Source organism: Cetorhinus maximus, unplaced genomic scaffold (assembly GCF_964194155.1).
Source record: "Cetorhinus maximus unplaced genomic scaffold, sCetMax3.hap1.1 HAP1_SCAFFOLD_591, whole genome shotgun sequence".
Lineage (NCBI taxonomy): Eukaryota > Metazoa > Chordata > Chondrichthyes > Lamniformes > Cetorhinidae > Cetorhinus > Cetorhinus maximus.
The window spans coordinates 11,489-83,172 of NW_027596533.1; the positions used below are offsets into that span (position 1 = coordinate 11,489).

At 50.1% G+C, this 71,684-nt stretch overlaps 1 non-coding gene and 4 pseudogenes across 1 annotated transcript; 1 reads left to right on the forward strand and 4 right to left on the reverse strand.

Moving 5' to 3' along the window:
• Positions 1 to 8,646: 8,646 nt before the first annotated feature.
• On the reverse strand, positions 8,647 to 8,824 carry LOC144674213 (U2 spliceosomal RNA; annotated as a pseudogene).
• A 9,516-nt stretch (positions 8,825 to 18,340) lies between these two features.
• On the reverse strand, positions 18,341 to 18,514 carry LOC144674207 (U2 spliceosomal RNA; annotated as a pseudogene).
• A 5,627-nt stretch (positions 18,515 to 24,141) lies between these two features.
• LOC144674209 (U2 spliceosomal RNA) lies at positions 24,142 to 24,315 on the reverse strand (annotated as a pseudogene).
• Positions 24,316 to 29,948: 5,633 nt separating this feature from the next.
• On the reverse strand, positions 29,949 to 30,114 carry LOC144674216 (U2 spliceosomal RNA; annotated as a pseudogene).
• Positions 30,115 to 55,386: 25,272 nt separating this feature from the next.
• LOC144674218 (U1 spliceosomal RNA) lies at positions 55,387 to 55,549 on the forward strand. Its single transcript, XR_013574488.1, has one exon. It is a non-coding gene; the product is annotated as a U1 spliceosomal RNA (small nuclear RNA).
• The last annotated feature ends 16,135 nt before the right edge of the window (positions 55,550 to 71,684 follow it).

Here is a 71,684-nt window from a genome sequence, read left to right on the forward strand (position 1 = left end):
ATGATCCTCCAGCTGCAGTCGATGTTTGTCTCGGTGTGTGTCCCTGGGAACAGCCCGTAGAGCACAGAGTCCTGTGTCACAGAACAGCTCGGGATGAACCTCGACAGCAACCACTGCATCTCTCTCCAGACTTTCTTTGCAAAGGCACAATCCACAAGGAGGTGAACAACGGTCTCTTCCCCACCACAGCCACCTCGAGGGCAACGTGCAGAGGGGGTGAGCCTCCTGGCGTGTAGGAAGGATCTGACGGGGAGGGCCTTTCTCACCACCAGCCAAGCTACGTCTTGGTGCTTGTTGGAAAGTTCTGGCGATGAGGCATTCTGCCAAATGACTTTGACAGTCTGCTCGGGGAACCATCCCACAGGGTCCACCCTCTCCTTTTCCCTCAGGGCCTCTAGGACGTTACGTGCTGACCACTGCCTGATGGACTTGTGGTCAAAGGTGTTTTTCTGCATAAATTTTTCCACCAGGGACAGGTGTTGCTGTACGTGGCGCAGGTCTGGCCCATTCCTCACTCCTGCGCTGTGGCGATCACGCCAGCCATCTTCCGCTTTATCTGGAGGTCAAAAGTTGATCCTGTTTGCAGGGACATGATGTAAAAAAACTCTGGATGAAGGGGGAAAAAACATGCCCAACATCACCCTCATCCTGATGGCCACCTTTGTGTATGGCAGTATCAAGCTGTGTGTAGACCCAAACACCAAGCGTCACTACGTGCTGAGGTTCTACCTGTCCCTGGTGTTGCGAAGGATGGGTCTGGCCACCCTGCCGCGGAACGCTCCAAGTGCCGTATCACCTGCCCCGTGTGGAAAAACTTATGCAGAGAAACACCTTTGTCCGCAAGTCCATCAGGCAGTGGTTAGCACGTATCACCCTAGAGGCCCTGCGGGAAAAGGAGATGGTGGATTCCGGCGGACGGTTCGCCGAACAGACCGTCAGGGTCATTTGGCAGAATGCCTCATCACCAGAACTCTGAAGAGAGTGGCCGTGGTTCTTGTCGAGGTGCATCCCGAGCAGTTCCGTGACACAGGTATGGACTCTGTGCTCCAGGGGCTGTTCCCAGGGACACACGCCGAGACAAACATCAACTACCGCCGGAGGATCCACTTGGTGAAAGACACTCTTTGGCTGTCCGAAACTTGTTGGTCTTCCATTGCAAAGAGTTGGCACATTCCAAGGTCCAGGACTACGTGCTGAGGGACGCACTAAAGTTTGGGGCAAAGGCGTAATGGAGAAAGGTCGCTGTCTACGGTTGCGCTAGATGTGTCGTGTAACTGGCAGGTAATGGAAAATTTCGAGAAACACTCAGTCACAAGGGAGAACACGTGACAGGCATGAGAGACAATCCATGAGTCTTTGTAGCTGAGTTTCCGTGTGAGCAACTAGCTCACAGCGCAGAGGAGTTCTTCGATCGAGGCCTGCTGTATTTTTGTCTTTGCTTTCAGCTTGAGCAGTCAAAGAACAAAGAAGAAAAAAAAGTACAGCACAGGAACAGGCCCTTCGGCCCTCCAAGCCTGCGCCGATCGGTCTGTGGAGCTTGCTAGCTGACCAGGTATGCAGCTAAAGTCCTTCCACATCTACAGGGAAGGCAAAGTCAGCAGCGTTTCTCCCAGAGTGTAGAGAGTCCTTGGAACTCTCTTCCTCGAAAGGTGGTGGAAACAGAGTCTTTGAATATTTTCAAGACAGAGCTGGATAGATTAACAAGGCGGGGTTGGAAGGTTATCGCTGGTAGGCAGGAATGTGGGGTTGAGGTTACAATCGGATCAGCCATGATCTTCTGAGTAGTGGAGCAGGCTCTTGGGGCCCAGTGGCCTACTCCTGCTCCTAAGTTGTATGTTCAGACATGTAGGGGCATTACTTTTTACTGATTCCAGTGCTTCTCCTGCACTGAACCTGGAGAGTACTACGTCAGCTGCTGTTGAGTTGTTTCCTGATGCCCTGCTTTCTTTTGTACGAGCTGTCTAGCATCCTCGTTTATGGGCTTCCTTTGCTTGGCATTGGGCCTTCTTTTGGGCTGACTGTTGGTCTATTTCCTTTACGGGATGTCAGCATGACATCACCAGAAGGGAAATGTGTCATGTTATGAAGTCACAGTAAATAAGTCCAATGCATTATATCATTATAATAACACAAGATGATGATCAGCAGTGAGAAGGCAGGTGGCAGCAAGGATAAGTACAGGTACGACACAGCGAACAGCCTTAGATCCTGTTAAAATGTTGAAAATGTTTCTCCCCTTCTCGAAGATTATTTCCTTCAAAATTTTAGAAATCTTTCAGCTTCAACCAGAAGTCACACACAAGCCAAACAACAAAACCACCTGCGTGCACAGCACAGCACACCATCTGCCAGCCTGCAATGATGTCGGCTCTCTTTTAATCACCTTTTCCCCTCCCATCAGTCCTATTCAGCAGGCAAGCAAAGGAGCGCAGAAAATACATCTGCACGGCTGTTTCTAACTTCTAGAAAGGGAACAGCCTTATCCTAGGAAAGTGAAAAATACCTATACTGTCACAAAGTGATGAACTTGAACTGCAAAACACCACGCTTACCTGAGCTTGTGTCACAGTTTTTGCTGTCTATCTCAGCCAGTATTCTCAGTCGTCCATCCTGGCTTCTTGCTCTCTCTGCAGCTTTCAGATGCCTCCCCTTGGCCGGCCTCAGTGCTCGGTGATAGATCAGCGCTCGGTATTATTTCTGTCCTCAGTGGTAACTGCTAGGGGAGAAAGGCTTGACTTTTTCAATCACCTTTTACCTCAGTAAAATCCAAGTAGAACCTAAAGTGGCAATGCTTCTCCCTCTCAGCACCCAACATGTCTTGCCTTTTCTTCAGGTTGGATTTGAGGAAGCACTACAGTTGCTGCCTGGCTGCCATTTCAAGTACAGAGACAAGGGGCAGCCCCATGACCCCTCCCCCGACTCCTGCACAATATGCAAATGTAGCACATTGTCTGAGTGCAATTTGGGAGCTGAAGACGGTTTCACAGTGGGATACAAGATATGAGGAGAGGTTTCCTCACAGACACACCGCCACATAAGCCCCTTTAAATTTGCGCGGCTGTGCAAAAAGTTTAATGGGCCCGCACACTTAAACAAATCGGTCACGCACTGTAATGACTCGCCTCATTCAGTTCAACAGAAATTAGGATCATGTTTTTAACCTGTGCCCTAGTTTTAAAATATTTTGTGTTCCATATTTACTTTCTCAATTTGTTATTAATTTACTTTACATTGCTTTATATTCTATTTTGTCTTGGACATGCATCACGGTTCGTTCAATCTCACTGGTTAAGAAAATTAAAATATTTAGTTTGATCAGGGTCTTACACTTGTCAAGAGGAGCCCTTTCAAATACTGGCCTGCTTTTGGAGGCCTGAAGTCACTGGAGCTGCACAAGTCAAGACGACTGAAGGCCTGATTCGCTGTGTAATATACTTTGCAGCATCTTGTTGCACTAGCAGGCAGGAAGGAGTTTTCAGCAATGCAGTTTAAAGGCTTGATACACTAAGTACACTTTCATTTCAGGTTTGTCATTTCAGGACGCTGCGTGTTTTTTTGCTCTGTTTTCTGACTCTGAAATTCTAATTCAGACTGTGGAGAAGAGCTGTTGTTGCTGCTGTTGGTTTTCTTTGTAACTGTTGTCGTTTTTTTGTGGAAAAATATACCTTATCCATAAAATATCTGAAAGAACATTACAAAACATTTCAAAATGGCCATCGCAAAAAGTGCAATCATATTCCAGTTTTTCAAATAGATCATGTCGCACCCTGCGACGCTTCAATACGATCAATGAACATTACAGACATTTCAACATGCTCATTACAGGCAGTCAGACAGTGCAATAGTATTCAAGTTATCTACATAGATCATGTTGCACTCTGAGGTGCTTCAATACAATTGTGATAAATGTAATATTCACTGCATACATTCAATGTGAGTCTTTCAGGCCGAGGGGTCCATACCTTTCCCAGTCCCTCGGTGCACTATGGCTGAAAGGTCTTAGACAGCGACCGTTCCCCACTGCGCATTTGTGGCGGCTGCCCCAAGCTTTAGTGCGTCCCTCAGCACGTAGTCCTCGGCCTTGGAATGTGCCAGCCAGTCTGCAACACTCTGCTGGGGACAACTCATTGCACTGGAAGACCAACAAGTTTCGGGCAGACCAAAGAGCGTCTTTCACCGAGTAGATGATCCTCCACCTGCTTGTCTCGATGTGCGTCCCTGTCCCTGGGATCAACACGTAGAGCACAGAGACCTGTGTCACAGAACTGCTTGGGATGAACCGCGACAAAAACCACGGCAACTCTCTGCAGACCTTCTTTGCAAACGCACATTCCACAAAGAGGTGAACAACGGTCTCGTCCCCACGACAGCCACCTCGAGGTCAACATGCAGAGAGGGTGAGACTTCAGGAAGGATCTGACGGGGAGGGCATTTCTCACCACCAGCCAAGCTACGTCTTGGTGCTTGTTGGAAAGTTCTGGAGACGAGGCATTCTGCCAAACGACTTTGACAGTCTGCTCGGGGAAACATCGCACAGGATCCACCATCTCCTTTCCCCGCAGGGCCTATAGGACGTTACGTGCCGACCACTGCCTGATGGACTTGGGGTCAAAGGTGTTTTTCTGCATAAAGTTTTCCACCAGGGACAGGTGGTACGGCACGGTCCAACTACTTGGAGCGTTCCGCGGCAGCGTGGCCACACCCATCCTTCGCTAAACCGGGGACAGGTAGAACCTCAGCACGTAGTGACACCTGGTGTTTGCGTACCGAGGGTCTACGCACAGCTTGATACAGCCGCACACAAAGGTGGCCATCAGTGTGAGGGCGATGTTGGGCACGTTTATTCCCCCTTTATCTAGAGGCTTATACAGCGCGTCCCTGCGGACACGATCCATTTTCGACCTCCAGATAAAGCGGAAGATGGCTCGGGTGATCGCCGTCGCGCAGCAGTCTGGAATGGGCCAGACCTGCGCCATGTACAGCAACAGCGAGAGTGCCTCACACCTGATGACCAGGTTCTTACCCGCAACGGAGAGGAAGCGTCGCTCCCAGATTCCCAGTTTCCTTTTCACCATAGACACTGGATCCTTCCAGTTTCTAACGCATACCCCGGTCCCTCTGAACCATATCCCCAGCACCTTCAGGCCGTCAGCACTGACGGTGAAGGGGACAAAGGATCGGTCAGCCCAGTTCCCAAAGAACACGGCCTCGCTCTTCCCACGATTTACCTTGGCTCCCGAGTCCAGTTCGAACTGGTCGCAGATGTGGATCAGTCTGCACACCGACAGCGGATCAGAACAGAAGACGGCGACATCGTCCATGTACAGGGAGGCTTTGATCTGAGTGCCTCCACTGCCTGGGATCGTAACTCCTCTAATGCCCGGATCCTTCCTGATGGACTCAGCAAAGAACAGGCGAGAGAGGACAGCCCTGCCTGACTCCAGATTTAATTGGAAAGCTATCTGATTCCCACCCATTGATTGAGACTGCGCTACTGATGTTAGTGTAGAGTAGGATCCAACTGGATCCAATTGCGAATTCCCTCCCCAAACCCCATTTTGAGAGCACATCCACCATGTAGGTGTGCGATATTCTGTCAAAGGCTTTCTCCTAATCCAGGCTGATGAGGCAGGTGTCCACACCCCTGTCCTGCACATAGGCAATCGTATCCCTGAGCAGCGCCAGGCTGTCAGAGATCTTCCTGCCCGGCACAGTGCAGGTCTGGTCAGGGTGTATCACCAATTCCAGAGCGGATTTGACCCGATTGGCGATGACCTTGGACAGAATCTTATAGTCCACATTCAACAGTGAAATGGGTCGCCAATTTCTAATTTCCTCCCTTTCTTCCTTGTGCTTGTACATGAGGGTGATGATGCCTTTCCTCATGGATTCTGACATACTGCCGGCCAGGAGCATACTCTCGTACACCCCTAGCAGGTCTGGGCCCATCCAGTCCCACAGAGCCCAATACAACTCCGCCGGCAAGCCGTCGCTTCTGGGGAGATTTACTCTTCTCGAAGGACTCAAGGGCCTAAGTCAGTTCGTCAGGAGTTCGCGGTTTGTCCAGCCTCTCCCGTGTACTGTCGCCTAAGACCTCCGTGATAGAGGACAAGGAGGACTGGGAGGCCGTGCTGTCCGTCGGCTTCACGTCATAAAATCCGGCATAAAAGGATTTGCTGATCCTCAAAATGTCGGACTGCGCTGACTTTACTGATCTGTCTTCTTCATTCAGGCTGCTGAACACAGAGCTCTCTCTCTGTTCCTTTTGGAAGAAGAAACGTGAGCACGTCTCATCCTGCTCCACGGAGCGGACTCTGGAACGGAAGATGTTCTTGGAGGCAAAGTGCGAGGCTTGCTGGCTCTTCACCTCTTGGAGTTCTTCCTTGACATCGACCCCCACCGACTGCAGCCGGAGCAGATTCTGCATCTTTTTCTGGAGTCGGGACATTTCCCTCTCTTCCTTTCTAGCTTTCTGGATGCTTTTGAGGATGAAAAACCTCTTGGTGTTTCCCTTGATCGCTTCCCACCAGTGTGTCAGGGACTCAAAGAGGGGTTTCATGGTTCTCCAACCTTCATAAGCCCTCTTGAGCTCCTCAATGTTCTCTGGGGTCAGCAGTTGCACGAATAGCTTCCATGCCCCCCTGCCCACCCTCAGGTCCTTCTCCAAGTGGCAGTCCGCCAGTAGGATGCAGTGGTCAGAGAAGAACACCGGCTTGACCTCGGTGGATCTGACTGTGAATGCACGGGACACAAAGAGGAAGTCTATCCTGGAACGAATGGACCCGTCTGGCCGCGACCAGGTGTATCTACGCTGCGCTCCGTCTGCAGGGTTGCTGAAGACGTCGTGCAGCTTGGCATCCTTAACTGTTTCCATCAGGGATCTGGACGTAGCGTCCAATCTGCTTCCGGCCCTGCCGGATCGTCCAGCCGCATCGATGATGCAGTTGAAGTCCCCGCCCAGAATGACCGGCCTGGAGGTCGCCAGCAGCAGTGGGAGCTGCTGAAAAACCTCCAGCCGCTCAGCTCCTTGTGACGGGCCATACACGTTAATTAACCGGAGTGGAGCGTTCTTGTACATTACGTCTGCTACGAGGAGTCGCCCGCCCACCACCTCCTTGACCTCGGAGACGGTGAAGTTGCCTCCCCGCAGCAGAATACCCAGGCCGGAGGAACGAGAGTCGTTTCCGCCCGACCAGATCGATGGCCCGTGGGACCACCATCGTGACCATTGCCTGTAGGAGCTGAACTGGATAACCTCACTTATCCACGTTAAACTCCATCTGCCAAATTTTGGCCCATTCACCTAACCTGTCCATATCCATTTGTAAATTTCTCATTTCTTCACTGCAACTTACTTTCCCACCTATTTTGGTGTCATCTGCAAATTTAGCTATGGTACCTTCTACTCCTGAATCCAAGTAAATAGTTGGGGCCCAAGGACCGAACCCTGTGGCACCCCACTAGTTACAGCTTGCCATCCACAAAAGACCCATTTATCCTGACTCTCTGCTTTCTGTTGGTTAGCCAAAGCTCTATCCAAGCAAATATATTACCCTTAGCTGCGTGTGATCTTATCTTGTGTATTAATCTTTTGTGCGGCACCTTATCAAATGCCTTCTAGAAGTCCAGACATACTACATCTACAGGATCGCCATTATCCACTTTGCTTGTCACATCTTCAAAGAACTCTAGCAATTTAGTCAAACACGATTTAGTCTTCATAAAGCCATGCTGACTCTGATGGATTGCATTTTGACTTGCATTTTAGGAGGGTAGTGAAGGCATTGGAGAGAGTGCAGAAGAGGTTTACGAGTTTGGTTCCAGGGGCGAGGAAGTTGAGTTATGAAGTAAGATTGGAGAAGTTGGGACTGTATTCCTTGGGGAAAAGAAGTCTGAGAGGAGACTTGATAGAGGTATTGAAAATCATGAGGTATCTGGAGAGAGTAGATAGGGAGAAACTGCTTGCACCGATGAAAGGATCGAGAAGGAGCGGGCACAGGTTTAAAGTAACTAGCAGAAGAAGCAAAAGTGATAGGAGCAGCGAGTGGTCAGGGTCTGGAATGCACCGCCTGATAGCGTGGCGGAGGCAGGTTCAATTGAAGAGGGAATGAGATGATTATTTGAAAAGAAAGCATGTGCTGGGTTACGTGGAGAAGGCAGGAGAATGGCACGAAGTGAAATGTTCATTGGGAGAGCTGGTGCAGTCACGACGGGCGGAATGGGCTCCTTGTGCAGTGTAAGGATTGTGTGAACGTGGATGTAGACGTTTCCGAGTAGCTGTGTAAAGTGTGTGAGCTTTGAGGTGTGAGTTTTGACTGTTGCTGTATCAGCAGCAGCAGCAGCAGCGGGCGGGAGCGGCAGCAGAGAGCTGGTTGAAAATGTTGTGAGGCGAAAGGTGCAGCTGAGAGAGTGTTTGAGAGGTGTATTTGCAAGTGAAAGATGTTTTTATATGAGTGAGGTAGAGTGTTTGTGAGATGAGAGTGGTGTCTGTGAGCGTTGGGTGAGCGTGCGTGTTTTTTGTGTGTAGATGGTGCGGGTGAGTGAGAAAGAAAGAAAGTTGTGTTTTGAAAGATGTGCATGTTGAAAAGTAAAGAAAGCAGATGTTTGTAAGAAAACTATTTTTAGCATTGAAAATCCCCTGGAAAGGGGTGGTGCACCATTCCCAGAGATACTGCAATACCGGGTCGATGCGTGGAGTGGACGGAGTAAGCCCCTATTCCATCTCCCTGCTCCAAAAATCAATTTAATATATGGTCCCCAGATAAGGGACGTATCAGATATTAAACTGATAAGAACAGATTTTTTTTTTTTTTTGCAAAAATATACTTTATTCATAAAATATCTTCAATCACATTCCAAACCATTCCAAAAACACCATTACAAGGGTACAATCCAGGTTAAACTTTTACAAAATGTATCACCGGGTGCATCAGTACAAACAATATTACAATCATTTACAGCCTTTCATTTTGATCTGTACAGCCCGAGGGGCTCTAAACAGTTCCCAGTCTCTCGGTGCGCTGTGGCAGAAAGGTCTTAGACAGCGACCCTTCCCCATTGCGCCTTTGCGGCAGCTGCCCCAAGCTTTAGTGCGTCCCTCAGCACGTAGTCCTGGACTTTGGATTGTGCCAGTCCGCAACAATCGGTCGGGGACAACTCTTTGTGCTGGAAGACCAACAAGTTTCGGGCAGACCAAAGCGCGTCTTTCACCGAGTTGATGATCCTCCAGCTGCAGTCAATGTTTGTCTCGGTGTGTGTCCCTGGGAACAGCCCGTAGAGCACAGAGTCCTGTGTCACAGAACTGCTCGGGATGAACCTCGACAGCAACCACTGCGTCTCTCTCCAGACTTTCTTTGCAAAGGCACAATCCACAAGGAGGTGAACAACGGTCTCTTCCCCACCACAGCCACCTCGAGGGCAACGTGCAGAGGGGGTGAGACTCCTGGCGTGTAGGAAGGATCTGACGGGGAGGGCCTTTCTCACCACCAGCCAAGCCACGTCTTGGTGTTTGTTGGAAAGTTCTGGCGATGTGGCATTCTGCCAAATGACTTTGACAGTCTGCTCGGGGAACCATCCCACAGGGTCCACCCTCTCCTTTTCCCTCAGGGCCTCTAGGACGTTACGTGCTGACCACTGCCTGATGGACTTGTGGTCAAAGGTGTTTTTCTGCATAAATTTTTCCACCAGGGACAGGTGTTGCTGTACGTGGCGCAGGTCTGGCCCATTCCTCACTCCTGCGCTGTGGCGATCACGCCAGCCATCTTCCGCTTTATCTGGAGGTCAAAAGTGGATCCTGTTTGCAGGGACATGATGTAAAAAAACTCTGGATGAAGGGGGAAAAAACATGCCCAACATCACCCTCATCCTGATGGCCACCTTTGTGTATGGCAGTATCAAGCTGTGTGTAGACCCAAACACCAAGCGTCACTACGTGCTGAGGTTCTACCTGTCCCTGGTGTTGCGAAGGATGGGTCTGGCCACCCTGCCGCGGAACGCTCCAAGTGCCGTATCACCTGCCCCGTGTGGAAAAACTTATGCAGAGAAACACCTTTGTCCGCAAGTCCATCAGGCAGTGGTTAGCACGTATCACCCTAGAGGCCCTGCGGGAAAAGGAGATGGTGGATTCCGGCGGACGGTTCGCCGAACAGACCGTCAGGGTCATTTGGCAGAATGCCTCATCACCAGAACTCTGAAGAGAGTGGCCATGGTTCTTGTCGAGGTGCATCCCGAGCAGTTCCGTGACACAGGTATGGACTCTGTGCTCCAGGGGCTGTTCCCAGGGACACACGCCGAGACAAACATCAACTACCGCCGGAGGATCCACTCGGTGAAAGACACTCTTTGGCTGTCCGAAACTTGTTGGTCTTCCATTGCAAAGAGTTGGCACATTCCAAGGTCCAGGACTACGTGCTGAGGGACGCACTAAAGTTTGGGGCAAAGGCGTAATGGAGAAAGGTCGCTGTCTACGGTTGCGCTAGATGTGTCGTGTAACTGGCAGGTAATGGAAAATTTCGAGAAACACTCAGTCACAAGGGAGAACACGTGACAGGCATGAGAGACAATCCATGAGTCTTTGTAGCTGAGTTTCCGTGTGAGCAACTAGCTCACAGCGCAGAGGAGTTCTTCGATCGAGGCCTGCTGTATTTTTGTCTTTGCTTTCAGCTTGAGCAGTCAAAGAACAAAGAAGAAAAAAAAGTACAGCACAGGAACAGGCCCTTCGGCCCTCCAAGCCTGCGCCGATCGGTCTGTGGAGCTTGCCAGCTGACCAGGTATGCAGCTAAAGTCCTTCCACATCTACAGGGAAGGCAAAGTCAGCAGCGTTTCTCCCAGAGTGTAGAGAGTCCTTGGAACTCTCTTCCTCGAAAGGTGGTGGAAACAGAGTCTTTGAATATTTTCAAGACAGAGCTGGATAGATTAACAAGGCGGGGTTGGAAGGTTATCGCTGGTAGGCAGGAATGTGGGGTTGAGGTTACAATCGGATCAGCCATGATCTTCTGAGTAGTGGAGCAGGCTCTTGGGGCCCAGCGGCCTACTCCTGCTCCTAAGTTGTATGTTCAGACATGTAGGGGCATTACTTTTTACTGATTCCAGTGCTTCTCCTGCACTGAACCTGGAGAGTACTACGTCAGCTGCTGTTGAGTTGTTTCCTGATGCCCTGCTTTCTTTTGTACGAGCTGTCTAGCATCCTCGTTTATGGGCTTCCTTTGCTTGGCATTGGGCCTTCTTTTGGGCTGACTGTTGGTCTATTTCCTTTACGGGATGTCAGCATGACATCACCAGAAGGGAAATGTGTCATGTTATGAAGTCACAGTAAATAAGTCCAATGCATTATATCATTATAATAACACAAGATGATGATCAGCAGTGAGAAGGCAGGTGGCAGCAAGGATAAGTACAGGTACGACACAGCGAACAGCCTTAGATCCTGTTAAAATGTTGAAAATGTTTCTCCCCTTCTCGAAGATTATTTCCTTCAAAATTTTAGAAATCTTTCAGCTTCAACCAGAAGTCACACACAAGCCAAACAACAAAACCACCTGCGTGCACAGCACAGCACACCATCTGCCAGCCTGCAATGATGTCGGCTCTCTTTTAATCACCTTTTCCCCTCCCATCAGTCCTATTCAGCAGGCAAGCAAAGGAGCGCAGAAAATACATCTGCACGGCTGTTTCTAACTTCTAGAAAGGGAACAGCCTTATCCTAGGAAAGTGAAAAATACCTATACTGTCACAAAGTGATGAACTTGAACTGCAAAACACCACGCTTACCTGAGCTTGTGTCACAGTTTTTGCTGTCTATCTCAGCCAGTATTCTCAGTCGTCCATCCTGGCTTCTTGCTCTCTCTGCAGCTTTCAGATGCCTCCCCTTGGCCGGCCTCAGTGCTCGGTGATAGATCAGCGCTCGGTATTATTTCTGTCCTCAGTGGTAACTGCTAGGGGAGAAAGGCTTGACTTTTTCAATCACCTTTTACCTCAGTAAAATCCAAGTAGAACCTAAAGTGGCAATGCTTCTCCCTCTCAGCACCCAACATGTCTTGCCTTTTCTTCAGGTTGGATTTGAGGAAGCACTACAGTTGCTGCCTGGCTGCCATTTCAAGTACAGAGACAAGGGGCAGCCCCATGACCCCTCCCCCGACTCCTGCACAATATGCAAATGTAGCACATTGTCTGAGTGCAATTTGGGAGCTGAAGACGATTTCACAGTGGGATACAAGATATGAGGAGAGGTTTCCTCACAGACACACCGCCACATAAGCCCCTTTAAATTTGCGCGGCTGTGCAAAAAGTTTAATGGGCCCGCACACTTAAACAAATCGGTCACGCACTGTAATGACTCGCCTCATTCAGTTCAACAGAAATTAGGATCATGTTTTTAACCTGTGCCCTAGTTTTAAAATATTTTGTGTTCCATATTTACTTTCTCAATTTGTTATTAATTTACTTTACATTGCTTTATATTCTATTTTGTCTTGGACATGCATCACGGTTCGTTCAATCTCACTGGTTAAGAAAATTAAAATATTTAGTTTGATCAGGGTCTTACACTTGTCAAGAGGAGCCCTTTCAAATACTGGCCTGCTTTTGGAGGCCTGAAGTCACTGGAGCTGCACAAGTCAAGACGACTGAAGGCCTGATTCGCTGTGTAATATACTTTGCAGCATCTTGTTGCACTAGCAGGCAGGAAGGAGTTTTCAGCAATGCAGTTTAAAGGCTTGATACACTAAGTACACTTTCATTTCAGGTTTGTCATTTCAGGACGCTGCGTGTTTTTTTGCTCTGTTTTCTGACTCTGAAATTCTAATTCAGACTGTGGAGAAGAGCTGTTGTTGCTGCTGTTGGTTTTCTTTGTAACTGTTGTCGTTTTTTTGTGGAAAAATATACCTTATCCATAAAATATCTGAAAGAACATTACAAAACATTTCAAAATGGCCATCGCAAAAAGTGCAATCATATTCCAGTTTTTCAAATAGATCATGTCGCACCCTGCGACGCTTCAATACGATCAATGAACATTACAGACATTTCAACATGCTCATTACAGGCAGTCAGACAGTGCAATAGTATTCAAGTTATCTACATAGATCATGTTGCACTCTGAGGTGCTTCAATACAATTGTGATAAATGTAATATTCACCGCATACATTCAATGTGAGTCTTTCAGGCCGAGGGGTCCATACCTTTCCCAGTCCCTCGGTGCACTATGGCTGAAAGGTCTTAGACAGCGACCGTTCCCCACTGCGCATTTGTGGCGGCTGCCCCAAGCTTTAGTGCGTCCCTCAGCACGTAGTCCTCGGCCTTGGAATGTGCCAGCCAGTCTGCAACACTCTGCTGGGGACAACTCATTGCACTGGAAGACCAACAAGTTTCGGGCAGACCAAAGAGCGTCTTTCACCGAGTAGATGATCCTCCACCTGCTTGTCTCGATGTGCGTCCCTGTCCCTGGGATCAACACGTAGAGCACAGAGACCTGTGTCACAGAACTGCTTGGGATGAACCGCGACAAAAACCACGGCAACTCTCTGCAGACCTTCTTTGCAAACGCACATTCCACAAAGAGGTGAACAACGGTCTCGTCCCCACGACAGCCACCTCGAGGTCAACATGCAGAGAGGGTGAGACTTCAGGAAGGATCTGACGGGGAGGGCATTTCTCACCACCAGCCAAGCTACGTCTTGGTGCTTGTTGGAAAGTTCTGGAGACGAGGCATTCTGCCAAACGACTTTGACAGTCTGCTCGGGGAAACATCGCACAGGATCCACCATCTCCTTTCCCCGCAGGGCCTATAGGACGTTACGTGCCGACCACTGCCTGATGGACTTGGGGTCAAAGGTGTTTTTCTGCATAAAGTTTTCCACCAGGGACAGGTGGTACGGCACGGTCCAACTACTTGGAGCGTTCCGCGGCAGCGTGGCCACACCCATCCTTCGCTAAACCGGGGACAGGTAGAACCTCAGCACGTAGTGACACCTGGTGTTTGCGTACCGAGGGTCTACGCACAGCTTGATACAGCCGCACACAAAGGTGGCCATCAGTGTGAGGGCGATGTTGGGCACGTTTATTCCCCCTTTATCTAGAGGCTTATACAGCGCGTCCCTGCGGACACGATCCATTTTCGACCTCCAGATAAAGCGGAAGATGGCTCGGGTGATTGCCGTCGCGCAGCAGTCTGGAATGGGCCAGACCTGCGCCATGTACAGCAACAGCGAGAGTGCCTCACACCTGATGACCAGGTTCTTACCCGCAACGGAGAGGAAGCGTCGCTCCCAGATTCCCAGTTTCCTTTTCACCATAGACACTGGATCCTTCCAGTTTCTAACGCATACCCCGGTCCCTCTGAACCATATCCCCAGCACCTTCAGGCCGTCAGCACTGACGGTGAAGGGGACAAAGGATCGGTCAGCCCAGTTCCCAAAGAACACGGCCTCGCTCTTCCCACGATTTACCTTGGCTCCCGACTCCAGTACGAACTGGTCGCAGATGTGGATCAGTCTGCACACCGACAGCGGATCAGAACAGAAGACGGCGACATCGTCCATGTACAGGGAGGCTTTGATCTGAGTGCCTCCACTGCTTGGGATCGTAACTCCTCTAATGCCCGGATCCTTCCTGATGGACTCGGCAAAGGGTTCTATGCAACACACGAAAAGGACAGGCGAGAGAGGGCAGCCCTGCCTGACTCCTGATTTAATCGGAAAGCTATCTGTTTCCCACCCATTGATTGAGACTGCGCTACTGATGTTAGTGTAGAGCAGTTGGATCCAATTTCGAATTCCCTCCCCAAAGCCCATTTTGGAGAGCACATCCCCCATGTAGGTGTGCGATATTCTGTCAAAGGCCTTCTCCTGATCCAAGCTGATGAGGCAGGTATCCACACCCCTGTCCTGTACATAGGCAATCGTATCCCTGAGCAGCGCCAGGCTGTCAGAGATCTTCCTGCCCGGCACAGAGCAGGTCTGGTCAGGGCGAATCACCAATTCCAGAGCGGATTTGACCCGATTGGCGATGACCTTGGACAGAATCTTATAGTCCACATTCAACAGTGAAATGGGTCGCCAATTTCTAATTTCCTCCCTTTCCCCCTTGTGCTTGTAGATGAGGGTGATGATGCCTTTCCTCATGGATTCTGACATGCTGCCGGCCAGGAGCATACTCTCGTACACTTCTAGCAGGTCTGGGCCGATCAAGTCCCACAGAGCCGAGTACAACTCCGCCGGCAAGCCGTCGCTTCCGGGGGTTTTACTCTTCTCGAAGGACTCGAGGGCCTTAGTCAGTTCATCAGGAGTTAGCGGTTTGTCTAGGCTCTCCCGCGTACTGTGGTCTAAGACCTCCGTGATAGAGGACAGGAAGGACTGGGAGGCCGTGCTGTCCGTGGGCTTCACGTCATACAGTCCGGCATAAAAGGATTTGCTGATCCTCAGAATGTCGGACCGTGATGACTTTACTGAGCCGTCTTCTTCCTTCAGGCTGCTGATCACAGAGCGCTCTCTGTGTACCTTTTGGAAGAAGAAACGTGAGCACGTCTCATCCTGCTCCACGGAGCGGACCCTGGAACGGAAGATGATCTTGGAGGCCTCCGAGGCAAAGTGCGAGGCTTGCTGGCCCTTCACCTCTTGGAGCTCCTCCTTGACATCGACCCCCATCGACTGCAGCCGGAGCAGATTCTGCATCTTTTTCTGGAGTCGGGACAATTCCCTCTGTTCCATTCTAGCTTTCTGGGTGCCTTTGCGGATGAAAAACCTCTTGATGCTTCCCTTGATCGCTTCCCACCAGTGTGTCAGGGACTCAAAGAGGGGTTTCACGGTTCTCCAACCTTTGTAATCCCTCTAGAGCTCCTCAATGTTCTCTGGGGTCAGCAGTTGCACATTTAGCTTCCATGTCCCCCTGCCCACCCTCAGGTCCTTCTCCAAGTGGCAGTCCGCCAGTAGGAGGCAGTGGTCAGAGAAGAACACCGGCTTGACGTCGGTGGATCTGACTGTGAATGCACGGGACACAAACAGGAAGTCTATCCTGGAACGAATGGACCCGTCTGGCCGCGACCAGGTGTATCTACGCTGCGCTCCGTCTGCAGGGTTGCTGAAGACGTCGTGCAGCTTGGCATCCTTAACTGTTTCCATCAGGGATCTGGACGTAGCGTCCAATCTGCTTCCGGCCCTGCCGGATCGTCCAGCCGCATCGATGATGCAGTTGAAGTCCCCGCCCAGAATGACCGGCCTGGAGGTCGCCAGCAGCAGTGGGAGCTGCTGAAAAACCTCCAGCTGCTCAGCCCCTTGTGCCGGGCCATACACGTTAATTAACCGGAGTGGAGCGTTCTTGTACATTACGTCTGCTACGAGGAGTCGCCCGCCCACCACCTCCTTGACCTCGGAGACGGTGAAGTTGCCTCCCCGCAGCAGAATACCCAGGCCGGAGGAACGAGACTCGTTTCCGCCCGACCAGACCGATGGCCCGTGGGACCACCATCGTGACCATTGCCTGTAGGAGCTGAGGTGCGGTATCGCACACTCCTGCAGAAACAACAGGTCAGCTTTGACCTTGGCTAGGTAGTCCAAGGTCGCAACACATCGCGTAGTAGATTTAATGCTACGCACATTTATGGATACAATCTTTAAACCCATTTTAAAGCATTTATTCTCCTACCAAACCCACTGTCTCTGAGAGTCCCAGACCTTTAGTCTGCTCCTTCATACCCGTAGTGAGCTCAAATTCCTTCACTTTGGATGGGCTGAGGTAGATCTCCTTGGCCGTGTTCTGCTCCGGTGGCATCTGGAGGTTCACGTAGAGAGCGGGTTTTGAGATGACCTTTGCTGGAGAAGCTTCTCCAAAACTCACCCCCTCTGGGGTGTTGCTGTTCCCGGCTTCCTGGAGCTGGGGTGCGATGATTGCCTCACTGCTCCCAGATTCCAGGGGCTGTGGTGCACTGGCCTCCTCAGGTTGCAGGCAAAGTTGGGGTGCGCTGGTCTCCTTGTTGTCTCCAATTTTCTGGAGCTCGGGTGTCTCGTCCTCCAACGCCCTGGAGCTTTGCCGCCTCTTCTGTCGGTGCCGCTCTGGCACTTCATCATCCGAAGAGCTGCTGCCCTTGTCATCCGTGTCGGATGGGAGACGCCTCTTGCCGCTTCTCTGGGAAACGCCTTTGCTTCTTCTTCGCTCCCTCTTACTTTTCTTGTTCTTCACCGTCCGCCACTCCCCCTACTGCTTTTCCACTGCTGCCTCCTCCTCCATTGATTCGCTGTCCTGAGGACTGGGAGGTTCAGGGGGTAGTGCTGCTGATTGGCTCTCTGTTGCCTCAATCTCTTTCTCCACCTTGTCTCTCTCTGTGTCCTCCTTTGTCCCGTTGAGCTCCCTGGGGGCCTTGGTGGTTGGAGTGACACGAAACATTTCTTCTGCTTCCCCCTGGTCGGCTTTGGCTGCCTGTGCGTAAGTACGGCAGCGTTTGGGGCAGGTCCTGTAGAGGTGACTTGCCTCGCCACACAGGTTGCAGCACTTGGCCTGTTTGCAGTCTTTTGTCTGGTGCCCTTCCTGTTTGCAGATCTTGCAGAGGGAGGCGCTGCAGTTGGCCGCCACATGACCAGCCTTGCCGCATGAGCGACAATGCTTGGGTTGCCCAGCGTAGACCAGGTAGCCCCGGTTTCCCCCGATGGCGAAACTGGAGGGAGGGTGGAAAATGGCTCCCTTACCATCGGTCTTTAGCGTGACCTTAAACAGGCGTTTGCCTGTCCAGATCCCCAAGTCGTCTCGAATCTCGGTGCCGCTCCCCACCTTATCGAAGTATCTGGTGAGGAAGGTGACCACGTCGGCGACAGGGACGAAGGGGTTGTACACATGCACCATCACCTCACGTTCCCGTTGCAACGGCAGAGAAAAGTGCGGCTCCGCCGTCAGGATCTTCATCTCCGGCAGGTCTCTCTTCTCCTCGAACACCCTCAGGAGCCGGACGCAGTCTGCCACCCGCTTGAACGTCACGTCAAAATAACCGCCTTTGCGGGAGTCGTGCAGGGTGAAGATCTCCGTAGCTTGGAAGCCGCACGCCTTCAACAGGATCCTCCTGGTGAAGAAGCCCCGATCCATAGGTGATCCTCCTTCGCTGTGGTTCACCGTGACTCGGACGGTGATAGGTAGCCCACGGTATGGATTTGGATTGCGATTGGTTATCGCCCTTCCATCCCGACCTTGCCTTGGCAGGACCATGGTGTCGCCCCTGCAACACTTGATCTTAGCCAAAAGGCCGAGAAGCGATGAGAAAGAAAGAAAGTTGTGTTTTGAAAGATGTGCATGTTGAAAAGTAAAGAAAGCAGATGTTTGTAAGAAAACTATTTTTAGCATTGAAAATCCCCTGGAAAGGGGTGGTGCACCATTCCCAGAGATACTGCAATACCGGGTCGATGCGTGGAGTGGACGGAGCAAGCCCCTATTCCATCTCCCTGCTCCAAAAATCAATTTAATATATGGTCCCCAGATAAGGGACGTATCAGATATTAAACTGATAAGAACAGATTTTTTTTTTTGTAAAAATATACTTTATTCATAAAATATCTTCAATCACATTCCAAACCATTCCAAAAACAACATTACAAGGGTACAATCCAGGATAAACTTTTACAAAATGTATCACCAGGTGCATCAGTACAAACAATATTACAATCATTTACAGCCTTTCATTTTGATCTGTACAGCCCGAGGGGCTCTAAACAGTTCCCAGTCTCTCGGTGCGCTGTGGTAGAAAGGTCTTAGACAGCGACCCTTCCCCATTGCGCCTTTGCGGCAGCTGCCTAAACTGATAAGAACAGATTTTTTTTTTTTTTGGTAAAAATATACTTTATTCATAAAATATCTTCAATCGCATTCAAAACCATTTCAAAAACAACATTACAAGGGTACAATGCAGGTTAAACTTTTACAAAATGTATCACCAGGTGCATCAGTACAAACAATATTACAATCATTTACAGCCTTTCATTTTGATCTGTACAGCCCGAGGGGCTCTAAACAGTTCCCAGTCTCTCGGTGCGCTGTGGTAGAAAGGTCTTAGACAGCGACCCTTCCCCATTGCGCCTTTGCGGCAGCTGCCCCAAGCTGTAGTGCGTCCCTCAGCACGTAGTCCTGGACTTTGGATTGTGCCAGTCCGCAACAATCGGTCGGGGACAACTCTTTGTGCTGGAAGACCAACAAGTTTCGGGCAGACCAAAGCGCCTCTTTCACCGAGTTGATGATCCTCCAGCTGCAGTTGATGTTTGTCTCGGTGTGTGTCCCTGGGAACAGCCCGTAGAGCACAGAGTCCTGTGTCACAGAACTGCTCGGGATGAACCTCGACAGCAACCACTGCATCTCTCTCCAGACTTTCTTTGCTAAGGCACAATCCACAAGGAGGTGGACAACGGTCTCTTCCCCACCACAGCCACCTCGAGGGCAACGTGCAGAGGGGGTGAGCTTCCTGGCGTGTAGGAAGGATCTGACGGGGAGGGCCTTTCTCACCACCAGCCATGCTACGTCTTGGTGCTTGTTGGAAAGTTCTGGCGATGAGGCATTCTGCCAAATGACTTTGACAGTCTGCTCGGGGAACCATCCCACAGGGTCCACCCTCTCCTTATCCCTCAGGGCCTCTAGGACGTTACGTGCTGACCACTGCCTGATGGACTTGTGGTCAAAGGTGTTTTTCTGCATAAATTTTTCCACCAGGGACAGGTGGTACGGCACGGTCCAACTACTTGGAGCGTTCCGCGGCAGCGTGGCCAGACCCATCCTTCGCAACACCGGGGACAGGTAGAACCTCAGCACGTAGTGACACTTGGTGTTTGCGTACTGAGGGTCTACGCACCGCTTGATGCAGCCACACACAAAGGTGGCCATCAGTATGAGGGCGATGTTGGGCACGTTTTTTCCCCCTTTATCTAGAGGCTTGTACATCGCGTCCCTGCAGACACGATCCATTTTCGACCTCCAGATAAAGCGGAAGATGGCTCGAGTGATCGCCGTCGCGCAGGAGTCTGGAATGGGCCAGACCTGCGCCACGTACAGCAACAGCGAGAGTACCTCCCACCTGATGACCAGGTTCTTACCCGCAATGGAGAGGGAGCGTCGATCCCACATGCCCAGTTTCCTCTTCACCATAGCCACTCGCTCCTTCCAGTTTCTAACGCATGCCCCGGTCCCTCCGAACCATATCCCCAGCACCTTCAGGCCGTCAGCCCTGACAGTGAAGGGGACAAAGGATCGGTCAGCCCAGTTCCCAAAGAACATGGCCTCGCTCTTCCCACGATTTACCTTGGCTCCCGAGGCCAGTTCGAACTGGTCGCAGATGTGCATCAGTCTGCGCACCGACAGCGGATCCGAGCAGAAGACGGCGACGTCGTCCATGTACAGGGAGGCTTTTACCTGAGTGCCTCCACTGCCTGGGATCGTCACTCCTCTTATGCCCGGATCCTTCCTGATGGACTCGGCAAAGGGTTCTATGCAGCACACGAAAAGGACAGGCGAGAGAGGACAGCCCTGCCTGACTCCAGATTTGATCGGGAAGCTATCTGTTTCCCACCCATTGATTGAGACTGCGCTACTGATGTTAGTGTAGAGCAGTTGGATCCAATTTCGAATTCCCTCCCCAAAGCCCATTTTGGAGAGCACATCCCCCATGTAGGTGTGCGATATTCTGTCAAAGGCCTTCTCCTGATCCAAGCTGATGAGGCAGGTATCCACACCCCTGTCCTGTACATAGGCAATCGTATCCCTGAGCAGCGCCAGGCTGTCAGAGATCTTCCTGCCTGGCACAGAGCAGGTCTGGTCAGGGTGAATCACCAATTCCAGAGCGGATTTGACCCGATTGGCGATGACCTTGGACAGAATCTTATAGTCCATATTCAACAGTGAAATGGGTCGCCAATTTCTAATTTCCTCCCTTTCCCCCTTGTGCTTGTAGATGAGGGTGATGATGCCTTTCCTCATGGATTCTGACATGATGCCGGCCAGGAGCATACTCTCGTACACTTCTAGCAGGTCTGGGCCGATCAAGTCCCACAGAGCCGAATACAACTCCGCCGGCAAGCCGTCGCTTCCGGGGGTTTTAGTCTTCTCGAAGGACGCGAGGGCCTTAGTCAGTTCGTCAGGAGTTAGCGGTTTGTCCAGGCTCTCCCGCGTACTGTGGTCTAAGACCTCCGTGATAGAGGACAGGAAGGACTGGGAGGCCGTGCTGTCCGTGGGCTTCACGTAATACAGTCCGGCATAAAAGGATTTGCTGATCCTCAGAATGTCGGACCGTGATGACTTTACTGAGCCGTCTTCTTCCTTCAGGCTGCTGATCACAGAGCGCTCTCTGTGTACCTTTTGGAAGAAGAAACGTGAGCACGTCTCATCCTGCTCCACGGAGCGGACTCTGGAACGGAAGATGATCTTGGAGGCCTCCGAGGCAAAGTGCGAGGCTTGCTGGCCCTTCACCTCTTGGAGCTCCTCCTTGACATCCACCCCCATCGACTGCAGCCGGAGCAGATTCTGCATCTTTTTCTGGAGTCGGGACATTTCCCTCTGTTCCTTTCTAGCTTTCTGGGTGCCTTTGCGGATGAAAAACCTCTTGATGCTTCCCTTGATCACTTCCCACCAGTGTGTCAGGGACTCAAAGAGGGGTTTCACGGTTCTCCAACCTTTGTAATCCCTCTTGAGCTCCTCAATGTTCTCTGGGGTCAGCAGTTGCACATTTAGCTTCCATGCCCCCCTGCCCACCCTCAGGTCTTCCTCCAAGTGGCAGTCCGCCAGTAGGAGGCAGTGGTCAGAGAAGAACACCGGCTTGACCTCGGTGGATCTGACTGTGAATGCACGGGACACAAAGAGGAAGTCTATCCTGGAACGAATGGACCCGTCTGGCCGCGACCAGGTGTATCTACGCTGCGCTCCGTCTGCAGGGTTGCTGAAGACGTCGTGCAGCTTGGCATCCTTAACTGTTTCCATCAGGGATCTGGACGTAGCGTCCAATCTGCTGCCGGCCCTGCCGGATCGTCCAGCCGCATCGATGATGCAGTTGAAGTCCCCGCCCAGAATGACCGGCCTGGAGGTCGCCAGCAGCAGTGGGAGCTGCTGAAAAACCTCCAGCCGCTCAGCCCCTTGTGCCGGGCCATACACGTTAATTAACCGGAGTGGAGCGTTCTTGTACGAGGAGTCGCCCGCCCACCACCTCCTTGACCTCGGAGACGGTGAAGTTGCCTCCCCGCAGCAGAATACCCAGGCCGGAGGAACGAGACTCGTTTCCGCCCGACCAGACCGATGGCCCGTGGGACCACCATCGTGACCATTGCCTGTAGGAGCTGAGGTGCGGTATCGCACACTCCTGCAGAAACAACAGGTCAGCTTTGACCTTGGCTAGGTAGTCCAAGGTCGCAACACATCGCGTAGTAGATTTAATGCTACGCACATTTATGGATACAATCTTTAAACCCATTTTAAAGCATTTATTCTCCTACCAAACCCACTGTCTCTGAGAGTCCCAGACCTTTAGTCTGCTCCTTCATACCCGTAGTGAGCTCAAATTCCTTCACTTTGGATGGGCTGAGGTAGATCTCCTTGGCCGTGTTCTGCTCCGGTGGCATCTGGAGGTTCACGTAGAGAGCGGGTTTTGAGATGACCTTTGCTGGAGAAGCTTCTCCAAAACTCACCCCCTCTGGGGTGTTGCTGTTCCCGGCTTCCTGGAGCTGGGGTGCGATGATTGCCTCACTGCTCCCAGATTCCAGGGGCTGTGGTGCACTGGCCTCCTCAGGTTGCAGGCAAAGTTGGGGTGCGCTGGTCTCCTTGTTGTCTCCAATTTTCTGGAGCTCGGGTGTCTCGTCCTCCAACGCCCTGGAGCTTTGCCGCCTCTTCTGTCGGTGCCGCTCTGGCACTTCATCATCCGAAGAGCTGCTGCCCTTGTCATCCGTGTCGGATGGGAGACGCCTCTTGCCGCTTCTCTGGGAAACGCCTTTGCTTCTTCTTCGCTCCCTCTTACTTTTCTTGTTCTTCACCGTCCGCCACTCCCCCTACTGCTTTTCCACTGCTGCCTCCTCCTCCATTGATTCGCTGTCCTGAGGACTGGGAGGTTCAGGGGGTAGTGCTGCTGATTGGCTCTCTGTTGCCTCAATCTCTTTCTCCACCTTGTCTCTCTCTGTGTCCTCCTTTGTCCCGTTGAGCTCCCTGGGGGCCTTGGTGGTTGGAGTGACACGAAACATTTCTTCTGCTTCCCCCTGGTCGGCTTTGGCTGCCTGTGCGTAAGTACGGCAGCGTTTGGGGCAGGTCCTGTAGAGGTGACTTGCCTCGCCACACAGGTTGCAGCACTTGGCCTGTTTGCAGTCTTTTGTCTGGTGCCCTTCCTGTTTGCAGATCTTGCAGAGGGAGGCGCTGCAGTTGGCCGCCACATGACCAGCCTTGCCGCATGAGCGACAATGCTTGGGTTGCCCAGCGTAGACCAGGTAGCCCCGGTTTCCCCCGATGGCGAAACTGGAGGGAGGGTGGAAAATGGCTCCCTTACCGTCGGTCTTTAGCGTGACCTTAAACAGGCGTTTGCCTGTCCAGATCCCCAAGTCGTCTCGAATCTCGGTGCCGCTCCCCACCTTATCGAAGTATCTGGTGAGGAAGGTGACCACGTCGGCGACAGGGACGAAGGGGTTGTACACATGCACCATCACCTCACGTTCCCGTTGCAACGGCAGAGAAAAGTGCGGCTCCGCCGTCAGGATCTTCATCTCCGGCAGGTCTCTCTTCTCCTCGAACACCCTCAGGAGCCGGACGCAGTCTGCCACCCGCTTGAACGTCACGTCAAAATAACCGCCTTTGCGGGAGTCGTGCAGGGTGAAGATCTCCGTAGCTTGGAAGCCGCACGCCTTCAACAGGATCCTCCTGGTGAAGAAGCCCCGATCCATAGGTGATCCTCCTTCGCTGTGGTTCACCGTGACTCGGACGGTGATAGGTAGCCCACGGTATGGATTTGGATTGCGATTGGTTATCGCCCTTCCATCCCGACCTTGCCTTGGCAGGACCATGGTGTCGCCCCTGCAACACTTGATCTTAGCCAAAAGGCCGAGAAGCGATGAGAAAGAAAGAAAGTTGTGTTTTGAAAGATGTGCATGTTGAAAAGTAAAGAAAGCAGATGTTTGTAAGAAAACTATTTTTAGCATTGAAAATCCCCTGGAAAGGGGTGGTGCACCATTCCCAGAGATACTGCAATACCGGGTCGATGCGTGGAGTGGACGGAGCAAGCCCCTATTCCATCTCCCTGCTCCAAAAATCAATTTAATATATGGTCCCCAGATAAGGGACGTATCAGATATTAAACTGATAAGAACAGATTTTTTTTTTTGTAAAAATATACTTTATTCATAAAATATCTTCAATCACATTCCAAACCATTCCAAAAACAACATTACAAGGGTACAATCCAGGATAAACTTTTACAAAATGTATCACCAGGTGCATCAGTACAAACAATATTACAATCATTTACAGCCTTTCATTTTGATCTGTACAGCCCGAGGGGCTCTAAACAGTTCCCAGTCTCTCGGTGCGCTGTGGTAGAAAGGTCTTAGACAGCGACCCTTCCCCATTGCGCCTTTGCGGCAGCTGCCTAAACTGATAAGAACAGATTTTTTTTTTTTTTGGTAAAAATATACTTTATTCATAAAATATCTTCAATCGCATTCAAAACCATTTCAAAAACAACATTACAAGGGTACAATGCAGGTTAAACTTTTACAAAATGTATCACCAGGTGCATCAGTACAAACAATATTACAATCATTTACAGCCTTTCATTTTGATCTGTACAGCCCGAGGGGCTCTAAACAGTTCCCAGTCTCTCGGTGCGCTGTGGTAGAAAGGTCTTAGACAGCGACCCTTCCCCATTGCGCCTTTGCGGCAGCTGCCCCAAGCTGTAGTGCGTCCCTCAGCACGTAGTCCTGGACTTTGGATTGTGCCAGTCCGCAACAATCGGTCGGGGACAACTCTTTGTGCTGGAAGACCAACAAGTTTCGGGCAGACCAAAGCGCCTCTTTCACCGAGTTGATGATCCTCCAGCTGCAGTTGATGTTTGTCTCGGTGTGTGTCCCTGGGAACAGCCCGTAGAGCACAGAGTCCTGTGTCACAGAACTGCTCGGGATGAACCTCGACAGCAACCACTGCATCTCTCTCCAGACTTTCTTTGCTAAGGCACAATCCACAAGGAGGTGGACAACGGTCTCTTCCCCACCACAGCCACCTCGAGGGCAACGTGCAGAGGGGGTGAGCTTCCTGGCGTGTAGGAAGGATCTGACGGGGAGGGCCTTTCTCACCACCAGCCATGCTACGTCTTGGTGCTTGTTGGAAAGTTCTGGCGATGAGGCATTCTGCCAAATGACTTTGACAGTCTGCTCGGGGAACCATCCCACAGGGTCCACCCTCTCCTTATCCCTCAGGGCCTCTAGGACGTTACGTGCTGACCACTGCCTGATGGACTTGTGGTCAAAGGTGTTTTTCTGCATAAATTTTTCCACCAGGGACAGGTGGTACGGCACGGTCCAACTACTTGGAGCGTTCCGCGGCAGCGTGGCCAGACCCATCCTTCGCAACACCGGGGACAGGTAGAACCTCAGCACGTAGTGACACTTGGTGTTTGCGTACTGAGGGTCTACGCACCGCTTGATGCAGCCGCACACAAAGGTGGCCATCAGTATGAGGGCGATGTTGGGCACGTTTTTTCCCCCTTTATCTAGAGGCTTGTACATCGCGTCCCTGCAGACACGATCCATTTTCGACCTCCAGATAAAGCGGAAGATGGCTCGAGTGATCGCCGTCGCGCAGGAGTCTGGAATGGGCCAGACCTGCGCCACGTACAGCAACAGCGAGAGTACCTCCCACCTGATGACCAGGTTCTTACCCGCAATGGAGAGGGAGCGTCGATCCCACATGCCCAGTTTCCTCTTCACCATAGCCACTCGCTCCTTCCAGTTTCTAACGCATGCCCCGGTCCCTCCGAACCATATCCCCAGCACCTTCAGGCCGTCAGCCCTGACAGTGAAGGGGACAAAGGATCGGTCAGCCCAGTTCCCAAAGAACATGGCCTCGCTCTTCCCACGATTTACCTTGGCTCCCGAGGCCAGTTCGAACTGGTCGCAGATGTGCATCAGTCTGCGCACCGACAGCGGATCCGAGCAGAAGACGGCGACGTCGTCCATGTACAGGGAGGCTTTTACCTGAGTGCCTCCACTGCCTGGGATCGTCACTCCTCTTATGCCCGGATCCTTCCTGATGGACTCGGCAAAGGGTTCTATGCAGCACACGAAAAGGACAGGCGAGAGAGGACAGCCCTGCCTGACTCCAGATTTGATCGGGAAGCTATCTGTTTCCCACCCATTGATTGAGACTGCGCTACTGATGTTAGTGTAGAGCAGTTGGATCCAATTTCGAATTCCCTCCCCAAAGCCCATTTTGGAGAGCACATCCCCCATGTAGGTGTGCGATATTCTGTCAAAGGCCTTCTCCTGATCCAAGCTGATGAGGCAGGTATCCACACCCCTGTCCTGTACATAGGCAATCGTATCCCTGAGCAGCGCCAGGCTGTCAGAGATCTTCCTGCCTGGCACAGAGCAGGTCTGGTCAGGGTGAATCACCAATTCCAGAGCGGATTTGACCCGATTGGCGATGACCTTGGACAGAATCTTATAGTCCATATTCAACAGTGAAATGGGTCGCCAATTTCTAATTTCCTCCCTTTCCCCCTTGTGCTTGTAGATGAGGGTGATGATGCCTTTCCTCATGGATTCTGACATGATGCCGGCCAGGAGCATACTCTCGTACACTTCTAGCAGGTCTGGGCCGATCAAGTCCCACAGAGCCGAATACAACTCCGCCGGCAAGCCGTCGCTTCCGGGGGTTTTAGTCTTCTCGAAGGACGCGAGGGCCTTAGTCAGTTCGTCAGGAGTTAGCGGTTTGTCCAGGCTCTCCCGCGTACTGTGGTCTAAGACCTCCGTGATAGAGGACAGGAAGGACTGGGAGGCCGTGCTGTCCGTGGGCTTCACGTAATACAGTCCGGCATAAAAGGATTTGCTGATCCTCAGAATGTCGGACCGTGATGACTTTACTGAGCCGTCTTCTTCCTTCAGGCTGCTGATCACAGAGCGCTCTCTGTGTACCTTTTGGAAGAAGAAACGTGAGCACGTCTCATCCTGCTCCACGGAGCGGACTCTGGAACGGAAGATGATCTTGGAGGCCTCCGAGGCAAAGTGCGAGGCTTGCTGGCCCTTCACCTCTTGGAGCTCCTCCTTGACATCCACCCCCATCGACTGCAGCCGGAGCAGATTCTGCATCTTTTTCTGGAGTCGGGACATTTCCCTCTGTTCCTTTCTAGCTTTCTGGGTGCCTTTGCGGATGAAAAACCTCTTGATGCTTCCCTTGATCACTTCCCACCAGTGTGTCAGGGACTCAAAGAGGGGTTTCACGGTTCTCCAACCTTTGTAATCCCTCTTGAGCTCCTCAATGTTCTCTGGGGTCAGCAGTTGCACATTTAGCTTCCATGCCCCCCTGCCCACCCTCAGGTCTTCCTCCAAGTGGCAGTCCGCCAGTAGGAGGCAGTGGTCAGAGAAGAACACCGGCTTGACCTCGGTGGATCTGACTGTGAATGCACGGGACACAAAGAGGAAGTCTATCCTGGAACGAATGGACCCGTCTGGCCGCGACCAGGTGTATCTACGCTGCGCTCCGTCTGCAGGGTTGCTGAAGACGTCGTGCAGCTTGGCATCCTTAACTGTTTCCATCAGGGATCTGGACGTAGCGTCCAATCTGCTGCCGGCCCTGCCGGATCGTCCAGCCGCATCGATGATGCAGTTGAAGTCCCCGCCCAGAATGACCGGCCTGGAGGTCGCCAGCAGCAGTGGGAGCTGCTGAAAAACCTCCAGCCGCTCAGCCCCTTGTGCCGGGCCATACACGTTAATTAACCGGAGTGGAGCGTTCTTGTACGAGGAGTCGCCCGCCCACCACCTCCTTAACCTCGGAGACGGTGAAGTTGCCTCCCCGCAGCAGAATACCCAGGCCGGAGGAACGAGAGTCCTTTCCGCCCGACCAGATCGATGGCCCGTGGGACCACCATCGTGACCATTGCCTGTAGGAGCTGAGGTGCGGTATCGCACACTCCTGCAGAAACAACAGGTCAGCTTTGACCTTGGCTAGGTAGTCCAAGGTTGCAACACATCGCGTAGTAGATTTAATGCTACGCACATTTATGGATACAATCTTTAAACCCATTTTAAAGCATTTATTCTCCTACCAAACCCACTGTCTCTGAGAGTCCCAGACCTTTAGTCTGCTCCTTCATACCCGTAGTGAGCTCAAATTCCTTCACTTTGGATGGGCTGAGGTAGATCTCCTTGGCCATGTTCTGCTCCAGTGGCATCTGGAGGTTCACGTAGAGAGCGGGTTTTGAGATGACCTTTGCTGAAGAAGCTTCTCCAAAACTCACCCCCTCTGGGGTGTTGCTGTTCCCGGCTTCCTGGAGCTGGGGTGCGATGATTGCCTCACTGCTCCCAGATTCCAGGGGCTGTGGTGCACTGGCCTCCTCAGGTTGCAGGCAAAGTTGGGGTGCGCTGGTCTCCTTGTTGTCTCCAATTTTCTGGAGCTCGGGTGTCTCGTCCTCCAACGCCCTGGAGCTTTGCCGCCTCTTCTGTCGGTGCCGCTCTGGCACTTCATCATCCGAAGAGCTGCTGCCCTTGTCCTCCGTGTCGGATGGGAGACGCCTCTTGCCGCTTCTCTGGGAAACGCCTTTGCTTCTTCTTCGCTCCCTCTTACTTTTCTTGTTCTTGTTCTTCACCGTCTGCCACTCCCCCTGCTGCTTTTCCACTGCTGCCTCCTCCTCCATTGATTCGCTGTCCTGAGGACTGGGAGGTTCAGGGGGTAGTGCTGTTGATTGGCTCTCTGTTGCCTCAATCTCTTTCTCCACCTTGTCTCTCTCTGTGTCCTCCTTTGTCCCGTTGAGCACCCTGGGGGCCTTGGTGGTTGGAGTGACACGGAACATTTCTTCTGCTTCCCCCTGGTCGGCTTTGGCTGCCTGTGCGTAAGTACGGCAGCGTTTGGGGCAGGTCCTGTAGAGGTGACTTGCCTCGCCACACAGGTTGCAGCACTTGGCCTGTTTGCAGTCTTTTGTCTGGTGCCCTTCCTGTTTGCAGATCTTGCAGAGGGAGGCGCTGCAGTTGGCCGCCACATGACCAGCCTTGCCGCATGAGCGACAATGCTTGGGTTGCCCAGCGTAGACCAGGTAGCCCCGGTTTCCCCCGATAGCGAAACTGGAGGGAGGGTGGAAAATGGCTCCCTTACCGTCGGTCTTTAGCGTGACCTTAAACAGGCGTTTGCCTGTCCAGATCCCCAAGTCGTCTCGAATCTCGGTGCCGCTCCCCACCTTATCGAAGTACCTGGTGAGGAAGGTGACCACGTCGGCGACAGGGACGAAGGGGTTGTACACATGCACCATCACCTCACGTTCCCGTTGCAACGGCAGAGAAAAGTGCGGCTCCGCCGTCAGGATCTTCATCTCCGGCAGGTCTCTCTTCTCCTCGAACACCCTCAGGAGCCGGACGCAGTCTGCCACCCGCTTGAACGTCACGTCAAAATAACCGCCTTTGCGGGAGTCGTGCAGGGTGAAGATCTCCGTAGCTTGGAAGCCGCACGCCTTCAACAGGATCCTCCTGGTGAAGAAGCCCCGATCCATAGGTGATCCTCCTTCGCTGTGGTTCACCGTGACTCGGACGGTGATAGGTAGCCCACGGTATGGATTTGGATTGCGATTGGTTATCGCCCTTCCATCCCGACCTTGCCTTGGCAGGACCATGGTGTCGCCCCTGCAACACTTGATCTTAGCCAAAAGGCCGAGAAGCGATGAGAAAGAAAGAAAGTTGTGTTTTGAAAGATGTGCATGTTGAAAAGTAAAGAAAGCAGATGTTTGTAAGAAAACTATTTTTAGCATTGAAAATCCCCTGGAAAGGGGTGGTGCACCATTCCCAGAGATACTGCAATACCGGGTCGATGCGTGGAGTGGACGGAGCAAGCCCCTATTCCATCTCCCTGCTCCAAAAATCAATTTAATATATGGTCCCCAGATAAGGGACGTATCAGATATTAAACTGATTTTTTTTTTTTTGTAAAAATATACTTTATTCATAAAATATCTTCAATCACATTCCAAACCATTTCAAAAACAACATTACAAGGGTACAATCCAGGTTAAACTTTTACAAAATGTATCACCAGGTGCGTCAGTACAAACAATATTACAATCATTTACAGCCTTTCATTTTGATCTGTACAGCCCGAGGGGCTCTAAACAGTTCCCAGTCTCTCGGTGCGCTGTGGCAGAAAGGTCTTAGACAGCGACCCTTCCCCATTGCGCCTTTGCGGCAGCTGCCCCAAGCTTTAGTGCGTCCCTCAGCACGCAGTCCTGGACTTTGGATTGTGCCAGTCCGCAACAATCGGTCGGGGACAACTCTTTGTGCTGGAAGACCAACAAGTTTCGGGCAGACCAAAGCGCGTCTTTCACCGAGTTGATGATCCTCCAGCTGCAGTCGATGTTTGTCTCGGTGTGTGTCCCTGGGAACAGCCCGTGGAGCACAGAGTCCTGTGTCACAGAACTGCTCGGGATGAACCTCGACAGCAACCACTGCATCTCTCTCCAGACTTTCTTTGCAAAGGCACAATCCACAAGGAGGTGGACAACGGTCTCTTCCCCACCACAGCCACCTCGAGGGCAACGTGCAGAGGGGGTGAGCTTCCTGGCGTGTAGGAAGGATCTGACGGGGAGGGCCTTTCTCACCACCAGCCAAGCTACGTCTTGGTGCTTGTTGGAAAGTTCTGGCGATGAGGCATTCTGCCAAATGACTTTGACAGTCTGCTCGGGGAACCATCCCACAGGGTCCACCCTCTCCTTATCCCTCAGGGCCTCTAGGACGTTACGTGCTGACCACTGCCTGATGGACTTGTGGTCAAAGGTGTTTTTCTGCATAAATTTTTCCACCAGGGACAGGTGGTACGGCACGGTCCAACTACTTGGAGCGTTCCGCGGCAGCGTGGCCAGACCCATCCTTCGCAACACCGGGGACAGGTAGAACCTCAGCACGTAGTGACACTTGGTGTTTGCGTACTGAGGGTCTACGCACCGCTTGATGCAGCCGCACACAAAGGTGGCCATCAGTATGAGGGCGATGTTGGGCACGTTTTTTCCCCCTTTATCTAGAGGCTTGTACATCGCGTCCCTGCGGACACGATCCATTTTCGACCTCCAGATAAAGCGGAAGATGGCTCGAGTGATCGCCGTCGCGCAGGAGTCTGGAATGGGCCAGACCTGCGCCACGTACAGCAACAGCGAGAGTACCTCACACCTGATGACCAGGTTCTTACCCGCAATGGAGAGGGAGCGTCGCTCCCACATGCCCAGTTTCCTCTTCACCATAGCCACTCGCTCCTTCCAGTTTCTAACGCATGCCCCGGTCCCTCCGAACCATATCCCCAGCACCTTCAGGCCGTCAGCCCTGACAGTGAAGGGGACAAAGGATCGGTCAGCCCAGTTCCCAAAGAACATGGCCTCGCTCTTCCCACGATTTACCTTGGCTCCCGAGGCCAGTTCGAACTGGTCGCAGATGTGCATCAGTCTGCGCACCGACAGCGGATCCGAGCAGAAGACGGCGACGTCGTCCATGTACAGGGAGGCTTTTACCTGAGTGCCTCCACTGCCTGGGATCGTCACTCCTCTTATGCCCGGATCCTTCCTGATGGACTCGGCAAAGGGTTCTATGCAACACACGAAAAGGACAGGCGAGAGAGGACAGCCCTGCCTGACTCCAGATTTAATCGGAAAGCTATCTGTTTCCCACCCATTGATTGATACTGCGCTACTGATGTTAGTGTAGAGCAGTTGGATCCAATTTCGAATTCCCTCCCCAAAGCCCATTTTGGAGAGCACATCCCCCATGTAGGTGTGCGATATTCTGTCAAAGGCCTTCTCCTGATCCAAGCTGATGAGGCAGGTGTCCACACCCGTCATGCACATGATGGGGAGGGCCTTTGTCACTATCAGCCAAGCTACATCCTAATGCTAATTTGAAAGTTTTGGTGATGAGGCATTCTTCCAAATTACTTTGACAGTCAGCTCAGGAAACCACCCGACAGCATTCACTATCTCCTTTTCCCGCAGGACCACATTACAATATGTGCAGCCCACTGCCTGATGGACTTGTGGTCAACAGGTTTTTCTGCATAAACTGTTCCACAAGGGATAGGTGATACAGCAGGTTCCAACTGAATGGAGCGTTCTCTGGTAACATAGCCATATCCATTCTTCCCAACACCGGGAAGAGGTAGAATCTCAGCACGGAGTGACACTTGGGCCTGGATTCTTGGGCCTGAGCATTGGGGCGTCTTAGGTCACTGTGCTAATGACATCATTGCTGCATCACTACCCAGCAGCCAAACTCAATGTACATTGCTCAACATGGGCTGCTGTGTTTAACCGACTTCAGTTTCAGGAAAATGTAACAGGAGCACATTTCACTCTGTGCTATTGGACAGTGGTTTAATAGTTGGAAAAGATCAGTGGTGCTCACCAGGGTTCACACCTGAAGAATTGTCAACCTTTGTGTTGCTGCACAGCACAATCAGATAAAGCATTTCTTACCTTCCGTCACTTCCTGTTCCTTCAGCTGTAGCCTAACCAGTGTATCATAACGGTTTGGCATAACTTCCTTCCCTTTGGACTCCACGCCTCAATTTATAAAGCCGAGGATCCTTATTTGTGTTTACATGAATTCTTGCTGCAACAAACGGAGCTTTGGCGAGATCATACCCAGAGTATTGTGTACCATTGTTTTGGTCTCCTCACCAAATGAAGGATATATTTTCCATAGTAGGGATGCAACAATGGTTCAGTAAAGATTGAATGGAGTGGCCAATATTTTCTGGAGTTTAGAAGAATGAGCCGTGGTCTTGGGTTCACTAAGGCTGTGCTGAGGAAAGTGGAGGGAAGGAGAGTACAGCACAAAGGATAGGAAGGCTGGCACAGGCAAAAGAAACTGCAGCCAACAGGGTGAAGCGGGGTACAGGTGCTGTCACCCTATTTTCTAACGTGGACAACTGCCTTAGTGTGGTTGTGCCTGCAGTTGCACAGAAATCCAACAGGGGGCAGTGTCTGGCCTAGCTGCACAGGAGAAAAATTGCAAGGCCCTGAGCTGAACTTCAGCGCAAATACCCACATGTAAATGGCACATTGAAGGTGAGAAAAGCAACTCTTAATGAGGAGCAGTTTCAGAAGAAATGTAAAGCATGGTCAGGCAGCTGTAAAAACATTGTTCTGTTGACTGTTACATCTGCTCATCGTAAACAGGGGAGTTGCACCATTCTGCTATACCCTGCAAGACCAGGTTAAAGCATGTAGTGGACATCGGCATGTTTTAAAAGTTTTTGTCGCATCAGAATTGTTTAATTTAATAAGAAACTTACTGATGTGTCCCAATGAAACAATTAAGTGGTTCAGTATAATTTTTTTTCTGCCATTTTAAATCAGCTTACTCAGGGACAACTGGTCACCCAGATTACAAATTCTCATTTTATTACAATAAACCAGTTTCAGATATATCACTGAAACATTATCTGTCACCTACCATTCAAATGCATCAAGGAATACAGAGAAAATAAAGTTACTTTTTATTATTCTGCCTTGTTGCGTTGGTTCAGGGAGATTTTGCATTCATGATTTTCCAAATGAATTGGTGGCCAGAAGCCTAACCTAACCTGCACAATTTCAAGTGTTCTTCCCGTGCAATTTCCCGATTGTACCCAAAGTGAAATTATCTCAGCTCGTTTCTGTGATGTAAACTGCTGCATTGTTGAGTGAGATGGAAACAATGGAAAGAAGCATTGAAGAAATTAAAGACATTAGCAAAACAAAGAACATGTGGATAGGTCAGACATGCAAGGAAGTGAGAAGTGAGACACATTGAAAACAAAGACACCCTGCAGATCAGGTCTGACATTCAAACGGAAAATTGCAGACAACTCATGATTTGATCAGAGAGTAAATGCAAAATACTGCTGATGGATGCTGGATGCAGATAGAAATCTGAAACAAGAACAAAAAATGCTGGAAAAGCTCAGCAGGTCCAGCAGCATCTGTGGAGAGAGAAACACAGCTAACATTTCGAGTCCCTTTGACCCTTTGTTTGGAGAGTACTGTGTTCTGACAAAGAGCCTCATCCCAACAGCTACACAGCTCCCCACACCCCAATAAAAAGCCTGTTTCCAGATTGTGTGTGAAAAGCTTGTGGAGCTGGGCTGCCCACTGCTCATAGATTTAAAGAGATAGTCCATTAAAATAACCAAAAGTAATTTGACTTCCATTAGTAGACCTCTAAACTGCTGTTTTTCTGTGGGAAGAGGGTTGTGTGAGATCTAGTATCACCCCAGAGAATTGAGCAGATATTCCAGCTAACATCATAACTGGATGCAAAATATTCCATGGCACTATTCAAGAAAGAGTGGCCGAATTCTCCCTGGTCTCCTGGCCAATATTTCTCCTTCAACCAACATTACTGAAAACATTATTTGTCATGATGTCATTTCTGTATGTGGGACTTTGCTGTGAGTAAATTAACTGACACATTTCCAGCATCACAACAGATATCAGCACTTCAAAAATATTTAATTGATTGAAGTATTTTGCACCATCCAGTAGCGAGCAGGAATAGAAATGATTGCCTCTTGGTTGAGAAACACAGCAGAAACTGAACCATTAGAATGAAAAACATAAAAGTTCCCACAAGGAAAACCAATCAGATAATGTCACAGAATCACAGAATTGTTAGGGTTCAGAAGGAGACCATTTGGCCCATCATATTTACACCAGCTCTCCGAATGAGCATTATGACTTAGCACCATTCTCCTCCCTTTTCCCCTTACCCTTGCACATTGTTTCTATTCAAATAATCATCTAGTGATAATCCTCTTGAATGCCTCGATTGAACCTGCCTCCACCACACTTCCAGGCAGTGCATTCCATACTCGAACCACTCGCTGTGTGAAAAAGATTTTTCTCACATCACGTTTGCTTCTTTTGTAAATCACTTTAAACCTGTGCTCTCTCGGTCTCGATCCTTTTCAGAGCGGGAACAGATTCTTCCTATCTACTCTATCCAGCCCCCTCATGATTTTGAACACCTCTATCAAATCTCCTCTTAGCCTTCTCTTCTCCAAGGAGAACAGTCCCAACGTTTCCAATCTATCTTCGTAACTGAAGTTTCTTACCCCGGAGACATATTTGTAAACCTCTTCTGCACTCTCTCCAATGTGTTCACATCCGTTCTATAGTGTGGTGCCCAGAGCTGGACACAATACTCCAGCTGAGGGCTAAATAGCATCTTATGTGAGCTCAGCATAACCTCTCCACTCTTGTACTCTATGCTCCTCTTAATAAAGCCCAGGATACTGCATGCTTTACTAACTGCTCGCACCACTGTCCTGCCACCTTCAATGACCTATGCACATAAACACCCCGATCCCTCTGCTCCGCCACGTCCTTAAGAATTGTACCCCTTATTTTATATTGTCTCTCCATGTTCTTTGTACCAAAGTGCATCCCCTCACACTTCTCCGCATTGAGCTTCATCTGCCACCTATCTGCCCACTCTACCAACTTGTCTATGTTCTTTTGAAGTTCTATACTGTCCTCCTCACAGTTTACAATGCTCTGTAATAGATCAGTGCTCTGTACTCTTTTTGTAGTGGCTGCTAAAGGAGAAACATTTGACTCTTTATATCTGAGTAAATTCCAAGTAGAACCTGAAATGCTGCAGTTTTGTCCACTCCCAACCTAGCCTGTACCTGCTGGCACAAATCTTGTATTCAGCTCCTGCTGATCTGAGGTACAGATAAAGGCCTTGAGTGAGAGCAGCCACTGCTGGGAAAATCCTTTGAGCTGGAGCTGGTCAAGCTGCTGTGCACATCCTGTTAAAGAAACATCACCAAAATGCAAAGACCTTTCACAGGAACAAGGATGGTTTGAGGCTTTTCCATACACAGTACACATGAAGGCTACAAAAGGTGTAGTCAGCTAGTCCTTAACATGCAGGTCTAATAATGACACTGGAACCAATTTTTAATGAGTGAGGTAGTTCCAGAATGGAAAGTCTTTAAACTCTACAAGGTTCAGCTGCAGGACCGCAGTGATGCTCGTTATTACTTTATTATTTCAAGTGAAAATTTCAAATCAATAGAACTGATCTTTTTGTGCTCAGTCCCAACCATCACCTTCTCCATAAAACACGACCACATCCCACCTCAGCCGCTCTAGAAGAAATACTTCCATATAAATAGTTGCATTTGTGGGTTGACGTGTATTAGATCCCCTGCTTTTTGAGGTATATCTAATAATTTGGATGTAAATGTAGGGGGAATGATCAAGAAGTTTGAAGATTAGTAGAAGCAGAAACACTCATTTAAAAGCGTGTCTGGATATGCACCTTAAAATGCCGGAACCTGCAGGGTTACAGACTAAATGCTGGAAAGTGGGATTAGGCTGGGTGGCTCGTTTTTCAGCCCGAGCAGACACAATGGGCCAAGTGGCCGCTTTGTGCCATAAACTTTCTATGATTCTATTCTGTGTGGAGATGATAATATCCAGCTGCAGATCACTGCTGGCTGGATGACAGGAAACATTGAAAGTGTTTGCTTGGGTTAGACATGCCGTGTCTTTCAATGTACAGTAATCCCTCTGCACTAATTGCTCTCTGGGCTGAAAGCTCTTACTTTACCACTGACAGTGAAAAAGGAGGATGGAAAGGGAAAGTGTTGGGTACCGGTTTATACTCTTGGCTGTCTTTTACTATTAAATCATTCCAAGATATCAGGGCCTATTATAACTCCACCGTTTAATTGCCACCTGTCAATCTAAGACCACGAGTTTTTATACTGACAAAGAGCTTCTCAAAATGCTTTGTTCACTCCCACAATCCTATATTTTGGAGAGGTTCGATCATATTCTTTGCAATGTTTACGTATCGAATAATATAGCAACCTATGAGTATGAAAATGGGCTTATGGAAAAATTTATCTGGAATCTACTGGATTGGCTTTCATCTAGGGTGAAACTAAAAATCAATTCCAACAGCAGTTTAAGAGCTGTTTACTGTAAGGGTGAAACCCTTTTGCATTACTATCAAGTATTGGTACTTGGGATTGAACACATTCACGTCATTAGTTAATGTAAATTGCAAAATATGAAATCATTCATATGTCAAGAGAACCTGAAACTTTTCTAGGAGATCCCCTCCTGCCTCAGTTGGTAATGGTTTGATTGTTTGATCAGTGCTCAGCTAGCCTGAAACCAGTATTAGTGCAGCAGGAAGGATGCTGCAGAGAAACAGAGCAGAAATATACAGCCAACATACCTGTCAGTTTTCAGCACCAGTTTAAAGTTACTGCATTAGAAGTGCTCCAATGAATTAAGAAAGTCACAACAGTATTGTTTTCAGAGATGAATTCAAATAACTCTTGCGTTAATTCAGTGTTGCCTGTTATTTTGGACCCTCCCAATCCCGATATCTTCGTGCTGTAATTGCTCCTGTTAAAATATTACTGCACTGCTGTTAACCCAGCATCTTCCCAGCTGTGTTTCTCTCGCAGCCGGTCATGTGACAGTCCGGACACTACAGCACCTGCATTGTGGTTTGAACCATCGTGCAATTTCCTTTAATGATCCTTTTCTTGAAAGTTTTGGAGGGGATGCAAGAAAAATCAAAGTCTGGAATCCAACTCCAGACAATTTCAGCAACATCAAAATTCCAGTTACTCAACCCCCAGACAGACACAAAAGCAAGCTGTGCTTAATTGTCTGTCTTTTTACGCAATTAATGTCTTAATTAATTAATTGCTTAATAACTTCAAGTGCTTTTGAAAACATTAATTGTTAATTGTAGCTGAGTCAGTATGTAATAGCAGGCTCCATAAAAGGTGCAAGTTATGAATTCACATTGCCAGCTCTGAGCTTCCATACAAAAGGTGCACATGCTGGGAACTGAAACTTGTGGGTCAGTTGACATCAAGGTATCTCTGTCTATTACACCCTATAGGACCTATAGGTACGTGTATCAACAATTCTCCCCCATAGACACTATTTGGTCATTTAAGCTTCATGCCGACAGTGTGAATCTGCAAGTTGATTTGCTGCCTGCATCTTCTAAAATGCTCATCTCTGTCCCGGAAAGAAAACCTCCCCGCCAAATTAAAATCGGTGTGAAAGTGCAAAGCTTCAGTCAACATTCTGGTAGTTCTCATTTCACCTCTGGACACGATGAGCAAAATCCAGATCTCTCATGTGATAATTGTACAAAAAAAGTCTGCGAAGTAAAACTTGGAGCTGCCACCTTCAGGCAAGTCCCTTCCTCCCAAAGGATATAATAAAGTCTGTAAATTGTTGAATTAACAATAAAAACAGTTAAGCTTTAATCTGATTCCACTCTTCCCAGACATTACTTTCAGCAGGTTCACCCACTCAACCAGCTCATTCCCCTTTGCATTTGAAGCTCTCCATCTGCAAGAGGTGCTGTGATTGGAAGAAGGAGCGGAGCTTGTAAAAGCAGATTCACAGAATCTGCCTGGAATTTGTTCCAGGGTCATTATTAGACGTAATCACACAAATTGAAAAAAAGAGTGTTCTTCAAATGCAAGGATTCTGAGTCATTGATAATAATCAAAATGTTTATCAGTATCAGTCACTAATGGCCAGCGACTTCAGACTGGAGAACAAGGGAAATTGCACGCGTGCTATACTTTTGAGTATTACCATCATCCTCTAATGATATTGGTTTATTTAACACACAAAAATTATCAGGGCTGATGCTGACCAAATGGATTATGCAGCAGGTATGTGCCTATGGCCAAGTGTTGCTTAAGCAGCGAGGGTAATATCATGGACTTGGATGCCTCTGGATGAACTTTAGCATATTCAGCGCCATCCAAACAGCAAAATTAGCACTGAGCAGAGGATCAGTCAAGTGTAGCTTACTTTGCAAAGTAAAGCAAAAGTAGTAATCCTGGCAGTAGCAAGCTTGTGAAGTGTGCACAAGAGGTGCACAATACGTATGCTGAGGTGAAACCCCAGGGCAGAAAGTCGCTGGAAATGCTAGAAATCACACAGCAGAAACTGGCCACTAAACATTCTGCCAAGAGTCACTGCTTAGAAGGCCCATGTTACAGCTCCATATCTTACTGTTAAAGAAAAGGGAAAACCAAACCAGAGTAGTGCTCTTTAAAAATTTGGGCTTTTTTTGAGTTTCCAAGGTCATATTCCAGTGTTTGTTTTTAAACTTAATCCTGTATTACACGAACAAACTGCATTAAACACTGGGAAGTTAAAATGATGTTAAAATTGGTGGTGGCACAGCACCCATTTCACCTCCATCTCCACTTCCAATATTCCATCTGACCAGTATCAGCATCTGCCCACCACATCACTTGTGTCCTAATTACCAGAGCTCAGGACTCGCCCTAGCCCATGTTTCCTTTCTTTAAAACAAAAATGAACTCATCACTGCCCTGCCAAATGCAAGTGTTGTAAATGTGATGCACCCATTCAGAACACTTAACATCTAGGTCATGCACTTGTTCAGACTTTACACAGCTCCAGGATTTTAGGGCAAATTGATGCCTGCCTGATCTACTCTAAGGAAGCATTTCACTAAATGAACATTGCCATATGAAGCTTCAGATGACAACTGTAGTTGATGCTGCAACAAATTGTACAGACAGACAATCTTGATTGTCCCAGTTCACAATAGCATTGCCTGCAAGCCTTGCTGAGTAACACACCATCCTGCTTTGGAGTCATCATGGAATGTAACAATGCAAAGGGAGGCCATTTGACCCTCGAGTCTGTGTGAACCCCTTGAGTCACGCGAGGGGACTGCTCTCTCCCCATTCTTCTGTACATTCCACCCCTTCTAGCCCTGCTCACAAAAGGGTGCGCTTCCTGAGGAATTTGAAGGAGGATGGCAAATCCATTTGCTCTGAAAAATTTTCATTCATTCTCAAGCTCACTCAGGAAAAAAAAAGGTACATCCTGCAACTGAGAAATTGCTGCATTCAGCTAAGGCTGCAGATTCAAGAATAACATTTCTGCCACCAGGGGTGTAAAGTTGTCACCTTTGTAGAGCAGCTGGGGAAAAGAGAGCACGTTGCCAGATTGTATGCTGAGGCCGTTTACGAAGGCTTCCTGGGAAAAGAAAGAGCCAGGCTATGGAAAACACACCCACAACGCCAAGAAATTTAGTGCTGAGCACAGCATAAGAAAGTGAGACTTAGTGCCAGTTAGCATGGTATGAGTGGGAGGTCTGACTGAGATCAATACTCTGGATATGGAAAGAGCTCTGCAGAGCAGGCCAAAGTCTCAAGAGGGAGGAAGGTGATGTATGAACTGCTTTCTCAAGCACTCAGTCACAGTATAAGGTCAAAGAGACTGCACACAGTTAATATTGAAATAAGGCAAACACATAGCACCTCGACAGGGGCTTGTGAAGGGAACACCATCAGATCATACACAGCTGGGATGATAGACAGGGAAAGCCTAGGATATGGACAGAGTATCTAATATCATTGGTTACAGCACTGGAGGACATTCTACCCATCAGATCAGTGCTGGATCTCTGAAGGAGCACGTTGTCCTATCGAGCTTAAGCTACACTTGTCCACAAACATTCATTCCCTCAACCATCAACACACAGTAGCAACGTGTACCATCTACAAGATGCATTGCAGGAATTCGCCAAGGCTCCTTCGACAGCACCTTCCAAACCCACGACTACTACCATCTTGAAGGACAAGGGCAGCAGATACATGAGAAAACCACCACGTAGAAGTTCCCTTCCAAACCACTCACTATCCTGGCTTGGAAATATATTGCTATTCCTTCACCATAGCTGGGTCAAAATCCTGGAACTCCCTTCCTAACAGCACTATGGGTACACCTTCACCACATGGACTGCAGTGGTTCAAGAAGGTAGCTCACCACCACCACCACCTCCTCCTCCTCCTTCAGGGATGGGCAATAAATGCTGGCCCAGCCAGCGAAGCCCACATCCCATAAATGAATTTTTTTAAAAATGACCTTGTCAATGGAATATCCTGCCCATCCAATGGTATAAAAATTGTTGCAAAAAAATAAATAAATAAAAATAAAAGTGCTTAACCAAGCAGCCTGGGTCAACTACTAGAAGGAAAGATCAGGGGGTTGACAACTCGCTGTTAATTTCTTGTAACACGTTTGCAACTACCGGCATTATTGCTAATGGGTGTAGGGAATTCTGTGACACCAGTCAGGAGTGTGATGAAATGCTCTCCACTTGGCTGGACGAGTGCAGCTCCAACAACACAAGAAGCTCAACACCTTCTACAACAAGGTAAACTGCGTTCTACCGAGCACTTCAAATGAAGCAGCTCAGGCCTTTTTTTGGCATGATGAATTTGTACTGCATGCGGTAGGTTTCAAATATCCCCATATTCACAAACTAAAGATACTGCAGAGCCTCTACAGGTTAGTGTAGGCAGCAAAAGTGGCCCCTTTAAAATCCCAAAGAATCTGTAAATGACCAATCCTGTTGTAGAGGCACACACACAATTTGTCACTGGCACACCTCAGGTAACATTTGGAGCACTCATCTGGAGGTCAGAGCCATGGCAGAGGAGCTAAACTTAGGTCAACCACAAGCCATCCATTGAAATGATTTTGTTTTGAAGATGAGATCAAGAGAAATTTGGAAGGAACACATCATAATTTCCAGCATCCTTCACATTGACCGAAACCTCATGTGTTGTCACGCACAATGTATATTCTGGGTGTAAAAGTCCTTTGGAGGTGCTTTTCTATTTGAGAATGAAACACAACATTGATGGCATTAGTTACGTAGCCTGGACCATAAGTAAGCCAGTGACCTCGTGAGACTGAATGGCCACATCTTGCTACCACTTTGCTGAGGTGACAAATGTGACCAGTTTCCCTGCTCTCCTGTCCCACAGACTCAGGCATTACAGAGATGTCCCAGAGGCCCCCCCATTTCAGAGTCTGTGCTATAAACGTACTTTGGTCAACACCTTCAAACTGGACAGGTGATAAGCTGCTGGTCTTCATGCAGTAGGTGGCAGAGATGACATATACCCCCTATGTTGAGGTATACAATTCTAATGCACATCTCACCAAGGCCCTTGTGATTTTGTTACCTGTACATTGCATTCTATGCAGGGTAGGGCACGGTGTTGGGACATGTTCACGTCCTATGCTGCCCCTTCTCTTTTGTTGCCCCTCCTTCACCATAAAAAAGGCTTTACAACGATTTGCAATGGCTCTTCTGAAGAAACCATTCATGCACCAAGAGCTGGATGTTTGTTTACAAAGTCTGGAAATTGATTTTTGACACCCTTAAGGGCCATGATTGTAGGTGCCCTGCCAGTGTTGACAGCCAAAATACTAATGGTTTGGAAATCAAGTTGAGCATCTCTGGAAACTGTACCCAAATTGTTTTCACTTCCTAATAAGAGTAGAATATTGGCACCAATTCATTTTAGCTCAATGCAATAGACTGCATTCTTTTAAACAATCCAGAAATCAGATGATGTAATAAAGACATGTACCTTTTTATTATTTAATACCCTCCAGACTTCCCCCAGCTTCTTACTCCCCAACACGTGTCCACCGTACTATCAGAAATCCCCCAAAAGCAAAAGATGTTGAGAGGGGTGCTTTGTTTGCCTATTCAAGTTGATGTTCAGAAAATATAGGGAGATCAATTACACGACAAGGACAGATGAACACTCATTGCTGTCAGTGACAGTCTGCTGAGGGAAAGGGGTCCCACATTTGCTTAAATGAACACAAGAACCACTAAAATCAAATCAAGATTTTAGAGAGAAAATACTTGCATACTCTGATGAAACTTACTACCACAGAGTAGTAGAACAGATTGCAAACATTTAAGGGGAGCCTGAGGGGAACAGAGAAATACAGGCAGGTGGAAACAGTTCAGAGTGGGAGGGAACTCCTGAGGAGTTTAAAATCAGTGAACAGTTTTGCCAAAGGGCCTCCATTTTAGTGTTGACTCTTTACAATAAGTGACAGCACTTAAACAATTCAGCAGTTTGGGGCATCCTTTTATGGGGAGAGCCTGCACAAAAACACAAGCTGTTGATGTTTACACAACTTCTCACCAATGTCCAGAGCATCAGGAAAATATAAATACTCTCTGGAAATGATCAGCAGCTTCTTGAATCAGGGAACTAATTAAATGCTAAATTAATGAGGATTAATGTGATGAATTCTTGCACCAATGCAGATTCCCATTGATTCTTCAGTGTCTAAAATCATACATTAAAAAAGGCAGCTATTCGACCATTGAGGCTGTGCTGGCTCTTTAAAAGATCCAATTGATCCCATTCCTCTGCTCTCCCCCCAACCCCAGCCATTGTTCCTATTCAAGCTGATGTCCAATTCCTTTAGGGAAATCATTGCATGGGCTTCCAGCATCTTTCCAGGCAGTACATTCTCCACAATGTCTGACCGCATTGGCCTTGTTTTGTTGCAGCCACATTTGCTTCATCCGGATGGAAAGAGAAGAAAAAGCCTGAATGTCACAAGAAGCTTTGGAAAGAGCGGAGAGAGCCGGACATCGAGTGTTAATGTCAGTGGCCGAGCCCGAGCTCTCCACACAGCCTCATCGGACTAAAGCCCATTCGGCCCGTTTTTCCCTCCCTGAGAGTTTCCCCCCAATGAGAGTTCCCAAAGACATAAATTCCCAAACCCTGCCCGCTGGAGAGACAGGGGCTCCGGCGGCGCCTTAAATACCCATTGTCACGTGATGCCGCTCCGGGGCCCTCTCGCGAGGTTTGAGCCGGGTCAGGCGGCCGTTGCCGGGGATCGGGAGGCGGCGGTTGGTTTTGGCGGTAAACTGAATGGCGCGCGCGGCGATCGAGAATCAAACGGGAGAGAAAAGGACCGAGGGCAAAATATAGAAATAGCGGAGGAGCGGAGAGAACTCGGAGGGGGGTTGGGGGGCGGAGAGAACTCGGGGGGGTGGGGGGGGAGGGGAGAGAACTCGGGGGGGTGGGGGGGGAGGGGAGAGAACTCGGGGGGGTGGGGGGGGAGGGGAGAGAACTCGGGGGGGTGGGGGGGGAGGGGAGAGAACTCGGGGGGAGGGGGGGAAGAGAGAGAGAACTCGGGGAGGGGGGGAAGAGAGAGAGAACTCGGGGTGGGGGTGGGGGGAGAGAGAGAACTCGGGGTGGGGGGGGAAGAGAGCTGGGGGGGGGGAAGAGAGCTGGGGGGGTGAGAGAGGGCTGGGGGGAGCGGAGAGAGAGAGAGCTGGGAGGGAGAGAGAGCTGGGGGGGAGGGAGAAAGCTGGAGAGGAGGGGAGCTGGGGGTGGGGAGAGCTGGTGGGGGAGAAGGGGAGCTCGGGTGGGGGGTACAGCTGGAGGGGGAGGAGGGGAGCTGGGAGGGAGGAGGGGAGCTCGGGGGGGCGTGGCGAAGTGCTGGGGGGGAGGAGGGAGCGGGGGAGGGGAGAGCTCGGGGGAGAGGGGGAGGGGAGGAGGGGGAGCTCAGGGGGTAGGGGGAGGAGGAGAGCTGGGGGGGGAAGGGGAGCTCGGAGGGGGAGAGAGAGCTCTGCGGGGGGAGGAGAGAGAGTGAGCTCGGGGGGAAGGGGGCGGGGGGGTGGAGAGCTCGGGAGGTTGTGGGAAGAGGGGAGCTTGTTGGGGGGTGTGGGAGGAGGGGAGCTCGGGTGGAGGGGAGGGGATCTTGGGTGGGGCGGGGGGAAGGGGAGCTCGGGGGGGGTGTGGTTGGCGGGGGGGAGAGAGAGCTCGGCGCGGGGGGGGAGGAGAACTCTGGGGGGTGGAGGGAGAGAGGGAGCGCAGGGGGCTGGGAAGGGGAGCTCGGGGTTGGGGGAAGAGAGCTCGGAGGGGAAGACGGGGGTGTGGTGGGGGGGGAGAGAGAACTCCGGGGCGGGAGACTGGGGGGTGGGGGAGGGGGGGGAGCAAGTTGGTGGGCGGCGGCGGCGGGGAGGGGGCTGGAGTCACAAGCTATTGGGGAATGAAAGGAAAACCGTCATTAGGAAAATTAGAGTTTGTGGGAGCTGGAAAAAGGCTGGGTGGGCGGAAAGAAACGAGTGGAGGAAAATCCGGGTCCAGCTCAGTGTTCAGAAGCTCATCTTGGGGTCAAGATTTCTTGTCAATAAAGGAGCTCAGATTTCGACAGATGCCAGGGATGGAAACAGTGGTCAGGAAACGGAGTTTCTCCCATGACCCAGGACAGTGGCTCCAACAGGGGGACAAACATCGATGGATGTCCCGCTCATTGTTTCTCTGATCACCATCAGAAAGATCCATTATTATTAGTCGGATCTGCAAGGCTTTCGGACAAAGTAAAATCCCATCGATTTGAACAAAATGTCGACGGCCAGTGGATTAATTTAAAAATGAGGAAGTTAGTGGGAAGGTAAGAAGTCAGCCACATCTATTTTGCTGGGTGGTAGCTGTTGAGCGGGTTCCACGAGAAGCCTGTTAAAGTGGACAGTACGAATAAGCATGTCCGGAGAAAGAGGTCAGCCAAGGCCATTCTCCACTGTCAGCAGCACATTGCATAAAGCAGTTTATCTGTAAAGTGATAGAAGGGAAGAAATAGTTCCAATTTATATCAACCTTACTATAAAGCATTTTGTCCAAATGTGATATGCGATGACACAAAGGCCAACAATTCAAGTATGAACACCGAGCCTGAGGATATCATTGATCCTTTCAGCTTTTCTCTCACTGCCGAGTGACGCAGATTGAAATATATTCATGGGCTGAATCTTCCCCCCATCGGGGGGGGGGAGTTGTGCAGGGGCCGGCGTGAACCCAATTGACGCCCCAATCGGGGGCGAGTTGCCATTTTATGTGGGTGGGCCAATTAAGGCCCGGGCAGCGTGATGCTCGCTCGCAATCGCTGAGAGCTACCTGTGTGGTGGGGGGGGGGATTCCCTGAGCCATTCCCTGAGTGGGTGGGGGGACATTCCCCTTGATCTCTCAAGTGCTCTTCCGTATCATTGATTAGCCTTTTAAACACCGCCTGTAACACGTAATGCTGATTCCTCACCTTTCGTAAGTCACCTTCAAACTTTGTCAGACTTTTGGGAAGGTGGGGAATTGGGGCCTGCTTAGGTTCGTCATAGTGTTCCAGGGTATGGTGGAGTGTGTCGGAGGGGTTGACTGAGACCTGACCCCTTTGTTGGACGTACATTATTCACGCTGTGTCTGATAGTAACTGGGAGCCGGGGTTCCCTTGTATCCTGAGCGGGTGTGATGGTTTCCTCTGTGGGTAATTTCTAATATACAACCCTCCGTTCGGTTGTACCCACATTTGTCCAGCACCACCCCCGTTCCAACTGGATGGGAGCAAATTGAGGCTACCTTTCCTCCTGCACCCGCTCAGTGATACCCTGTGTATGCCCTCATTCTTGCGTATGGCATGCATATCTATGGGGTAGTACCGGAGGGAGTCATTGTCTCGGATTAACCCAATGTTCTCCACTTGGTACTGAGGGTGTGGGCCCGTGTCTGCTGTGACTGAGGGGATTGCCCATACCTATCACGTTCATTTGGTTTGAGGTGCACTTCTGAATCACCGCATACACCCTGGTCACTCCTTTCAATGTACATGCGTCGATGATGCCTGGGTTCTTGGCCATCCCCCACAACCGGGCACTGTTGATCCAGCCCAGTACCTCCCCCCTTTGGATCTGGCCCAGATTGTGTCTTAATTGCCCGATCAGCCACTGGCCGTAAGCTGGCTTTTTTAGGTGCTGCCCTCTTGTCGTTCCTCCCTTTCTGTTAATTGGCTGGTGGCTTTAGCATGGGTCTCTATAACGTGTACGCTTTCCAATACAGATGCCACACTCTTGCCCCCTAGGGCCGCTGCCGTTTCACCACCCCTCGCTACTCTTATGAGCAAGCTGCCTCATGATCCCTTTAAGATTCGTGACCTCGGAGTTGATTCCTTGAATGTCGAGAGAGTTTACCAGGGAAGTCCCTGTGTTCACCCCTGTCAGTACATTGTTAACTAACTGTCGCGGAAATCGGAGTGAACACTCAGACCCAGGAGGTTTGTCTCGGAAGCCTTTATTAATCGTGATATCACGGAGAGCCCAGTAACATACAAGCACACTCTGAGGAAGCATCAGAGCACACACATATTTATAGTAGAGGTTGTACATATCAAAGAGCTTGAAGGTGATAAGACTGTCTAACTTTCAATGATCAATTACATTGAGAATCATTGTCACACAATTAGTCTATTCTAAGTTTATGACTATACAGGATATTAGGGGAAGCTCACGTACTAATAAAAAGTGAGACAGAGAATAGATAACCATGCTTGACCTTATCTTTAGTGCTAGGCGGTGTACACTCTAGAGAACAGATGACCATTGCTTGATCCTGTCTCCTTGTGTTGGGGGCAGACATCCCAGCCCCGTCTTAATGACTCCAGGAAGCCTGCCCATGACACTCCCTTTCTCCCCTCCTGCTCAATTAGCTGGCAGCTGCAGGTGTACCTGCTAGAACAAAAGAGGGAACAGTGCTGTAGTATTCCACGATGGTGCTAACGAGAGAGGGAACAGTGCTGTAGTATTCCACGATGGTGCTAACGAGAGAGGGAACAGTGCTGTAGTATTCCACGATGGTGCTAACTGTTTAACCCTTAGTTGACCTGTAGATGTATTTTATTCTTCCACACTAACTCTCTCTTCTGGCGGTGGAAAGCAGGATGTCCCCTGAATCTAGTGGCACCCGTGGCGTCGGCCGCCTGATTAATCACAGCCTTACTCAGTAATTTGTATAGTTTTCGTAGAGGTGCTTGGTTACTGCAATACTCAGGCAGTCGCATACCTGCCAGGTTCACAATTACTTGTACAATTTCATGTTTAAAATTATCATACAAGAGTTCACCGTCCGTATACAGTAGCAGTCCATTCTGTGGCCCAGGGGTCATGTCTGGGCAAGATAGTCTCTTTGGTGTCGTCGCGTCCTGTGATAGCGGGGTGGTGTCGGTCCGGGGATCCGCCGTTGCAGTCAACTCTCCGTGTTTGGCCCTCAAGATCCAATGCCAGGTATCTGTCATTCCCAAGTCCTCCTTGTGAAGGTAAATTGCGAAAAATCTCTCACACACTGTATCTGGACCTGTGCCCCCTTCGCACATGTCCAGGGTCCGTCCGAACCATCGCTGATCTGGAAGCATAGTGGACCCTCATTTTTCCATCGGAGTTCCGTTCCCGAATGCGAGCTCTGCCCTAGGCTCTCACCATCGCTCGTTCCAATGGATAGTTGCGTAAGCCCGGTGCCACACTTGAAGAGCATTGACCTTTCCGTTGTGACATTCACACCTTTCACGCAATATCCGTCGCTGACATTCTTGTAGTATAAGCCCATACCGGCCACTGCTTCACGGTTTACATTCTGTATGCCGGTGGCTGCGATAGCCAGGGCCCTGGTAATGATCATGGACACCCAGCTTTTTTCCATCTTGGCGTGGAGGTTACCCGGTTATTGTTATTTCTGTAATGAAGCACACTGCTGGTGATCACCAGGGTTTAGGTTGGATATAAGAGGCAGCTTTCTCCTTTACGTCCCTCCTTGTGCACAGCCCACGGTGACCCTGCCCGTAGTTGAGGATTCCCCCTTTTGTCTTTCAGATGGCCAGTCCTCCAGATCGGGAATGAATCCTAAACCACTTGGCTAACACAGTACGGACTGCTCGTTGCCCGTTTTCCCCCCACTGCCTGGTAATTTAGTCTTTCTTACTTACATCATACCTTTTCAGTTGCGACCAGTGTTTCCACCTAGCTTTTCCCTTCATATCGACGCAGGCACGTGAATAATTCCGTACGGTCCAGTCCATTTTGGGGCAAAACCTGGTTGGCTAGGGGTGATTTGAACAAACACCATGTCTCCGACCTCAGCCGGTGGTGACGGGGGTCCCCCTTTTGTCCTCTCTTCTAAATCCCTGATAGCCTGTTGGTCCTTCACTTCCTGTTGTAATTCCTTTAGCTGTCCATCCAATTGCTTAATATCGTTTTTAATTTTATCTCTGATGGGTCCCATATCCTCACTTCCGGTGGCTCTGCCCTCTGGCAAGCGCATTGCCCTCCCGGTCATCCACTCATAAGGGGTTAAACCAGTTGTCCTGTTGGGGGTAGCCCTCAGTCGCATCAATATGCGGGGGAGCACATCCACCCATCCCCTACTAGTTGCTGTGTTTGCCATTGCAATAGCATTTTTTAACGTGCGGTTCATACATTCTTCCATTCCTGAGCTTTGTGGATGGTAAGGTACGTGAAATTTCTGTTTTACTCCGAGCAGCTCACACGTCCTTTTCATAATACTGTCCGTAAAATGCGCTCCTTGATCCGAATCTATCTGTAAAGGGATTCCCCACCTTGGTACTACTTCAAAAGCGAGGATCTTTGTGGCCGTGGTGGCGTTGCAGTCCCTGGTGGGGAAAGCTCTAGTGAACCTCCAGTGCACCTACACCCCCGTAGTTACAATATGCCTCAAACTTCCAATTGCCATATTCATGGGCACTCTCGCCCTTTTCTTGTTTTACTCCAGTCACTGTATTCCAATTAACTGGGGCTTGCCCTAAGACTTGTGCCATTTCTGCTCTAAAGGCTCGGAAATCAGCTTGCTGCTGTGCCTGGTCTGCAGCGATATCATTACACCAGGTTCCGTCCTGATACGCTCGCCGCAGCCGTCCCCAAAACGCCTCAGGTAGTTTTATCCGGACTAACCCGCGAACGTCCCTGTTATGGAGACGGTGGCATTGCCTTATTTCCCTCAATTTTTGCCAAAACGACTCATTCCGTGTCTAGGTTTTAGTTGGGGTAATTTATTTCCAATAGCTTCATAGTGTCGCTAGGTGACAGGGACACATACGTGGTTCTCAGTTGCGCCAGGAACCCCCCGTTATAGCTCTCTGTCCGTGTATTGGCGCCTGGGCCGGCTGCCCATTTTGTGCCGGTACGGCCGCTTGAGCTGGTCTGCCTGGTTGTCCGGACACCGGGGGCACATGCTCTATCTTAATTGGGGCCACGGGTTATGGGGGTGGTGATTCCCAACCTGCTTCCCGTTGTTCCTCATATCCTGCTGCCTGTTGCACCAGCCCGTTCCAATCTATATTATCTGCGTATTGTGCAGCTACTGGTGGCTGTGGTAAAGCTGCCGAAACTGACATGAGATTTTTTGCCGGTACCAGCTCTTCATTTTGGGATTTGTTGGCCAACATTCGATTGACTCGGCCTTTTGGCTAAGATAAAGTGTAGTCGTGAAGCGATGGCTATAACCAGTCGAGCCCCATATGATGGGGTACGTAACACTGTTCGGGTGACGGTGAAGGGCAGCGAAGGAGGAGCACCCATGGATCGGGCCTTCTTCATCAAGCGGATCCTGTTGAAGGCATGTGGATTTGAAGCGGAGGAGATCTACTCCCTGCAAGACTTCCCAAGCGCTGGACATTTCGATGTGACTTTCAAGCGAGTGGCAGCTTGCGTCACGTTCCTGAAGGTGTTCGAGGAGAACAGAGACCAGCCGGAGATGAAGATCCTGACGGTGGAGCCGCTCTTTGCTCCGCCGTTGCAACGGGACCATGTGGTGACAGTGCGTCTCTGTAACCCCTACGACCCTGTCGCCGACGTGTTCACCTTCCTCGCCAGGTACGTCAACAAAGTTGGGAGCTCCAGCGAGGATAGAGACGCCTTCAGGATTTGGACATGCAAACGCCAGGTTAAGGTCACGCTCAAGACCCCGACGGTAAGGGAACCATCTTCCACCCTCCTTCCAGCTTCGCTATCGGGAGAAGCCATGGCTACTTTGTTTACGCTGGGCAACCCAAACTTTGTTGCTCATGCGGCAAGTCTGGTCATGTGGCGGCCAACTGCATCGGCGCCCTCTGCAAGAACTGCAAACAGGAAGGGCACCAGACAAAGGATTGCAAACAGACTAAGAGCTGCAACCTGTGTGGCGAGGCAGCTCACCTCTACAGGACCTGCCCCAAACGCTGCCTCAATTATGCACAGGCAGCCAAAGCCAAAGAGGGGGAAGCAGCAGAAATGCTTCGAGTCACCACTACCAAGGACACTTGCAACACTCCAACCACCATGGCCCCCAGTGAAAACAAGGGGACAAAGGAGGACACAGGGAGAGACAAGGTGGAGGAAAAGATTGAGGCAGCAGACAACCGATCAACAGCACTGCCCCCTGAACCTCCCACTCCTCAGGAGAGCGAATCAATGGAGGAGGAGGAAGCAGCGGAAAATCAGCAGGGGGAGTGGCAGCTGGTGAAGAGAGCCAAAAGGAAGAAGGGACCAAGCCACTTCCCAGACAAGAGGCAAGAGGCGTCTCCCATCCGACACGGATAACAAGGGCAGCTGCTCTTCGGACGAAGAAGTGCCTGGGCGACACCTGCAGAAGAAGCGGCAAAGCTCTAGGGAGTTGGAGGACGAGACACCTGAGCTCCAGAACATTGGAGACAATGAGGAGACCAGCGCACCCCAACTTTGCCCACAACCCGAAGAGGCCAGCGCATCCCAGCCCCAGGAATCTGGGAGCAGTGAGGCGCTCAGCGCACCCCAGCTCCGGGAAGCCGGGAGTAGCAACGCCCCAGAGAGGCAGAGGATTGGAGAAGCTTCTCCAACAGAGGACATTTCAAATCCCATTCTCTGCACGAACCCCAGATGCCACCTGAGCAGAACATTGCCAATGGGGATGTTCAGGACAGTTTCCTCAGCCCATCCAAAGTGAGGCAATTTGTAAACACTATGGGTATGCAGGAGCAGACCAAAGGCCTGGGACTCTCAGAGGCAACAGGTTTGGTAAGAGACTAAATGCTTTAAAATGGGTGTAAAGATGGTATCCATAAATGTGCATAGCATTAAATCAACTACGCGATGTGTGGCGACCTTGGATTACCTTGCCAAGGTCAAAGCTGACCTGTTGTTTCTGCAGGAGTGTGCGATACCGCACCTCAGCTACTACAGACAATGGTCACGGTGGTGGTCATACGGGCCATCGATCTGATCGGACGGATACGACTCTCGTTCCTCCGGCCTTGGTATTCTGCTGCGGGGAGGCAACTTCACTGTCTCCGAGGTTAAGGAGGTCATGGGTGGGTGCCTCCTCGTAGCAAAAGTAATGTACAAGAATGCTCCACTCCGGTTAATTAACGTGTATGCCCCGGCACAAAAGACCGCCCGGCTGGCGGTTTTTCAGCAGCTCCCACTGCTGTTGGTGACGTCCAGGCCGGTCATTGTGGGCGGTGACTTCAACTGCAACATCGATGCGGCTGGACGATCCGGCAGGGCCGACAGAAGGTTGGACGCTACGTCCAGATCCCCGATGGAAACAGTTAAGGATGCCAAGCTGCACGACGTCTTCAGCAACCCTGCAGACTGAGCACAGCATAGATACACCCGGTCGCGACCAGACGGGTCCATCCGTTTCAGGATAGACTAACTGTTTGTGTCCCGCGCATTCGCAGTCAAATCCACCGATGTCAAGCCGGTGTTCTCTGACCACTGCCTCCTACTGGTTGACTGTCACTTAGAGGAAGACCAGAGGGTGGGCAGGGGGGCATGGAAGATAAACGTGCAACTGCTGACCCCAGAGAACATTGAGGAGCTCAAGAGGGATTACAAAGGTTGGAGAACCATGAAACCCCTCTTTGAGTCCCTGACACATTGGTGGGAAGCGATCAAGGGAAACATCAAGAGGTTTTTCATCGTCAAAGGCACCCAGAAAGCTAGAAAGGAACAGAGGGAAATGTCCCGACTCCTGAAATACATGCAGAATCTGCTCCGGCTGCAGTCGGTGGGGGTCGATGTCAAGGAGGAACTCTAAGAGGTGAAGAGCCAGCAAGCCTCGCCCTTTGCCTCCAAGAACATCTTCCATTCCGGAGCGCGCTCCGTGGAGCAGGATGAGACGTGCTCACGTTTCTTCTTCGAAAAGGTACAGAGAGAGAGCTCTGTGATCAGCAGCCTGAAGGAAGAAGACGGCTCAGTAAAGTCAGCGCAGTCCGACATTTTGAGGATCAGCAAATCGTTTTATGCCGGATTGTATGACGTGAAGCCCACGGGCAGCACGGCCTCCCAGTCCTTCTTGTCCTCTATCACGGAGGTCTTAGTCGACAGTACACGGGAGAGGCTTGACAAACCGCGAACTCCTGACGAACTGACTTAGGCCCTTGAGTCCTTCGAGAAGAGTAAATCTCCCCAGAAGCGACGGCTTGCCGGTGGAGTTGTATTCGGCTCTGTGGGACTGGAAGGGCCCAGACCTACTAGAAGTGTACGAGAGTATGCTCCTGGCCGGCAGCATGTCAGAATCCATGAGGAAAGGCATCATCACCCTCATCTACAAGCACAAGGAAGAAAGGGAGGAAATTAGAATTTGGCGACCCATTTCACTGTTGAATGTGGACTATAAGATTCTGTCCAAGGTCATCGCCAATCGGGTCGAATCAGCTCTGGAATTGGTGATACACCATGACCAGACCTGCACTGTGCCGGGCAGGAAGATCTCTGACAGCCTGGCGCTGCTCAGGGATACGATTGCCTATGTGCAGGATAGGGGTGTGGACATTTGCCTCATCAGCCTGGATCAGGAGAAGGCCTTTCACAGAATATCGCACACCTACGTGGTGGATGTGCTTTCCAAAATGGGGTTTGGGGAGGGAATTCGATATTGGATCCAACTGCTCTACACTAACATCAGTAGCGCAGTCTCAATCAATGGGTGGGAAACAGATAGCTTTCCGATTAAATCTGGAGTCAGGCAGGGCTGACCTCTCTCGCCTGTTCTTTTCGTGTGTTGCATAGAACCCTTGGCCGAGTCCATCAGGAAGGATCCGGGCATAAGAGGAGTGACGATCCCAGGCAGTGGAGGCACTCAGGTAAAAGCCTCCCTGTACATGGACGATGTCGTCGTCTTCTGCTCGGATCCGCTGTCGGTGCGCAGACTGATCCACATTTGCGACCAGTTCGAACTGGCCTCGGGAGCCAAGGTAAATCGTGGGAAGAGCGAGGCCATGTTCTTTGGGAACTGGGCTGACCGATCCTTTGTCCCCTTCACTGTCAGGGCTGACGGCCTGAAGGTGCTGGGGATATGGTTCGGAGGGACCAGGGCATGCGTTAGAAACTGGAAGGAGCGAGTGTCTATGGTGAAAAGGAAACTGGGCATGTGGGAGCGACGCTCCCTCTCCATTGCGGGTAAGAACCTGGTCATCAGGTGTGAGGCACTCTCGCTGTTGCTGTACGTGGCGCAGGTCTGGCCCATTCCACACTCCTGCGTGGTGGCGATCACTCGAGCCATCTTCCGCTTTATCTGGAGGTCAAAAATGGATCGTGTCCGCAGAGACGCGATGTACAAGCCTCTAGATAAAGGGGAAAAAAACGTGCCCAACATCGCCCTCATACTGATGGCCACCTTTGTGTGTGGCTGCATCAAGCGGTGCGTAGACCCTCAGTACGCAAACACCAAGTGTCACTACGTGCTGAGGTTCTACCTGTCCCCGGTGTTGCGAAGGATGGGTCTGGCCACGCTGCCGCGGAACGCTCCAATTAGTTGGACCGTGCCGTACCACCTGTCCCTGGTGGAAAAATTTATGCAGAAAAACACCTTTGACCACAAGTCCATCAGGCAGTGGTCAGCACGTAACGTCCTAGAGGCCCTGAGGGAAAAGGAGAGGGTGGACCCTGTGGGATGGTTCCCCGAGCAGACTGTCAAAGTCAGGAGTCTCACCCCCTTGGCATGTTGCCCTCGAGGTGGCTGTGGTCGGTATGAGACCGTTGTTCACATCCTTGTAGTTGGTGCCTTTGCAAAGAAGATCTGGAGAGAGATGCAGTGGTTTCTGTCGAGGTTCATCCCGAGCAGTTCTGTGACACAGGACTCTGTGCTCTACGGGCTGTTCCCAGCGACACACACCGAGACAAACATCAACTGCAGCTGGAGGATCATCAACTCGGTGAAAGACGCGCTTTGGTCTGCCCGAAACTTGTTGGTCTTCCAGCGCAAAGAGTTGTCCCCGACCGAGTGTTGCGGACTGGCACATTCCAAGGCCGAGGACTACGTGCTGAGGGACGCACTAAAGCTTGGGGCAGCTGCTGCAAAAGCGCAATGGGGAAGGGCCGCTGTCTAAGACCTTTCTGCCACAGCGCACCGAGAGACTGGGAACTGTTTAGAGCCCCTCGGGCTGTACAGCTCAAAGTGAAAGCCTGTAAATGATTGTAATATTGTTTGTACTGATGCACCTGGTGATACATTTTGTTAAAGTTGAACCGGATTGTACCCTTGTAATGGTGTTTTTGAAATGGTTTGGAATGTGGTTGAAGATATTTTATGAATAAAGTATATTTTTGCAAAAAAAAAAGGTTCTCCCAGGACGATGCTAGCCCATTGCACTTCGGGTGTGCTGACGCCTGCGATGTCCCCAAATGCGGGATACTCGACTGTAAAATTTGTGGTAGTGGGGGACTGCGTTTGCGCTCTCCCCGATTCACAATTCAAAAAATAGATTTCATCATATCTTTCATTTTCTCTTCTATTTCCTGTCAGCAACCTTTTCTGAAAAAAGAAATATATAACCCCCAATGTGTGCTCTTCAAAATCTATACTGGACTGGTTATTTAGCTTTTTCTTTCCTCCTCGCAAATATTATCCAACCCCCATTCTTTTCCTCCCTGTCATTATCAGCCGACAATTATTCCATCTATGCATCATTTTCGCCAGACCGTTTGTTTCGTGGCCGCCAAATTACTCGCGCCATTTTTAACCCCGCGTTTGCCCACTCAAAAATCTCTCTCAAACAACCCCCATCTAACACCCGACCCACCATCACAACAGTCCCCGCACTCCCAGCACCGCCCCACCCCCTATCTATCTGGACGTCTGTATAAATACAAACTCATATCAGCTATTAACTCATATGCATTCACCATTTTAAACATGTAGCAGCGACCCCTCACTATTTCAAACATGAACAAGCACCCTGTCCCCATGTTCATTCTAATTATCCCCCTCCGAAACGAACAGCAGCCTCCCACCCCCTCTGTATAATCTCCCCCTTAATCAGCCCCCTGTGTGACTCCTACCTTCTGAAACTCCTGCCCCCTCTCCTCATGTGTAAAAGTCTTTCCCTGCCCCTTCTGCAGCTCACTTGCCCTGCTGTAGGCCCATCAATTCACCTGTGATTATTCCTTGAAGGCTTAAATAGCGCAAAGCGAAGAAATAAACAGAAAGAAAACTGGAGAAAGGCAGATAGAAATCTAAACCCTCAGTAAAATGACCACCGGGAATCCCGTTTAACCGTCAGAATGATCGCACAGCCCAAAATACACGCATTGTCCCTGAATTATAACAAGATTTTAGGCAGCTTCACTTTAGGACTTTTCATTTCCTCTTGTGGGGCTCCTGTTCCTCACACACTGGAGGCTAACATGTAAGTTTTGGATTGCAAGGCTGGGCTACTTTAACCCCAGGATTTTCTTTTTGAAACTCCAGGCCCGCAGTCCAACAGGAACTGGTTAACCGGAGCCACCGAAAACCAGGGTCCCGGAGAGGAAATTAAATCTCAGGGTAAGAAACGGACACAAACTCACGTGGGCCCATGGGGCACGGCCTTGGAGAAGGTCTCAGGAAACTCCTGAAGAAGAAGAGTCCTTGTCCCAGTCTGGATCTTCAGATTGCAGGTTTCAAAATAAAAATTCTTTGAGGGGTGGGGGAGAAAATTAATTCCATTAAAACAGAGAGCAAAGAACATTTTCAAACAAAATAACGCAAGAGCCAATGATTCACTCTCAGTTACAAATACAAACAAGTCAAAGAGTTATAAAGCAGATTGAGACAGAGGGAACACACACGCACATTAAACCAGAGTGGGGACTAGCTCCGCACTCTGGAGGCGGTTTTCGGATTGGGTTCCTAGCCAGGTATATCCTGAATGAGCAGTTTGCAGACTCCACCCCTGGCATGTTGGGATGTCTCTCAATCTGCTCCCCAGGAGGCCTGTCCATTGATATGTTAATCCCAGGGCAGGACAACTTTCTGATTCTTCCTGTCCTTTGACGTGTTCATCCCAGGAAAACAATGTTTCAGCCATTTTCTGGTTAAGGTTAAAACTTTAACTCATCTTGTCGGGAATGTCACTGCAGTTCGAAATATCAAACACTAAACCCCCAACACAAGACTGTGCAAAGCATGTGGATTGTTACTGAGATTCTGTCTGTGATTTTTAGTGATGTCAGTGTGGATTGTGTAATCTGTGTGTGTGTGAGTGTTGCTGGTCCCATAATGTAACGCAAATGTCTCCTCGCAGCCTCTCAGTACGCCACTCATGGTCTCCTGGTACTTTTTGGATTGTCTGGAGAAGACATTGAAAGAATTAGAGTTAAACAATGCTAACACTAGCTGCACTGCGACGAGTATATGAGAGCTTATTCTTATCCAGGGGTGTATGTCCGCATTCAGCCCCCATTCCCACACTTGCTCCCACCATGTCGGATCTCTCAAGTGCTCTTCCATATCATTGATTAGCCTTTTACACACCGCCTGTAACACGTAATGCTGATTCCTCACCTTTCGTAAGACACCTTTCAACTTTGTCAGACTTTCGGGAAGGTTGGGAATTGGGGCCTGCTTAGGTTCGTCATAGTGTTCCAGGGCATGGTGGAGTGTGTCGGAGGGGTTGACTGAGACCTGACCCCTTTGTTGGACGTACATCATTCACGCGTGTCTGATAGTAACTGGGAGCCGGGGTTCCCTTGTATCCTGAGCGGGTGTGATGGTTTTCTCTGTGGGTAATTTCTAATATACAACCCTCCGTTCGGTTGTACCCGCATTTGTCCAGCACCCCCCCCCCCGTTCCAACTGGATGGGAGCTAATTGTGAGGCTACCTTTCCTCCTGCACCCACTCAGTGATTCCCCGTGTATGCCCTCATTCTTGCATATGGCATGCATATCTATGGGGTAGTACCGGAGGGAGTCATTGTCTCAGATTAACCCAATGTTCTCCACTTGGTACTGAGGGTGTGGGCCCGTGTCTGCTGTGACTGAGGGGATTGCCCATACCTATCACGTTCATTTGGTTTGAGGTGCACTTCTGAATCACCGCATACACCCTGGTCACTCCTTTCAATGTACATGCGTCGATGACGCCTGGGTTCTTGTCCATCCCCCACAACCGGGCACTGTTGATCCAGCCCGGTACCTCCCCACTTTGGATCTGGCCCAGATTGTGTCTTAATTGCCCGATCATCCACCGGCCGTAAGCTGGCTTTTTTGGGTGCTGTCCTCTTGTCGTTCCTCCCTTTCTGTTAATTGGCTGGTGGCTTTAGCATGGGTCTCTATAACGTGTACGCTTTCCAATACAGATGCCACACTCTTGCCCCCTAGGGCCGCTGCCGTTTCACCACCCCTCGCTACTCTTATGAGCAAGCTGCCTCATGATCCCTTTAAGATTCGTGACCTCGGAGTTGATTCCTTGAATGTCGAGAGAGTTTACCAGGGAAGTCCCTGTGTTCACCCTTGTCAGTACATTGTTAACTAACTCTCTCTTCTGGTGGTGCCCTGAATCTAGTGGCTCCCGTGGCGTCGGCCGCCTGATTAATCACAGCCTTACTCAGTAATTTGTACAGTTTTCGTAGGGGCGCTTGGTTTCTGCAATACTCTGGCAGTCGCATACCTGCCAGGTTCACAATTACCTGTACAATTTCATGTTTAACATTATCATACAAGAGTTCACCGTCCGTATACAGTACCAGTCCATTCTGTGGCCCAGGGGTCATGTCTGGGCAAGATAGTCTCTGTGGTGTCGTCGTGTCCTGTGATAGCAGGGTGGTGTCGGTCCGGGGGTCCGCCGTTGCAGTCAACTCTCCGTGTTTGGCCCTCAAGATCCAATGCCAGGTATCTGTCATTCCCAAGTCTTCCTCCCCGGGACAGTGACCCCAGTTGTTGTTCTCCTGGGGTGTGAAGGTAAATTGCGAAAAATCTCTCACACACTGTAGCTTTCTCCTTTACGTCCCTCCTTGTGCACAGCCCACGGTGACCCTCCCCGTAGTTGAGGATTCCCCCTTTTGTCTTTCAGATGGCCGGTCCTCCAGATCGGGAATGAATCCTAAACCACTTGGCCTACACAGTACGGACTGCTCGTTGCCCGTTTTCCCCCCGCTGCCTGGTAATTTAGTCTTTCTTACTTACATCATACCTTTTCAGTTGCGACCAGTGTTTCCACCTAGCTTTTCCCTTCATATCGGCGCAGGCACGTGAATAATTCCGTACGGTCCAGTCCATTTTGGGGCAAAACCTGGTTGGCTAGGGGTGATTTGAACAAACACCATGTCTCCGACCTCAGCCGGTGGTGACGGGGGTCCCCCTTTTGTCCTCTCTTCTAAATCCCTGATAGCCTGTTGGTCCTTCACTTCCTGTTGTAATTCCTTTAGCTGTCCATCCAATTGCTTAATATCGTTTTTAATTTTATCTCTGATGGGTCCCATATCCTCACTTCCGGTGGCTCTGCCCTCTGGCAAGCGCATCGCCCTCCCGGTCAGCAACTCATAAAGGGGTTTATCTTAAATCCAGCATTTTTCAGTGTCCTTATGACTATCAGAGGAGAGCTCCGATGTGGCCCCTTTCCGATTCTGACGCTATTAGGATATCATCTGCATATTATAAGATTGTACTGTTGTTAGACTCTACGTCGCACGGACTCAGCTTCTCACTCGTGACCCGATGGAAGATGTTGGGGCTGTTGTGGAATCCCTGTGGGAGCCTCGCCCATGTTCACCGTCTCCCTCCCACTGTGAAAGCGAATTTATCTTGGGATTCCTGGTCCAGTGGTATCGACCAAAATCCATTGGCTACATCTAACACTGTAAATATTTTATGTTCGGGTTTTTACAATTAAAGCACACCTCGGGTTTAGGAACGGATGCTGCAGTGGCCACCATTTCAGTGGGGTCTGTAACCTCACTGCCGACACCTTTATCTTAGTTTTCCCTATGTGGTTATCTACCCCGGTGGCCCATCTTCCTCGATCATATGTGTTCTTGTCTACTAGCCCGGGCCCGGTGTCTAGGATCGCCTGGTGGGCCCGGTGTCTAGGATCGCCTGGTGGGCCCGGTGTTTAGGATCGCCTGGTGGGCCCAGGCCTGGTGTTTAGGATTGCCTGGTGGGCCAGGCTAAGGCCATCCTTGTACAATTGCATAATCTGTACATCGTCTCGGTTCAGCGCAGCACCTACAACCCTGTAGTTACAATATGCCTCAAACCTCCGATTGCCATATTCATGGGCACTCTCGCCCTTTTCTTGTTTTACTCCAGTCACTGTATTCCAATTAACTGGGGCTTGCCCTAAGTCTTGTGCCATTTCTGCTCTAAAGGCTCGGAAATCAGCTTGCTGCTGTGCCTGGTCTGCCTGGTTGTCCGGGCACCAGGGGCACATGCTCTATCTTAATTGGGGCCACGGGTTACGGGGGTGGTGATTCCCAACCCGCTTCCCGTTGTTCCTCATATCCTGCTGCTTGTTCCACCAGCCCGTTCCAATCTACATTATCTGCGTATTGTGCAGCTACTGGTGGCTGTGGTAAAGCTGCCGAAACTGACATGAGATTTTTTGCCTGGACCAGCTCTTCATTTTGGGATTTGTTGGCCAACATTCGATTTACTTTCTTACTTAACTCTACGTGTTGTCTTAACATTAGGATCCAGGCTTCATCATCTTTGTCTTTTTTCTGATTATCCCACCATTTTCTCTGATCAGCGGGTGAGTCAAATGGGTTCCAATTGTTCTTTCTCATTTTGCCTATCGATTTCTTATTTTTGTCAGCTCAATGCTGTGTCAAGGATCCCTCTGGTCCCCACTCGAGTTTGTCACCACTGGCCATCTCTGGGTAAGACGGTCGGGGTATAGTTGTTGTCAGCGGTACGGTTCTTACCCTGGGTCCTTTCTGACCGAACTCGTTACTTGCGGCTAATACCGGATGTAATTATAACAATCTATAAGACAAGCGAACTACCCCACCCTTACCACCCCTTGAACTATTGCCTGGAGCCCAGGTTTCTGATACGTGGGGCGCCTGACGGTTCCTGGATCGGGACGGAGTCGGATTTAGTATGAATAAAAATGAATTCACACTGACTCATCCCATTTCCCCGTCGGTGTCCTGCATCCTTCGGGCCCTGCTCGCAGCACCAATTGAAAGGTCCGAGGAATACTCTGGGACAAAATTTCAACACTCGGAGTCCAGATGCAATATTCAAGTGGTTCCTTTATTACACATGCAGGGAGAAAATGCTGGGAAATTCGGGCGCTTCTCCACCGAGGTTGAAATGAGCACAGTTTATATATCTTTTACTATCAGTTACAACTTAATGGTATTCGTTAGACAAAGGCCACAGCACAATGACCCCCCCCCCGGTGGGCTGATAATTGTGTTCTTGTACAGTAATTGCAGTGCAGGGACTGGGCATTGTCCTTTTGAAGATTGCTATCAGACGGTGCGAAATGGGCTTCCCCATCTCTTGATTGAGTTATCCCGTGTCCCCGCCCGTGTGTCTCCCATTTCCTAACTGCAAATTTACAGCTGAGCCCTTTGTACAAGTTTATAGCTTTCATGTAAGGCTGCGACTGTTTGTGTATGCTTTGGTGCCTTAGCTGCTGGTCCTGGCTAGTACTTTAAAATAAATCCAAATTTTCTGCATCTTCAACGTCGATGTCCTTTTGAAGTTCAAGACTATGCTCATCACAGTTGACAACATTTTGAATCTTTGTATCAACTGCAAATGTTGAAGTCGTGCCCTGCAAACCACAGTCTAGAGCATTAATATATATCAGAAAGAGCAAGGGCCCCACAACTGACCCCTGAGGAACCCCACTACAAACCTTCCTCCAATCTGGAAAACAACCATTTATCACTACTGTTTCCTGTCACTCAACCAATTTCTTATCCAAGTGCCTACTTTCCCTTTTATTCCAGGAGCTAGAATTTTGCTCACAAGTCTGTTGTGTGGCACTGTCTCAAATGCCTTTTGAAAATCCATATACACCACATCAACAGCATTTCCTTCATCAGCCTTCTCTGTTACCTCCGCAAAACTCCAAGTTAGTTCAACATGATTTTCCCTTGATGAAGCCATGCTGACTTTCCTTAATTATCCTGCACTTGTCTAGGTGATTATTGATTTTATCCGGTACTATAGTTTCCAGAAGTTTCCCTACCACTGAGGTCAAACTGACTGGTCTGTAGTTGCCAGCTTTATCCTTGCAACCCTTTTTGAACAAGGGTGTAACATTCACAATTCTCCAGTCCTCTGGCACCTCGCCGGTGTCTAAGGAAGACTGGAAGACTCGGATGCATCTCATCCGGTCCTGGTACCTTATCTGTTTTAAGTAAAGATAGCCTTTCCAACACCACCTTCCTATCAATTGTAAATTCTTCTACTGTACCAGTTACCTCCTCTCTCACCTCGGCCTGGGTAGCATCGTCTTCCTTTGTAAAGACAGACGTTACTTGTTCAATACCTCCACTATTTCTCCAGCCTCCACGTGCAAGTCCCGTTTGTTGTCCCTAATCCGCCCTACCCTTTCTTTTACCAACCTTTCTTTTTATATACATGTTGATAGAAGACCTTGAAATTCCCTTTTATGTTCGCTGGAAGCTTCTTTTCAGGCTCTCTCCTTGCTTTTCTTATTAGTTTCTTCACTTCCCTTTTGGTCTTTCTATATTTAGCCTGATTGTCGATTGTAGTTTCCACCTGACATATGTGCACTCCTTCCATTTCAACCTCACCTCCATCTCTCATCATCCAGGGGCGTTCTGGATTTATTTGTCCGACCTTTCCCTGCAAGGGAATATACCTTGACATGGTCTACAATACTTTCTCTCTGAACATGGTCCATTGTTCAGCCACTGTCTTTTCCGCCAACATTCGATTCCAACTCACTTGACTCAGGTGCATTGTCATCTCATCGAAGTTGTCTTTCCCCCAATTAATTATCCCTGCTCTGGATTGTTCTCTGTCCTTTTCCATGGGCAATCTAAACCTTATGATACAATGATCACCGTCCCCTCGAGGCTCTCCCAGTGATATTTGACCACTTGGGCCAACTCATTGCCCAGAAGCAGGTCCAGCAGTGCCTGCCCTCTGGTTGGATTGGAAAGATGCTGCCGCCGAAAATGATCTTAAGCACATTCCAGGAACTCTGGCCCCTCTTGTCCCTTTGCACTATTCCTATCCCAGTGTGAATTTGAATAGTTGAAGTCCCCCATTACGATTACTCTATAATTCTTGCACCTCTATGAAATTACTTTGCAAATTTATCTCTCCACATCCCTTCCACTAGTTGGCGATCTATATACTACACTGATCAATGTCATTGCAACTTTTTCATTCCTTAGCTCTAGCCAGAGAGATCCTGTCCTTGACCCCTCTGGGACATCCTCTCTTTCCAGTACTGTAAAGCCACCTTTAACCAATATCGCCGCTCCCATCCACCCCCGGCCGTTTCCCCCCTTTCCTGTCTCTCCCAAACACCGAGAATATTTAATGCCCAGTCCTGCCCTTCTTTGAGCCAAACCTGTCGCATCGTGGCCCTGCCTGCTGTTTTGGGAACTCTGGCCATCATGTCAGGGTTAGGTTCCCCTCTGGAACTGGTGCTTTCCCCTCTGGATAGCTAGCTGTGTGCCTGCCGTCAGCATTGCTGACCTGGGCTTGTGGATTACTGGATGTCAGCTTTGCCTCAGCTCCTACATCTGGTTCATCTGCTGCTTATGCCTTTGTCACCAGAATCCTTTTCGACACATGGAGAATTTGTGCCACACAGTACTGCTTCTGGCAGCTGGAGATTCGCACGGTTTCCCTTCTCGGCAATGACAGTGTACAGCTTGGGGTAAAATGGTGTATCCGTTCTCCCTCAGATTCTTTTGTCTCAGCAGTATTTGATCAGACTGTCTCGTGCCCCCCCACCGCCCGCCTTCAGTGGTCTCCATAAAGCTTTGCAGCAGCCTCTGCATTTTTTCAGCATCATGATCTCAGACCTCCTGATCTACACTGATCTCCCTCAGCTCTGGCATCTTGCTGTTGCTTTGTATCCAAGTAGCAGCTCAGCTGGTCTCTTCCTGTTGTGTGTGTCTGTGTGGAGTTGTTCAGTACATGGCCACTAAGTTTTTTCAGGGTTTTAACCTCCAAATCCACTCACCCAATATTAGTTTGTTCTTTTGAGACTTTAACCATTCAGGCAACAGAACACAATCTAGTAATGTAACTCAGGAATGTTTATTAAGCACCAAAAATAAGAATTAACCAATTAGGCAGTGAATTTACTGACTTAATACAGTTTTTACTTCTCCATTCAAGCTAGGCTCACTTGCTCTCTCTCTCTCCCGTCTCTCTCCCCCTCCCCCCTCTCTTTCTCCCTCTCTCTCCCCCTCCCCCCTCTCTCTCTCCCTCTCTCTCCCCCTCCTTCCCCCTTTCCCTCTCTCTCCCCCTCCCCCCCCCTCTCTCTCTCTTTCTCCCTCTCTCTCCCCCTCCGCCCTCTCTCTCTCCCTCTCTCTCCCCCTCCTTCCCCCTCTCCCTCTCTCTCCCCCTCCCCCCTCTCTCTTTCTCCCGTCTCTCTCCCCCTCCCCCCTCTCTCCCTCTCTCTCACTCCCCCTCCCCCCCTCTCTCTCTCTCTCCCCCTCCCCCCACCTTTTCTCTATCAGTTCTGTGGTCTTCTGCTCCCAGTTCAATCTTCAAATTCATAGTGCCTGACAGCTTAAAGCTGGTGCTTTTAACTCTTTCCAAAGTACAACCCATGTGCATGATGAGTTCTATTTTTGGATTATGTTAGGAGAGTGTGGTGCCCAACACTACTGATTAACATTTAGACTCATTCACCTAAATGTTACAAATTAATTTTTAAAATAGTGAAAGTGCAAATTGGTACATAGCGTCATAGAAATTACAAAGTTACAGAAAGTACAAACAGTCTACACAAATGCATATATCAGTGCATAGAGATTACTGCTGTATTAAACTTAAGGTAACAAGGTTACCTTGAGGTCACCCCACCAGCCTCTGCATTCGAAGGATCATCCTCCGCCATTTCCGCCAACTCCAGCATGATGCCACCACCAAACACATCTTCCCTTCACCCCCCCGGTGGCATTCCGCAGGGATCGTTCCCTCCGAGACACCCTGATCCACTCCTCCATCAGCCCCAACACCTCAACCCCCTCCCACAGCACCTTCCCATGCATCCGCAGAAGGTGCAACACCTGTCCCTTTACTTCCCCTCTCCTCACCGTCCAAGGGCCCATACACTCCTTTCAAGTGAAGCAGCATTTCACTTGCACTTCCCTCAATTTAGTCTACTGCATTCACTTCTCCCAATGGGAGAGACCAAACGCAGACTGGGTGACAGCTTGGAGGAACACCTCCGGCCTGTCTGCAAGTATGACCCAGACTTCCCTGTCGCTTGCCATTTCAACACTCCACCCTGCTCTCATGCCCGTCCTTGGCTTGCTGCATTGTTCCAGTGAAGCTCAACGCAAACTGGAGGAACAGCACCTCATCTTCCGACCAGGTACTTTACAGCCTTCCGGACTGAATATTGAGTTCAACAACTTTAGATCATGAACTCTCTCCTCCATCCCCACCCCCTTTCCGATTCCCCTTTTTCCAGTAATTTATATGTATTTTTCTTTTCCCACCTATTTCTATTATTTTTCAATGTATTTCCATCCATTGTTTTATCTCTACCTTTTAGCCTATTTCGATCCCTTCCCCCCACCCCACCCCCACTAGGGCTATCTGTACCTTGCTCGTCCTGCTTTCTACCCTTAATGTCACCATTAGCATATTTCTTAGCTAATATCACCACCGTGAACACCTCTTTGGCCTTTTGTCTATGACATCTTTTGGCAATCTCCACCTATCACTGGTCCTTTATCCAGCTCTACCTGTCCCACCTCCCCTTAAACCAGCTTATATTTCACTTCTTTTCTATTTTTTCTTAGTTCTGGTGAAGAGTCATACAGACTTGAAACGTTAACTGTGCTCCTCTCCGCAGATGCTGTCAGACCTGCTGAGTTCCTCCAGGTATTTTTGTTTTTGTTTTGGATTTCCAGCATCTGCAATTTTTTGCTTTTATCTTAAGGTAACAAGGTACAGGTACAAGATATAGACTAATATATCACAGGTTCATAAAGAATAAAAGTCACAGGAACTACACAGCTACAAAAACCGATTACAGAACTTCACTAAATTTACAGAGACGAGGATGGTTATATATTTACAACACTCCCAGTTTAAAAAGACTAAGCTGGTTCTGATTAATTGTTTAGAACCTTGCAGTTGTTTTACTTCACACAATAAACCTTTTAAATTTCTTCATTTAAATTTTGAAATGCAATCTGAATTTCAATTGCTAGGAAGCACAATGACGCTACATTCTAATCGAATCAACATTGACTGACTTCAGAGCACTGGCTTGGGGCCGTGTGGTGTGTCCACTCGATCAAGTGTGGATCTGACTTTTAACAAGGGCCTAGTCATGTGATGCACTAATGTCCTGTATTGACTACAATTCAGCAAAGTCATGTTGGGTTAATTGATGAACATACTTCGATTGGTTGATCACTAAACATAACTGAACTACAAGCTAATTATTAAAGCTAAACTTTCTACAAATCCCCACCCTGAGGATAAAAGGCTTCAGCATTCGATGGCTCACATAACAATTCTGTCCCTGCTTTTTGGAGCAGCCCAGCTCAAATCAGTTGTGCCTCTCTGAAGTCTCCGGGTGAGGTGTTTGTTTTTTTGATTGATGGGATGTGGGTGTCGCTGGCTCGGCCAACATTTATTGCCCATCCCTAATCGCGTTTAGCTGGACTTTTCACAAACCTTCACTCCCTCCACCACCGATGCACAGTAGCAGCAGTGTGTACCATCCCCAAGATGCACTGCAAAAATTCACCAAGGCTCCTTGTACTGCACCTTCCAAACCCACCACCGCTACCACCTAGAAGGAGAAGGGTAGCAGACACATGGAATCACCACCACCTGGAAGCTCCCATTCAAGCCCCTCACCATCCTGACTGGGAAATATATCACCTTTCCTTCACTGTCACTGGGTCAAAACCCTGGAACTCCCTCCCTAACAGTGCTATGGATGCACCTACACCACATAGACTGAAGCAGTTCAAGAAGGCAGCTCACCATCACCTTCTCAAGGGTAACTAGGGATGGGCAATAGATGCTGGTCTAGGCAGTGATGTCCACACCCACGAATAAGTCTTCACCCCTTTGTAGTGCCAGGTTAGGCCGCATTCACTGAGCTACGATGATCTGTGAGACCCTCTGGGGATTGGACTGGAGCGTTCTGCCAGATCTGTCGAGGCTTCAGAATCGCATCTTCAAGATGCCAATATTCTCCTCTACCAACGTGCAGGTAGCGGTATGAGGCTCACTAACTTAACTGTTTAATTGATGTCTAGATGTCTTCTAGAATTCTTATCTGCCTGTGCTTGGTACAAGTTAATTTTAAAAAATGGTGAAAGTACAAAGTGACACGTTGCCTTACAGAAATTACAAAGTTACAGAAGGTACATACAGTCTACAGAAATACATATAGGCCAGACTTTTCACCTGGGCGGGCGTGCGCCCGACTTGAACAAGTGTAAAATGACGGGCGATGGCGGCGGGCGAGTGTCCTGGTGTCATCGCGCACTCGTGCGATATTTCGCTCGGCGGACCCACGCAGAAGTCGGAGCCGCGCCTGCCATTGATAAAGAGGCCAGTTAAGGCCCTTAGCAACTCAGCTGATGCTGATTGAATGTTCCCCGTGCGACTTGTCAGTCCTTGCACAGGCAGGTGGGCAGCCCACAATTCGCTAAACCTCATCCACGTGCGGCGTAAGAAGGGTCAGCAGCATTGTCGATGTGAGTAGTGAGGAGTTTTGGAGATAACTTGCTGCTGGTGGCTTATTGGTACTTGTCAGCTGAATCTCTGATCGGGGCTTCATTCAGAGCATTTCCACACGTCATTCCAGGACTCGTTGGTGTCTTCCAGGCCCCCTGAGGATTCGGATCGTGTGGACCCTTCCAGGTATCAGACAGCCTTGTGGTCTCTGCTGGAGGCACCTCCTCTGAGGAGGGAGGGGCAGAAGGGGGAGGAGGCCAAGTGTCCCAATGCAGGTCCAGGGGAGTGACCTGCGGGAGGAGAGTTGCAGGCACAAGGGGCGCAGGGCCAGCAGGTAGTCCAAGGCACAAGGGGCCGCAGAAGATGCCACTATCCTGCTGCCAGGGTTTACAGGCAGTGATGTAGCTACTTCAATATGTCTGAGGTGCAATGCTGAAGGTGGCTCCATCGTTCCAGCGAGACTGTGACCTCCATTTGTCAGATGATCGGGCCTGAGATGACCTCCGACTGCGTGGATGGACACTTCATGCCAGTGGCTCTGAAGGTCACTGTGGCCTTCAATGTCTATGCCTCTGGCTCTTTCCAGGGCTCAGTGGAGCATCTGTGTGGAGCCTCCCAATCAGCTGTCCACAGTTGTGTCAAGCTGGTGACAGAAGCTCTGTTCAGGCGGGTATTGACTTCACTCATTTCCGTAAGACGAGGCCAGCCAGGCTGAGCGAGCCAGAGGCTTTGCAGCGATTACTGGGATGCCCTCCCATCGTGGGTGCAAGTGGGTAAGCCGGATGCCTTCGTCAACAGGAAGGGATTCCCCTCCATGAACGTGCAGATAGTGTGTGACCATAGGATGCAGATTCTGCAAGTCTATGCAAGGTACCCAGGCAGACCCCATGTCACTTACATCCTGAGACACTCCCAGGCGTCAAGGCTATTCAGTGCTACAGCCCATCTGGATTGATGGCTCCTGGGAGACTAGTGCTATCCCCTGAAAAGGTGGCTCATGATGCCTCTCCGTCATCCAAGAGCAGCAATACAACAGGAGCCAAGCCTCCAAAGGGGGGTGGTAAGAGAGGACCAAAAGACTTCAGAAGATGCGCTTCCGATGCCTGGACCGTTCGGGGGAGCACTACAATAACCCCCCAGAGCGGGTGTCACTGATAGTGCTTGCATGCTACGCTCTCCACAATCTGGCAATGGCAAAGGGGGACCCACTGGAGGAAGAGGATCTTGACACAGCTCCATAGGCCACAGATGATGAATCCCGGAGTGAGTCCGAAGAGGAGCACAGTGAGGAAAACGCTGAGGGTGTGGAGGGAGACTCAGTAACGTCTATGGAGGCAGGGATGCCTTGATCCAACGCTCCTTCAGCTAGGCTGCCAAATAAGAACTACCACCTCATGCCAGGGCTGCCACCTCCATCCTGGATCACAGAAATCACCCTTTCCTTGGGCCCCAAGATACACTCAGTGCCTGTGCAATAAAGTTTTGAGCCACCCACATCCAGCATTACATACCGGCGTACCCTGCACCTACAAAATAAATGAAACAGACACACGCCAATAACACAAAAGCAAATATAATTTAATGTTGGAAGTCACATAGTATTGAAGGGAACAATATCCGCTGTTGGTGGTCACACCATTAAAACAAGATAAACAAAACAGGGAACAATAGATGACCGGTGACCAGTCCCTCTTGTTCTTAAGGTGCTTTAAACTTGCGTTTACGGGTGCTCTCCCCTCACTGGCACCGACATTGGAGACAGCCTGCTGACTCTGCTGTCCTGTTGGCCTTGATGATCTTGGTGTCATCCTCTGGCCAGTGGAGCCTGTGCTGGCCCCGCCTGGGAGGGAGCGGCCAGTGCCACGGCTGGCATCGTCCCAGTCATCGCAGCCTCATCAAATGTGACAGTCACTGGCAGAGGGATGGAGGAGCTGCTGCCATCATCCAGAGCGCCCTGAGAGGAGCCCGCAGAGACAACAAGAAGGTCGTGATCCAACGTGAGGTCGCTGTGCACCTCCCTGCTTGCTGCTGATGGATGGGCAGCTAGCTGGGATACTGGGTGCCTCATCCACTTCCCACACTGACACTGACCACTTGAGGTTAGCGTCTGTGTGAGGGCTTGCAGGCCTGAGCGCAACCCCAGGAACCCCTGATTCTGTCCCTGGAGCAGCCTCTCCATGAGAGTCGCCACTCTCTCAATGGAGGAGGAAGTGCGTTCGGCCATGAGGGTCAACACAGTGCTGATGCTCCACAGGGACTCCTCCATACTGGAGACCATGGCACGAATACCCTCGTGTATCTCCGCCAGATCCTCCCGCACATCCCGTTGGACATCCAGCATCTGTCGCCTAATGGACAACTCCAGAGACTCATCATCAGCCCTGAGCACTCTCTGCCTCTGCCTACACCTCAAGCGAGTGTGAAGTGCCTTCACCAATGTGCACTGAGATACTATCTGCCGAACTGATGCCCACCGAGGTGCTGGTATCTGCGCTGGTGTCTGGTTCAGAGAGTGGGTGTGGCGGATGTGCTTGGGGAGCATGGTGGTCCTCTGGGGTCAGGTATAGCTCCTGGGGGTTGTGTGCTTCGCTGCTTGGTGGCAGACCTAGGGGAGAATGAGGACAAGTCATTAGTTTAATGCATGCCAGGCACCCTGGTGAGACAATGGCGATGTGCATCATGGTGCCATCATCATTCAGTGGCCTATGGAGACTCCAGTCTGGAGGCTACCATGAATAATGAGACTACATGTTTGCACCATCCGACACTCTCACCTCAGTGCACTGCACTCTTACCTTCACCTGGCACTCCCAGCCTCTCCATGGCTGGTTAATTGAGATGCGTGGCACCTCTCAAGCTCCAAGTCCTCCTGCTCATTGTGGGAGAGGCTGAGAAGGTGTGGGGGTCCTCCGCCTGTCCGTGACCTCTCAATATTGTTATAGGATATCTTTTCCTGAAAGGACAGAGGAGCATTGATTGGTCCACTCTCTCCCTGCAGCACCATTGCAGCCTGGCCAACCCCACCTGAGGAGCACCTCACAGGGCTCATCCGAGTTGGGGGCCTCATGCCGCAAGGCACTCAGTCCAAGCAGCCAGGACTCAGCCCCTGGGACAGCTCCGGTGTCGTAGACAGTTGGCAGTCACACTGTAAAACCCCTGAGCTCCACGAGGAGACGGCCAGCCCTTAACATTTCACCACACTGACCCATGCCAACATGGTACTCGCCCTTCCTGAGCGCAGCAGGTCATTAAACCACATCGTGGCTGCTCACCCGGGCTGCCACCTCCTCCCATGCCCTCTTGCTGAGGTGCAGTGGCCTCCTCCTCCTATCTCTGGGGATAAGGGTGTCCCTCCTGGCAGCCACCCCCTCCAGGAGGACGACGAGGCACTCGTCCGAAAAACAGGGTACCGAGTGACCAGCCGACCTCCTCTCCCGCCTGGTCTCTGCATCCTCGTTTGCAGCCATGTCCTTGCAGCAACTCTGACCCGGGCAGCCTCCCTGGCGCTGCCTGCGTCGTTCTTGAACTGGCTGCCGGGTCGCCATTGGACCCAGCGGCCAACAGGCCCCCGCCTGTCCCTTCTCAAACATTTCTGCAGCTGGCGTTCACGCTGGGGGGACAGTTAAGGCCTTAATTGGTCCGCACAGTGTGAAATCGTGGTCACAGCCCACTCGTGGGCAGTGGTCCATTTCCCAGCCGCTCCCGCTCACCCTGCAAATCCTGCCCAACGTGGGC